At 31.8% G+C, this 72,089-nt stretch overlaps 6 protein-coding genes and 1 pseudogene across 10 annotated transcripts; 4 read left to right on the top strand and 3 right to left on the bottom strand.

The window, feature by feature from the left end:
• Positions 1–3,840: 3,840 nt before the first annotated feature.
• LOC129313574 (uncharacterized) lies at positions 3,841–7,892 on the top strand. 2 transcript variants are annotated; one of them, XM_054956813.1, is made up of 2 exons: positions 3,841–6,840; positions 7,629–7,892. In XM_054956813.1, coding segments are annotated over exons 1-2 (2,883 nt in total). In that variant the 5' UTR covers positions 3,841–3,958; the 3' UTR covers positions 7,630–7,892. The 2 variants fall into 2 exon arrangements, with proteins under 2 accessions (XP_054812788.1, XP_054812787.1); XM_054956812.1 differs by lacking the exon at positions 7,629–7,892 and having other exon boundaries at positions 3,843–7,078.
• Positions 7,893–9,026: 1,134 nt separating this feature from the next.
• On the bottom strand, positions 9,027–13,575 carry LOC129313713 (basic leucine zipper 61-like). 2 transcript variants are annotated; one of them, XM_054957033.1, is made up of 5 exons: positions 13,441–13,575; positions 11,409–12,098; positions 11,166–11,256; positions 10,922–11,048; positions 9,027–10,204 (listed from the first exon to the last, which is right to left on the bottom strand). In XM_054957033.1, the coding sequence occupies exons 1-5, from the start codon at positions 13,476–13,478 to the stop codon at positions 10,047–10,049; spliced, it is 1,104 nt and encodes a 367-aa protein (XP_054813008.1). In that variant the 5' UTR covers positions 13,479–13,575; the 3' UTR covers positions 9,027–10,046. The 2 variants fall into 2 exon arrangements, with proteins under 2 accessions (XP_054813008.1, XP_054813009.1); XM_054957034.1 differs by lacking the exon at positions 13,441–13,575 and adding an exon at positions 13,132–13,273 and having other exon boundaries at positions 9,028–10,204.
• Positions 13,380–15,412, bottom strand: LOC129313714 (pentatricopeptide repeat-containing protein At1g06270). Of its 3 annotated transcripts, none has more exons than XM_054957035.1 (3): positions 15,290–15,412; positions 15,052–15,177; positions 13,380–14,552 (listed from the first exon to the last, which is right to left on the bottom strand). In XM_054957035.1, the coding sequence occupies exon 3, from the start codon at positions 14,534–14,536 to the stop codon at positions 13,493–13,495; it is 1,044 nt and encodes a 347-aa protein (XP_054813010.1). In that variant the 5' UTR covers positions 14,537–14,552; positions 15,052–15,177; positions 15,290–15,412; the 3' UTR covers positions 13,380–13,492. The 3 variants fall into 3 exon arrangements, with proteins under 3 accessions (XP_054813010.1, XP_054813011.1, XP_054813012.1); XM_054957036.1 differs by having other exon boundaries at positions 15,084–15,177; XM_054957037.1 differs by lacking the exon at positions 15,052–15,177 and having other exon boundaries at positions 15,290–15,403.
• Positions 15,413–29,940: 14,528 nt separating this feature from the next.
• Positions 29,941–31,742, top strand: LOC129313584 (rac-like GTP-binding protein RAC2). The gene is made up of 7 exons (XM_054956825.1): positions 29,941–30,292; positions 30,417–30,504; positions 30,616–30,725; positions 30,834–30,897; positions 31,005–31,069; positions 31,140–31,205; positions 31,426–31,742. Exons 1-7 carry the CDS (start codon positions 30,194–30,196, stop codon positions 31,522–31,524), a joined length of 591 nt encoding a protein of 196 aa, XP_054812800.1. The 5' UTR covers positions 29,941–30,193; the 3' UTR covers positions 31,525–31,742.
• Positions 31,743–32,999: 1,257 nt separating this feature from the next.
• On the top strand, positions 33,000–42,978 carry LOC129313700 (uncharacterized). The gene is given in 20 exon segments (XM_054957013.1): positions 33,000–33,350; positions 33,353–33,456; positions 34,145–34,219; positions 34,742–34,892; positions 35,115–35,183; positions 35,288–35,460; positions 35,734–35,871; positions 36,569–36,694; positions 37,403–37,501; positions 37,701–37,821; positions 37,924–37,987; positions 39,446–39,500; positions 39,619–39,743; positions 40,514–40,587; positions 40,939–40,988; positions 41,163–41,249; positions 41,909–41,959; positions 42,040–42,123; positions 42,277–42,327; positions 42,502–42,978. Coding segments are annotated over 20 exon segments (2,004 nt in total). The 5' UTR covers positions 33,000–33,127; the 3' UTR covers positions 42,586–42,978.
• Positions 42,979–44,715: 1,737 nt separating this feature from the next.
• On the top strand, positions 44,716–46,977 carry LOC129312328 (ras-related protein RABA1f). The gene is made up of 2 exons (XM_054954877.1): positions 44,716–45,214; positions 46,339–46,977. The coding sequence occupies exons 1-2, from the start codon at positions 44,994–44,996 to the stop codon at positions 46,769–46,771; spliced, it is 654 nt and encodes a 217-aa protein (XP_054810852.1). The 5' UTR covers positions 44,716–44,993; the 3' UTR covers positions 46,772–46,977.
• A 1,309-nt stretch (positions 46,978–48,286) lies between these two features.
• Positions 48,287–53,053, bottom strand: LOC129313254 (transcription factor VOZ1-like; annotated as a pseudogene).
• Between the last annotated feature and the right edge of the window lie 19,036 nt (positions 53,054–72,089).

The raw sequence follows: 72,089 nt of genomic DNA, 5'->3' as shown, positions 1-72,089 counted from the left end.
ATAATTGGCTTGTGTTGAAAATTGACTAAATTGCTTATTTTATTTGTTGGGAGTATAAGGATGAATAAATGTAATTTAGTTTACTTGTTGGGAGTATAAGGATGGACAAATGTGATTTAGCCTAATGGCATGTGGGAGGTAAAAATTTATCTGAAATGTTATAGTGTGTGAGTTGAAGCCAATTATAAAATATTTTATATCGAAATTATTGATATAAAAATGTGTTAGGTGGCTGTAACCCAACTATGGTTGAGTTAAATTATTTTTAAAAAAAAAATTTGGTGTGTTACACCATCTATGTTTCTAACTCCTTTTCTTTTTCAAGAATTTTATCTTTGAAATCAATGGGTCTTCCACGTTTTATGTGTGGTTTAGAATCATTTGCAATAACAGGCTGTCCAACTGAGACATTAATTCTAATTGGAGTATTAGCAGCTAGAATATGTGATTTAGTTACATTCTCTAAGTCAGTAAATGCATCTGGCAATTAATTTGCTAAATTTTATAAATGAATTATCTTTTAAACTTCTAATTCACATTACTTTGTACGAGGATCAAGATGAGATAATGATAATTCATTCGAACTAATTTTATTTTTCAACTACTTATTTTCTCCCTTTAATTTTGGGAAAAATAATTCATCAAAATGACAATCAGCAAATCGAGCAGTAAATAAATCTCCTGTTGATGTTTCTAAATATTTAATTATAGATGGAGATTCATATCTAACATATATTCCTATCGTTCTTTGAGACCCATCTTGGTACGTTGTGGTGGAGCAATTGATACACATGCTGTACATCCAAAAATTCTTAGATGGAAAATATTAGGTTCCTGACCAAAAACCAATTCTAAAGGAGAGATCTTAAGATAACTTGTTGGCTTGATATAAATTAATGATGCTGCATGTAAAATTTCATGCCCCCAAATAGAAATTAGGAGATTTGATCATTTAAGTAATGGTCGTGTAATCAATTGTAAGCATTTAATCAATGATTTTGCAAGTCCATTTTGTGTATGAACATGTGCAATAGGATGTTCAACATCAATTCCAAGAGACTGCAATATTCATTAAAGGCTTGTGAAGTAAATTCACCAGCATTATCTAAACGTATTTTCTTAATATGATAATCAGGAAAGTATACTCTTAATCTAATAAGTTGGGCAAGCAATCTTGCAAATGTCAAGTTATGAGAAGATAACAAGCAAACATGCGACCATTTTGTTGATGCATCAATTAAAACTATAAAGTACTTGAATGGTCCACATGATGGGTGTATAGGCCCACAAATATCACCTTATATGCGTTTTAGAAATGTGAGAGACTCACTTTCTATTTTTATTGGTGATGGTTGAATAATTAACTTTTCTTTAGAACATGCAGCACATGAAAAATCATGGGATTATAGAATCTGTTGACCTTTTAATGAATGCCCACATAATTTTTTGATTATCTTTCACATTATAATTGACCTGGGATGGCCTAACCGGTCACGCCAAACACTGAATTTATTATCATTTGTAAACTTCTGATTTATAATAGCATGTATTTCAATTGTATTAATAAATGTGTAATACAAGCTAGAGAAAAATATAGGTAATTTTTCTAGTGTGCATTTTTTACCAGAAATTAAATTCGTAATAATAAGATATTCTTTATTTTCTTGATTTGCTATCTTAATATGGTATCCATTTCTGTGGATATCCTTAAAACTCAAAAAATTTCTATTAGACTTAGTAGAATAAAATGCACTATCAATGTGTAATTTAGTTCCTCCAGACAACAATATATTAGCTCTTCCAGAACCATCAATCATCTTTATACTTTCAGATACAGTTTGAACATTGGCTTCTTGCATTATCAAACAAGAAAAATATTTTTTTATTTTTGAGTATTGTGTGAGTTGTTGCACTATCAATGAGACACATATCTCCATTATTGTCGTTGATACCAATTAGATAAATATTCATTCTTCATTAAAAAAACATAAACATATATAATTAAAACATGGAACACAAAAATTTTATTCATTGAAAAACAACATCATAAGTAAATTCTCTAAAAAAATTATAAGTAAATTCTTTATTCCAATACAAGAAAATTAAGATGATATTTAACTATAAAATTTAACAACATCAATATCTGAGAAATTTATTTCTGAACATTTTCATCCCCAATCAGGTGATCAATTCTTCCATTAAGATCGGCAAAGAAATCAACAACATCCAAATGAGTAACATCCATGACACTGTAATCAAAATCACCTTCTCCAGAAGCAAAATGTGTTTCTAACTTTGCCTCTTTGTTTTTACTTTTACTTTTAAGTGATTCTTGGTAAAGATTAATTAAATGTTTTAGAGTACGACAGATACGTGATCAATAACCTTTACCACCACAACGGTAGCACAAATTTTTAGTATTATTATTATCATCCCTACTTATTCCTTTCTTGTGTTTCTCTTTGTTGTTTGTCCACTTCTGGTGGAAAGATGTACTACCACAACTACGGCCACGGCTACGACCTCATCCACGGCTATGGCCACGACCATAGCCATAACCCCAAGCTGATTCATTTGGCACTGCATTTACTCCAGGGAATGGGGTAGAACCAGTTAGGTGAGATTCATGATTTTTCATCAAAAGCTTGTTATTTTGTTCAGCCACAAAAAGACAAGAAATTAATTCAAAATATTTTTTAGAACCTTTTCATGATATTGCTGTTGCAGGAGCACGTTGGATGCATGAAATATAAAGAATGTTTCTTCTAACATATTATCATCAGTGACTTTTCTTCACCTAATTTTAGTTGAGAACTGATTCTAAAAATTATAGAGTTATATTCACTTACAGATTTAAAATCTTGCAAACGTAAATGCATTCAATCATAACGAGCTTGTGGAAGAATTATAGTTTTTTTATGGTTATACCTTTCGGTTAAACTATTCCAAAGAACAAGAGGGTCTTTTATAATTAAATACTCAATTTTTAACCCTTCATGTAAATGGTAACGAAGAAAGATCATGACCTTGACCTTATTTTGATTAGATGCTGAATTATCATCCTTGATTGTGTCTCCAAGGCCATTGGCATCTAAATGGATTTTTGCATCTAGTATCCAAGATAGATAATTTTTTTCAATAATGTCAAGAGCCACAAACTCAAGTTTTGAAAGATTCGACATATAAATACTATAATAAAAATATAATAAGAATTAGATGACATTCAAGATTAAATAAGATTAAAAGGATCAAATGGTTAAAAAATAGATCAAATCATGTATGAACATAAAAATTACTTTGCAATGAGAAACCTTGTCACAAAATTTGTAGATTACCAGAGCTCTTATGCTGACAACTTATGAAATTAACAATTAAAAAATAAAGATATTAAGAGAAGAAATAGAGACAAGAGAATGAGAGAATTTCTTATAGATCATTGTATCCTTCAATACAAATCACATGCTCTATTTATAGCATAGTTTTACACATCAAAGATTACACAAATGATAAAAGCAAATAAATGGTAATTAACTCTCATGATGGTGGGAGTTTCATGGAAAGACAATCAACTCTTATGATGGTGAAAGTTTTATAAAAAAAGATGAAGATGAAGAGGTGATGAAGATGGACATCTATTATCCTTATAATATTTATGACATATTTTATTTATTGTTTTATATTTGATGAGTTTTTTTTATCAATATGTTTCTTTCTTATAAAATGGAGGAAATAAAATAGAAATAGGTGGAGAAAAGAGAGAGGGCAAGGTTCAATGTTTTGGGCAAAGACCAATGACATGCGGTTAGTGGGTCCCAGCAACACGGGAAAAGTTGTCTTTGGGTTCTCATTTCTTCTCCGATCAGTATTTTGAGCTGACCGGTGTTTTCTCTCCTATCGGACCCTAAACTCATTTGGACGCTTTGGAGTCCGAAGTCGCTGCTGCCAGTACTGACATACAATGAGCAGTCCAAATCCTCAGATTGCTGACGATACGTCGCCCTCCCAAAATCCTAGCTTGGTCGAGGATCCACAATGCGAAGACCAAAAAAGCCCACATTTTGATTCTCAATCTTCCAAAACCCTAATCTTGGATGATCAAGATCCTGAACATCCTTCCCAACAGGATGCGAATAATCCTCAGGAAATTGTTCGAGAATCTGAAAATCCACGGGATTCTCTCGTGGAAGGCCAGACTGATACTCAAAACGTGGACGACGTCGACGCCTCTTCGGCTCTCTCTCCTCGGAATGCCGATATCAACGTTGCTGTTGCCGACGCCACTAGTCGTCGAGGTCCGAAGCGGAAGAGAATGGGGCACAAGCGGAATGCTCAAGAAAAGAAGATCCGGGAGAAGTTTCAGGTACTCGTTGAAACTCTAAAACCCGTACCGTTTATACCAGCAAAAACTCTTGACTTTGCGAGCCATGAAACGCTCCTGCGGCGACTTGGGCTGTGGGATTTTGTTCATATTGAGTTGGATAGAAGTATTCGGAGCGATCTTGTGGCGCAATTGATAGCCGGTTACACCCCTTCTTCTCGTTCCAGTTATGTGAATGGGATGAGGATTATGGTGAACCGGGCTGACCTGGGCCGTGCTTTGAAGTTGCCAGTGAGGAAGACTGTCGTTACAGATGATGTTTTGGAGACGCTAGACTTGGCAGAATCTATATCTTTTATTGAGGAAGTCGTGTCAAATTGGATGCTTTTGCATGAGGATACCTATATTATGCCTACTGAGGTTTTGGCCTTTATTAAGACGATGAAGGACGGGCACTTGGAGAAGGTTGATTGGGCAGGATTGATATGGCAGATGGTTGAAAAAGAATTGAAAACCCCACAGTTGGTGAATTGTTACTATGCATCACATTTGCAACAGTTGATTAAGGTACAGCGGGAGGAGTTCCTGAGAGAAGAGCCTAAGGTGGAGACGGAGGCGAAAGATGAGGAAGAGGAAGAGGAAGAAGATGATGATGGCGCTGGTGATTCAAAAATGGGTGGAGTTGAGGATGGGAGTGGTGATTCAAAAATGGGTGGAGTTGAGGATGAGAGCGTTGATTTGAAACTGGGTGGCGTTGAGGATGGGGGCGTTGATTTGAAACTGGGTGGAGTTGAGGATGGTGTGGACGATTCAAAATCATGCAGAGTTGAGGATGGTGGTGGTAATTCAAACTTGAGCGGAGTTGAGGATGGTGCTGGTGATTCAAAAATGGATGGAGTTGAGGATGGGAGTGATGATACGAAGTTGGATGGAGTTGGTGATGGGAGTGGTGATATGAAAATGGGTGGAGTTGAGGATGGGAGTGGTGATAGGAAAATGGGTGGACTTGAGGATGGGAGTGGTGATGTGAAAATGGGTGGAGTTGAGGATGGCAACGGTGATGTGAAAATGGGTGGTGTTGAGGATGGCAACGGTGATGTGAAAATGGGTGGAGTTGAGGATGGAAGTGGTGATTCCAAAGTGGGTGGAGCTGAGGAGGGGAGTGGTGATTCCAAAATGGGTGGAGCTGATGATGGGAGTGGTGATTTGAGAATGGGTGAAGTTAATAGTGGACGAGTGCAAGAGTTGGAGGAACACAACATTGAACTGAGTCTTGGGCAAGACAATTTTGAAAAAGTTGAAGTAGAAAAGGAGCAGGATGTAGGTGAACACATCGTGAACATTGAGGAGTTTAAGGAAAAAGAACCCAGGCAATGGCTTTTGGATAGGAAGAACAATTTAGGTGTCATGGATATTGAGGATCTTAAGGAAGAGCAACATGGGCAATGGCTTTTGGATAGGAAGAACAATGTGGGTGAGCCCTTTTTGCGTCAATGTAATTTCAGTGATGTGAATAGTTTGGATGGTGAGTCAAAGAAAGAAGAGGAAGAAGGTCAAGAAGGGGGAGAAGATGAGGGAGAAGAAGATGAGGAGGAGGAGGAAGAGGCTGAAGAAGATGAACATGATGGAGGTTTCCATCTACCATCAAAGTGTATACCTTTGGAGGGGATGCCTTCAGGGAGTCTCATGCAAGCAATGGAGTTTAATTCTGGGATTGAACTTCGTGACAATTCTATGGGAGATTTTCTTTCTTCTAGAGAAGATGCTCAAATGATATCTGGGGCATCCCTTTTTAATAATGGTCACAAAAGAGATATTGGCCAGGATAATAATAACTCTCATCATTCTCTAAATGGCAGTAACAAGCGGCTTAGAAGTGACAGCCCATGGAATGCAAAACCAGTTGACTTTGAGATGTGCATGGAGCAAATAGAACATTGGATTGGAAAAGCTAGAATGATGTATGCATCAAAAGAACAGTCTTGTGATGATTTAAACATGAACCAGCAAGTCTTGCTGAATGAGCTGCAGAAGCGTGATAGCATGATTGATAATTTGCACAAGGCAAATATGGATGAGAGTCAGAAGAGACAGATGGAGGTATATCGGCTAGAAAAGGAGCTCTATATGATGTCAAACCTCTTGGAGGGTTACAGAAAGGCCTTAAAGGAAACACAGAAGGCTTTTGCTGAATATAGAGCTCGATGTCCAGAAGCTGATGAGCCCCTTTACAAGGATGTACCTGCGTCTGGGGGTCTTGTTCTAAGTGTGATGGAACTGGAAAAAGAACGTCTAAAGCAAGAAGAAGAACAAAGGATGAAGCGATTGACGATTGAAAAGAAATTGAGAGATTTTGAAGGAGGCTGGATTACTAAACTTGAAGATCATCTGAATGGATTTCAGTTGCTGCGTAATAGGTTGCTGACTATTGAAGATCAAGTAAAAGATTTGAATGAATTGAATGCAAAACGCAAGGTTTCACATACTCCGGAATGTGCTACAAGTGAAGAACAAACAGCTTAGTGAGATTTACTTTTTCTGTTCATGTCATGTAGAAGCAACTCATGTTTAAAGTCCAATGAACATCCTTTTGTTCATAGTGTACAAAGTTTACTATTTAAGCTGGTTCCTTAAACTGCAGAATTTTCTTGCATGTGATTCTGTGACCTGGATCGCAAGCTATGGTCATTTCTGAATGTTCATTCAGCCGCAATATTTTATCATACATGCATATGGTTCAATATCATCAATTATTGTTCATTTTGTCTGGCGACATGGGAAATCTGTTTGCTTGATGCATGTTGAACCTATTTTATGTGTCTCATCTATTTTTGACCTAATGATACTAATGTAGAAGAACAAACTGATGCAACTATTGACTAGGACACGTGGGAACATCTGCATCGTCCATGCTTGGTGTACTGAACTTTTTTTTTTTTTTGGGGTAAAGGGTGTGCTGGATGATTTAATATGTCATGTTGATGGTTCTTTAACTTGTTTTACAGTAATCTCAAATAGTTGATGGTATCTAAATTTGTTTACTTAATCACTAGGGTTCCTCCAGCACCGTTTCAGATTGCATGCTGTTGCAATGGTCTTTCCCTTCTCACTTTGAGAACTTAACTTTATCCGAGTTATATCTATTATTTCGAGTGCATAGTAGCATCATTTGAGTCAAATGCTTTTTCTTTATTCTTCTGATTTCCCTTAGTTATTTATCATGCACTTTACTTCATAAGATCAGCATAGAATCTGTTCTATTATTTTATAGAGTGTGTGTGTGTGTTTAAATATTTTGTTTTTGGAATAGGTTGGGATGGATTTCTAGGAATGCTGTCTGCGTCAGGCCTTGCATGGCATTTGTCATCAACTGATCCTGCTTTCCTTAGTTTTGACTTTTACCATAAATAAGAACTTTGACCTGGTGCTCTGCAAATTCTGAGAGTTTAAACTTCACATCAATTGTTTCTCCTTTTCTTTTATTCTTTTTGTAAATTCTTGACATATTATATTAGAGGCGATTGATGTTATGCAAGTTCAAATATTTTCAAGGCTTGATTATATGTAAATTTCTCCACCGTGAGGTTTATTCTAGTGTATAAGATCCAACAGAAGTTGATGCTAGCCTTCCTTTATCAGATGCAATACAGCAAATTGGAATCGTATGTCTATTAATTGTGATAAAAAGCATGTTGATGTACTAATACCAGCTGAGAGTTACCATACATAATTTTACCATGATTTATATTTACCCTCTTGGTAAGGGGAAACTCAGTCAAGTTACTCCTTCCTCGTTATCATATGGTATCATGAGAATTATCCAGTGATGAAGAATGCACCCTGTGTTTCTGTTTATTTTGTATGTGTGTGTGTAGTTCAGTTCCTCATGCAGGAAGGTTTAAAATTCATGTTGCTTCGACTGTGGTGTTTCATTAATGTTTAGTGTGAGAATTAGTGATAAGATTAAGAGTGATGAGCATGGGATCCAAACGTGTGGGTAAAGATTATCAGTAATTATGAGGAATTGATCGAGGTTGCTCCATTGAAACATGTTCTTTGGATTTTGTCTTGCAAAGTCTCTGAATTTGTGTGGCATGCATGAGACGTAGTTCATAGTTCGTTTTGATGGAAAAAATTAAAATAAAAGAAAATTAGTTTTCATGACGAAAATTGAATATTGCAGTTTCATTTCAAAATGTGGAAACAGAAATTACTTGATAATAATTACAAAAATTATGGTGTGATAAATCTTTATCAAAAATAATCTTCCCAGATCCAAATGGCCTCACGTCTTCAATCAAATCTTCTCTAAAAGCGCAATTTATAAGATTGATCACAAGTGTCTTTTTAGTTAGGAATCGTCAAATCGTGTCACGGATGACAACGGCTTGATCACCAAAATAAACAGTAGGGTACTTTTTTAGCACTATTTAATTGTAACTAATGTTTTTTAAAAGAACACGTCCTAAGAATGTTACAATAAAAGGCATAAAAACTATAAATTTGTTTGATGTATAAATAAAATATGCTTACATGGAACAATTAACTACCGAAATTAACCTTAATGTGATTATAATGGTTATTATTGCGTGTGAAAGTATTATGAGATGATAGAGGAACAGTGTTGGTAAAAAATGATAGCGAACATATTTAAAAATTAATTGAACCACAAAAGGTAAATTAACAGACATCAGGCACCCAGTTGATGATCTGTGAATATATATCGAAGACTAGATAATTACATCCAACCATGGCAGTTATAAAGCACATCAACTCCAGAGGATTCCAACCCCAAGACTTCACAATACCTTCCTCTCATGCATTCCAAGTTCTAACTTCCAACACAAGTCCATTATTCTTTTTTTTTTTTTTTTTTTTTGGGGGGGGTGTGGACAAACAAGCGCACCATTCTTTGTTTCCACTTCAATTGCAAAACGCCAAAATAAAAAGGAGGTGGGGGAGGAATCAAAGACAATGATCAACAATATTGCAATACAATAAGATACCATCTCCTTTGCATTTCTAGGTAAACATTCCAGTTTCTTCCAACTTGCGGTAACACAAGTTTCTCTGCATTACACTCATGCACAGTTTTAGTGGTCCCATTCTTTAAAGTAAACACATTACATCACTGCTCTGTTTCGTAGCAGCAGAAGAGTACCAACAGTGGCCTTACCACATTGGATGTGCCCTATTTTCACTCATTTTTCCTCTAACTTCATTTATCAAATGGCTGAGAAGAAGTCTTACTGTCTAAATCTTTGACACCACCCAATATAATGTTCAGTGCATATTTGGAATTATGTTAGCAGAAGCCAAAACGTGGTTTTGGCAGAAGCATCTTTTGAGTTACTTTTGCCAAAACATGGTATTGAGCCCACCCCAACGTGATTCCAAACACAAAGTAGTACTATAAACAAAAGAGAGTAAAAGAGGAGGATATTCATCGCTTCTTCTCCTTCTCCTCCCCTCCCTTTAATGAATGAGAAATTCCTCTATACCATACAACCAGCTATTGCAAGGAAATAATAGTTTACCATTAGTGCATTGTACTGTCAGTTAGTAGACTCAATATCTAAGAATTTATCCCCTCCTATTCTTCTTTCCCCGACCCCTTTCTCCGTTCTAATCCAAGACTAGGAAGTTTTTTCTATACAGTAACAAGAATAACAGTATCATACATAAACTGGCTACGTGATCATTAGTACATTACTATGGGTAAGTATGTTCAAACGTTGAGAAGTTGTTCCTTTTCAGTCAGACCATGGCATTGGGGATTTGGTGAGGGGGAAGCTGAACCTGCAACATAGTCCATGTTCTTGAGGTTTTGTTGGTGATACACTTGCCTAAGCCTCTCTAACTCCCTCTTAAGTGAATCTTGAAGAGCTGCACATCCATCATTAGAATGTAAGAAGCTGTTTGGTTGAGCCATTTCAACTTCGATGAGATTTTGTTATCAAGTTTTTTAACAACACAATATGTAGAGGAGTTACTTAAAAATTGCAATTACATAACAATTGAGTCTTGCTAAACTATGCACTTCTTTTATTTTAATTAAATGATGTGATTACGAGTATTTAAAAATTAAAAATCTCATCAAATTTTTAACTATTTTACTAAAATTTGCTTATGATTGATTCTTTATCCATATTACAAAACCAACCTAACTCCAAGGAGCTTGTTGTACAATTATTTATCGGTTCATTCCGTTCTTTTCTATTTGTCATTCCAGCTCTGTCCTGTTTTCATGAACATAACACTTAGTCGACCTAAAATCTTTTACTCATCCTCGCATACTCAACCTTGTAACCATGTTTCTTGCTCCAATCTTTCCGACGCATTCATTGCGCTGATCACTGTTCCTCTCTCTGTGTGTGTGTGTGTAAAATATAGCATGCTCAGATGCTGTCTTTCGAGCTTATCGAAAGGGACAAAAACATTTAGATTCATCATACATGAATGATCCATTCAGCTTCATTCTGAAGAGCATGGTTGGCTATATAAATTACCAGAAACTCTAGCTCTTAACTGCATATGCATTCAATTTCTTAGCCATTAAATAATTAAATAGCATAAATAAAATCAGTGAGTGAAAATAAATACCATCTTTAAAGATCTTGTCTTGAGTGAGGGCGGCAATTCGTTGCTTTAGAGCACCATTGTCTACATTTAGAAGCAAGCGTTGATGATCTAAAAATGCAACCCTTGGAGACAGCACTGATACTTCGGCCTTCAATTTTTGACAGAATGAGAAAAGCCAAACATCAAACCATGCCACATAAAAATAACTAAAATAAGAATATTGTGGTCATGAAAAAAACAAAAAGAATATTGTAGTCAATTGCACCTGTAAGGAAGTTACACTACGTTCCAGCTCATTTATATATTGCAGCTTCCTCACTCGTGATCTTTGTGCAGATTGCCTATTTGCCAAGATTCTGAAGCAAAACCAGAATTAGGGACGGATGAGATATATTATCTGAATTCGGAAATAATATAATGATGCAAAACACTGCTCCCCATGAAATTGAAATGATAACAAAATCATTCCAAAAAGCAGACTGCCTATTATAAATGCATGATTAATTACCTCTTGACCCTCTTGGGATCAGTGATCTTGTCAGAGGAAGTTGCTAACGTATCATTAGGTTGTATTTCCTGCCATTTGCTTATATGATTATCGACCTCATTGGATTCATTTTTCAATTGCTGCTGCTGATCTTCGTTCTGCTCGTGCAGGTTCTGGTGTTGTTGGAGTTGGTTCGTGATTTCTTTCTCGTCATTAATGCTGTTATGATCAGATGGGCTCGGTGTTTTTGAAGAGGAAAAGGTTAGAGGCATGGCAACCCCAGATAAGTCATTATTGAACATGGACATGAATTTCTCATCATCAAATCTGTCAAACTCATTCTCAGCCTCAAACCTGGGTCGGACATTCCTAGAATTAACATGACAATCGTCCAGCAACACAGGAGCCTCGACGAAGGTAATGGAATCGCTCACCGACCGGCGGTGGGCCTGGCGTCTTGCTGATGAGAAGTCATGGAATTCATCCGCCCAGAAAGGGTCCTTGTTGGAAGCAGCAACATCCAGCGAGAAACTTGCCACAGAAGGCATCTTCTGTTGGGAAGAAGCAGAGAAATCATTCACACATAGCACCGCGTGAGGGATCTTGGGTGGTAATTGTGCCATGGAAATACTTTTTCCCTCTTCCAAAGATGTTAGCACAAACACAGCCCGCAAAATCCAACAGAACCCAGAAAGATAGATAGCTGCCTTCCTATTTGTATGTGAGCATGAAAGATGGAAGAGAAATGAACAATTATTGTCTATCCAAAACTATGAACGACGCATTGTGTAAATATGTATCCCCTCAGGATTACAAAGGAGGGAACCACGAGATCATGACAAGACGGAGGAGGAGAAACAGAAAACTAACTAATAATACTCTCTCTCTCTCTCTCTTTTTCTTTTAATTGTTCTAGTGACCACTTTTTTCTCTTTTTTATTTCTTAATATACATACGCCTTGAAAATTACCATGGGTCTGAAAAAGTTGTTAAAATTAATTCTCAAAAATAGTCTATATAAAAAATGATTGAATTTCATTAAAATTTTGTTTTCCCCCAAAACAACCTAACTTGTTTTGATAAATTTAAAAGACTAATTATAGAAGGTAAAAACAAAAGGCTGAAATAGAGAACAATTTCAATATATAAATATATAAGAGGCTGGGAAAAAAGAAAAAAAAGTATAAGAGAAATAAATTATACGTAATTAAATCACCTTCAATGCTTTTTCTTCACAATACTCTCAAGAATAAAGTATCTGGTTACTATTATTCACTATTCTAACATTTAAATCTTAATAACAATATAATATGAGAATTGAAAATCACTAAATATTATTTAAATTTTGATTACGAGAAATTTGTATTTCTCAATTTAAAAACGATTTCTCAAGTATGTCAATTTAGAATTAGTAATATTTAAATTTAGTTAATAGTATTGTTTTATCATTTCAATATTTTATATGCACAATTTTAATTGTCACTTCAGTTGCCACATTCATCTGATGGAAGGAAAAGAAGAATTCAAGCTAATTTGACCAACTGACTGATTTCATAAGTGAACCAAAACTTTTTATCGATTACTTGAGTGCACTAACTGGTTGTAATCCAAATTTCTCAACGTTCTAACAACTTCTGCATATTCTCATGACAACAAATAGTGTTACTGCCAATTTAATGCTTGCACCAAAGTCAGACCTTATGTTCATTTACTTCTGTTTGGTGGACAAAAATTTGGAACTTACATTGCTTCCAAGATGCTTGCCACACCGAGAATCACCAAGCCTTTGGTAATTGGAGCTGACTATAACTAGTTGAGTTAACACTTCTTGATTCATTTTCAGAATTCAAATCCTGCCCAAATAACTCCCATTTGTGCAATATATTATTCTCACTCTATTTTCGCGTTCAAAACCTTCCCCAACATATTTTATAAGACCCCAGTACTGCACTTTCTCTACGTCAAAGTTTATGATCATCTTACAGAGGGGTGTTTAACTGGGGAAAAAGGACAATAAAATGTAGATGCTGAAGTCTCTGCAACATGAACTTACCCTCTTAGGCAATAATATTTTAGCCTAGCCCACCCCATTAACAATTTAGCTGCTAAGATCCAAGTGATGCAAATCTTTGCCTCACAGCACAAGCTATCTTCCACTCACCAATACTAGCCAAACCTTCAATTATCTTATGCCTGACCTTGATATATGGTATAAAACCTCTTTCGGTCATCCTCATTGCAACCTTTCCAGCCAAAAGGTACTCGGCTTTCTCCAAGCAACCTTCAATCACCATCTCATAACTCTCAAATCCAACAGTGTAACCCTCATTCTCCAGGAACTCAATCATCTCAACTGTTTTCCATATCTCCCTATTTGCCCGTAATGCTGCCAACAATTTCATTAGTGATCCCGGTCCTGGGGTCAATCCACATTTACCCACCATTTGCTTCATCAAGTCCAGTGCCTCAGTGGTCCTTCTTACTCGGCATATTGCTCCAATCACAATATTGTAACTTTCTTGATCAGGAAAGCATCCTGCTCCACTCATGCCTTTCAGGACTTTAACCGCCTCCATCCACTGATCAACAGCACAAAGCGATGATAGTAGATAATTACAGGTCTTGCAGTCAGGTTGATATCTGATTGATTGCATCTGAAGTAAAATGTTAGAAACAGAATGACATTGCTGTCGTTTGTTCAACCAAGCAGATGTGAGGAGAACATGGGTTTGAGGAACAGGAATGCAACCAGAACGAAGAGTCCGTTGTAGAACGGCAAGAGCAAGAGGGAGGGAATTGGGGCTTTCAAGAGTATAGGAAAGAAGATATGAATAAGCTGTCTGAAGCTTAGAACGAGGTCTAAGGGGTATGAATGATTGCAACATTTCATCAATGATTTGCACTCTCGTGTTTTGGGGAACTGAAGAAAAGAAAGAAAAAGGATTGGGACTTGGACAGGGCTCTGAAGAAATGAGAAGATTAGGAATTTTCTCATAGTTTTTGGCTTCTACTTCAGCTCTGACAACCTGCTCCAGCATTCGTGATGGTAGCGCTGAGTGAATTGAATGACATTGCTTCAGAAGAGGACGGAAATGAAAAAAAAGTTTATAGTGCTTTATTGTTCCAATCATCATTCCTGATAGACTCATATGGTACTGAAGCAGCCTGTGCCATAAAAAAGACGAAACCTTCAGGGTATTGTCAGAGAAATACTTACGTTGATAGATATGGGGAAGAGTGTGAACGGATAAATAAACATGCAAAAAGAGACAACATAGCTTGACTTTATCTAGTAATCCTAATAAAGCTTGAAGAACATCTCCCTCATACTTGCATGCCAATAAGGAGGTTCCAAGTTATATAAATTGAAGTCAAGGTAAGGTTGCAATTATAATGGTTGGCCACTCTGTTTCAATCATGGTTCTCTTTTTCTTTCAAGCATTTCATCAAACACTTGGTGTACAGTCGGGAACATCTATCATGATATTCAAGCCTTTTCTCAAACAACATGCAGGCATGAATCAAGGTACACAAGACATTCAGCGCAACAAATTCACCGGTTCACCAATCAACTTCAATCCCCTTTTTCAAACTCACAAGAAAGCGTTGGAGGAAGGGAAAAAAGAAAAAGCTATAACATTAACAATATGTATGGAAATGCTACCTAAAAGTGGACGAAGGTGGAAAATAACTAACTAATAAAGCAAGTCTTATGACCCCTCAGTTTCGGTCAGGGACCTTGGTCCACTCTCCTCCCCCGTCTCGAGTGCGAAAACGGTGAAGAAATCATCTGCCAAGAGGCCATTTGATATGAGCAATCGATAAGAAGGGAATCGTTAAGTGGCGTGAGACAGAAAGAAAGAAGAAAAAAGAGGAAGAAAGAATCAGACTAAGTCACCAACTTAATAGAGATAAATAGATGTCAAGCTTGCCAAAGCATTGTACGGGATCAGCTCCGCTACTATTCCTCCGTCTGGTGGTCTGCCTCTCTGGGCCGGTCCGGATTTTTACTCTTTCCGTTTCACTTTCAAGGAACGAAGACAAACTGGGATGAATCTTTTTTTTCTTTTTAGTGTAAATTTTTTTCTAGAATCAATTTTATCAATCACTAAAAAAAAATATATTACAATCTTTAATGGCGGAAGGTGGTAAAAACAAAGAAAAAACCTAAAATACAATACAACACACAACTCACAAAATAAAATAAAAGCAAAATAACAAATCAGAAATAATATCAATATAGCTCAAGTATAAAATCAAAACAGCATATTAGCCACTTGTCACAGTCTTCGAACTCCTTTGTCTTTGAACCATATTAACATTAACATGATCAACCTTTTAATTTTTGTTAAGTTAGCCGAACCTTTAAAATGTAGGCAAAAAAATTATAAAACTTAAACACACAAGAGAAGAGAGCTTGAATGAGACAACTTAAAAGTTTAGAATTTTGTTTGGTTTTCTTGTTGTTACTTACAAATGAGGGGTGATGAGGTATTTATAAACTTTTCTCTTATTTTAGAGTTTTCTTATTTTTTTAATGGATAGTGGAGATCAATCCAATTCTATAATTTACATTCATTCTCTAGAGTATTTTATAAAAATATCTACAATAAATATTTAGATATTTACAAGATTGTTTTTACTAACCTTTAAAAATGTGTAGAATATTTTAGGATCGTCAATAGATCATTACTCTCTTTCTAAAAGATTAATCCTTTAAGACGTGCAGTACACCTGTTTATATCTATGACCCTTTCCGAATCCCTCCAATATAAGACCTGATAGCTCCCCCAACTAACCTATGACGCCCCCATCATGGACGGCCCACCAAAGAGGTCCATTGACCAAGCAAACTCGAGTCTGGCTTTAATATCACTTCATTATTTAGCTATTATTCTCTTTCTAAAAGGTTAACCTATTAGGACATATAATGCACTTACTTATATAATCAAATCCTCTTCAAATCTCTTCGATATGAGACCTGACACACTGCTTCCTTAATTTTAGAGAAACTAGCATAAGCCAAAAAAAAAAAGTACAGTAATAGCTTCTAGACAAGTGACTATATGTAAAAAAGATATCACATCGAACATATTTTTTTAAAACCCATCACTATTAAAAAGTTACTAGCTTCATTACCTTGATGGGATATCAAGGAGAAATAAACATCTTTACATGATTCTTTAATTGCAAGAATATCCTGCACAATTTCAAAGCATTTTCAGTCGTGATCAGAATTAAGTCTTTGGGCTGAATTTGAAAGGCACTATTTTAAGGGTTTGTTTATTAACGCCGGATTTAATACTTCTATTCTATTTGGTCTAAATTATGGCCTTTCATCTTTCTGTTTGCAAGCGGAACAAACATTCTTAGTGTAAAATTTTTTTTAGCTGACGTTCCTAATGTAATTATATCAGTTAATAGTAAGTTTAAAATTATCGTTAGTTTAATTGATTTATTGTTTATCTTATGCTGACCTGAAAATGTGTGCGTATATTAAATTATTTCTCACGCACATGTGTGTGTGAAAGCAGGTTTGTTATTTGAAACTAGTGCGGATTGCATAACGTTTGGAAAATAAATTATGGAAAAAAAAAAAATATATATATATATATATCCTTAGCCATCATCTAACTCTGCATAGTATTTTAATCTACCCTTTTAATTTTGTAAAAAAATAAAATCAGTCATTTAATCTTAGTATCATTAATTTTAGTGATAGAAAAATATCAATGTTGCATTGTAAAATGCTAATAAAATGTTATTAAATGCTAACGTATTGAGATTAATTTTAAAAATATAAATAATTGGATTTAAAAAATCATCATATAACAATCCTTTTTCAACATTGAAAATTTGTAATGTTATCATTTTTTTATTAATAAAATTAACTATATTAAGGTTAAAGGACACTTTATAAAAAATAAAAAATTAAATATAAATATTGAATAAAATTAAAGGACAGAAAGTGTGCTTTTGCTAAATCATATATTCATTATTTCTATTTACAAGTCATAAATAAGTTATTTAAAATTAATTAATGTTTTTAAAATTATCCAATCCTTCCACAAATATCCTTAAATGTAATAAATTCTGACACAATCTTGGTCGTCTCTCTTATCACTCTTTCCACCGTAATAAATCAATAATATTCATATCAAGGGTTCTATTGGAAAAATTATTAATTTGTTTATAGATTCTGCAAAAGATATTACTTATAAATAAGAAAGTAAAAAGCTTATGGAACATGATTTATAAATAAAAACGAGACAATTCAGAAATAATTTGATTTGTCAAAATATACTTACATCATATATAAATATATAGATTTTTTCTTTGGGAAAAAATAATGTTTGATTTTGGATTAGCTTTGCCACCGAAAAGCTTTCTGATTGCGCACAGGACATGTTAATGCGGTCAAAAGCAGAGACAGCTTTAGTGGCCTAGCGGGGCACTTGGTCATCTGAATCCTCTTCAATCTTCATAATGAAAAGATTAGTGCCATATTCTCATTTGAGTTGAGTGTTTTTTTTTTTTTGTCATCATTAACGTTAATATTCTTTCCACCCAAAAATATATAAAGGGAGAATCAAATTCAGTTCCCTTCCAAAAAAAATTATTATAGATAAGGATTAACAACAAATTTCATTTAAAAAAATAAATTATATCTTTATTTTAACAACAATATATTTTGCATCAACAATATATTTTGTATTGATCCTTATTTGTGATTAATTCTTTTGGAGGAAGCTGGCTCTGATTTTTTCATATGTCAATGCCTAATCTACTTAATTTATCATCATTCAAATTAAGATGTATGTTTTTTTTTAATAAACCATGTGCATGGTATATGCTGGAGATACTAATAATATGAATTCAGAGCAAGTCATAATCAAGGGGGGAAAACAACCTCTTTCAATAAGATTTATTATTATTCACAAGGCTCAAATTTAAGATAACTATTTGGTGTGGTTGAGTCTCGATCCACCTAACCCAACTATTATTGTCAAAATTAAGATGTAATCTTATTTTATATATGGACTCTCAACCTGTAGATGTAGATTTTTTTGTTGATGTTGACATTTCTTTTGGAGTCATCTAATTTCTAATATAAAAAAGGCAGAAATTCTCTAAATCTTGAATTTATAATATTCCAATATATATAATTCATGACAAAATATGATGTTAATTGATTTCAAAATAATAATTCTGTGGAAGGCCAAAAATTACACATATATCAAATGATAGTTATCAAATTGAGATGTACACAATGATATTTTGCCTTCAACAGCAATATATTGTTGAGCAAGAAGAAATTGGAAATCATTAAACATAAAAATTTGAGGTGTGAAAAGAATTTGGCAAAGTTGAGCAGGTTTGTTGGATGATCAAAGACACTAGAAATGACCAAGATTTCTTCCCAGATGGCGAGAGCCTCCACATTGATATGTATTTAATTAAATTGTCGGCCTAAAGTGGCATTGAAATTAAATAGAAGAAAAATATAGCTAGAATGATAAAATCTAAGATTTACATGTGACAAGCGAGAAAGAAAAACCAACAATTTTATGTTTTCATTTTTTTATTCAATTTTATGTTTTATTTTATGATGACATGTCCAGTATTGTTAGTCTAAATATGACTAGTATTGTTAGTCTAAATATGACTTGTTAACATAAGTTATGCTCACTTCCTTCAAAAATATAATACATTTTTAATTGAATCATACATCTCAATAAAGAAGTTAGTTATTTTTAAATTAACATTATTTTTTTATATTATCTTTATTAATAGCACATTTTACTTTAAAATAAATATAAAGTAGTTTATCCATTAGAGACACTTTTGAAAAATGCACATTAATTACACATTAAAATAAATTTTTAACTTTCAAAAAATATTTTATATTTTTGATTGGATGGAGTGTTATTCATAAAAATTTGACAAGTTTTTCGATATGTTGAATAAAAAATGATGATATGTATGACATGACTTAATATAAAATTTATATTTTAGAATGCTATATTTTATGGTTCATTACACAAAGTATGAGAATTGACATTTGTTTATAACTTGCAAATGAATATCTAAAATTCAGAATAATTAGACAAATTAATGACATTTAATTAAAATAGTTTTCATCATTTTGACGAGCTAAATTAGCCGACACAGCATTACTTTTAGTTTGTTTGTCTTCTAACCGATGATGAATGTATACACGTAGAATAGATTATTTCAAATTATAAACTATAAAGTAATTAATTATAGATTTAAATAAGGATAAAAGAGTAAATTAGTCTTTAAACTATAAATTCAAGATCATTTGGGACCTTAAACTTATTTATTATACAATATTCTCCTTCATTTAAAAAAAAAATGGTGCAATACGGCTCTTTCTATTAACAAAAATTAACTTTAATCATTAATTAGCTAAAAAGCAACAAAAAATTATAGATAAAAACCCAACAAATATAGAAAAAGATCAAGAAATTTTGTGGTTCTATTATGTAATTTTTGAGATTATATTCTAGTCAACAACAAGTTAAAGTTGACTTTTATTAATATCAAAGACTAGATTGTATTACTTTCAAAAGTTGAAAGGAAATATTTTATATGTTGCTTTTGTCTTGTTTTAGATCCCAAATTAAAGTAACTATGGCATAAAAATAGTTGAAAAATAGAACATATTGTCTCATTAAATATTGTATGTGTTTTGCGAAGAAAGGGAACCAAAAAGGAACTAAAACACACCAGAGGACAAAAAATCACACTCTTGGTTGCTCCCGATCATGGATGAAGAAAAACTGAAAATGTTGGTGCTTGCTTCGATCACGAGTGGATGAAAATGCAAAGGATTCAATCGCGGATGAACGAAAAATCAGAAACACTTTACTATTGTAGAATTAATCCTAAATTAAAAGAATTAAAATAAAAATGGCCAAATAGAATTGTGCTAACAGGCTTTTAGGTTTTGAGATGCAAAAACTATCAATAGAACCTTTAGGAGCCTCAGTTGAATCATTCAATTTCAGATCTAAAACTTACAAAATTCAGAAAAGTTTCTTTCACGCTTTGAATACTTCTATCTTCTCTTCTCCTCTAAATTCTCTTCATGTCTTTTATTGAGATATTTTGCAATAACTTTATGAATTCTTTTTAAATTCTCAGTCAAGGCAAGGAGTAGCCTAACTGGGATAGTTTTACTTTTTTGCTTGTTTTTATTTATTTTCCCTATTAAACATTAGCTTTTATTTATGAAATTTATATGTTTGCTTTTATTTCATGTCTCTTAATTTAATTGTCTTTTTAATTTTTGTATAGATAGTTACTATGTAAATTGCCTGTGGGCAATTTGATAAGCTAAGGTGAAGAACCTACCTAAACTTAAAGAGATAGGTATGAATAACTAAATTAGGAATAAATTAGAGACTTGTGATAACTTAAATAGTAACTTGATGGTTTAGTTAGAAAATAAAATTTATGAGAGCTGAATTTAATTTTAATTAAATACATCATAATATATTCAAAGATAACTAGAGCAGCTTATAAATATTATCACTATAAATGAAAGGCAATAAATAACTTAGAGTAAGTCATCTTAGTAATTAAATCATGATCCCTACTCTCTAGTGCTTATTTCATTAGTTAGTTTATCTTTTTTATCGTTGCTTTTATTTTCATTTTTTAATTAATTATTAAATCCCTTCTTCAACTACTTTCTTTTCTAAAATAATAAAGTTAATTGTTTTCTTTTGGATTTGACTCTTGAAATGTTTCATGACTTTATTATTATATCGATCTTGTACACTTGCGAGAGCCAACCAACATTGCATAATAAATAACTTTAGGGAGACAAACGTTAATTTATGAACCAATGGTTTAGAGATCAATTTACTCTTTTACCCTTTAAACCATACTTTGATCAAACTAGTTTGTAAAATGAAACATAAGCTCAATAAAATGATGCCCGCTTGAGTATGAAAAATAAAACTTTTTACAAATAATATGAACACACACACGGGATAATGAAATTTCGGTTGCCTCAAATTTATTGGAATCATTTGGTATGGTTTACTCCTTATCAATCAAATCTCTAAAATTTCATAATTATATTCTTATAACTTGAAGAGAAAATAACACCATAAGGATTATAGTTGTGTACACTTGTGAAATTTTAAAAATTAATTGATAAAAATTAAATTTTAAGTACCAGATCAATCAATGACTGAAACAAATTTGAATTATTCATGTATATTTATACATCATTACCTGAGTAATAGTAGGGAGGATGGTGCTGCTGAAATTGATGATTAAGGACAACTTCGGACTTGAAACTCTCAGTCTGTGAAAAGTCAAATCCATACAAAGCAGAATCCACAATGACGTTGTTCCTATGATGAGGATCATGATGATGATGAGAAAACTCTAGCCCATCCTCAACCGATGATCTGTCTCCAGTATTATTAACCAAGTGATGATGATTCTGAAAGCTCTTCAATTCTTGATGATGATGATGATGGAATGGTAACTGCAATATCTGGTGAAGATTCTGATGATCCTTTATTAGCACATCATTATTAATATTAATATGAAGGTGTTGCAAGAGGTTGGTGTACTGATCGTGGACCTTCTTGTATTGTCCATAAGAACCCAGAATCGGATCTTGCTGCCTGCAAAATGCTTCCCAAGTGAGAGAATCCACCACCTTTCTCGATGCTCTTCTCTGACCTGTTTCACTAACTTGGTCATGTTGCTCACCCCGAACACTCTGTGTACGGCTTGGAATTCTCGGTTCCTATTGGCTGGGAAATGAGGTGCTAGGGCACAGTTCACACTGCATTTTTTTCTCTGATGCTTGCATGCTGCGCATGCTGCATGTGTCGTTTCATTCTTGTTTCTCTGCATATTATATATATTCTGCACAAACAGCAATAGCACAATCAATAACATCACGAAAATAAATTTAAACCCTGCAAAACATTTTATGTAAATCAACCGGACCATATATTGACACCTGTAGAAATGCCCGTATAGCTAAACACACACACACAAGATTGAAGTGACGTGACTTAAACGGTGAGAAAAATATATGGGATGGATGTCGATAGATATACAAATTTAAACCCTCTTTATGCAATGAAGAAGAGATGGTTAAAAAAATACGAATAAAGAAGAAAATCCTAAGATTTTGCGCGCGTAATCTAAATCATTGTTGGGCTCGTCAGAAACATCATTTGGACGATGAAATTGTTACTCTTGCTATATACCACGTACGCAGGACTTATATATTTTCCAATGATTTCCGCACTTGATTTTGCGTTTTTATTGTCTTTGTATTTTTTTTTTTAAGATTACATCTTCGTTTTTCTATTGGGTTTTTGTTTTCACTGCGTAAAGCCCTAACTCTAGGACTAATTGAGGGAAAAAGCTGCATGCATGCTTTCCTGAATTGAACTTAACATCGATTATTATTTAAAAAATGACTATTTATATATATACATGCATTCTATCGTCCTGACATATACTGTATTTTGGTATATTTTAATTTAAAAGGCAAGATTTATGCACTTGGCCTAATATACTTTCATCCAATCAAATTAAATAAGTAAATTTTAATGTGCTAGTAATATTAATAACAAGAATTTGTTGTAGAATAAATAATTCATATATTAATTTAATTGAAAACAAGCATCTTAAGCATATAAGGTTAAATATATAAGTTTTTCTCATTTTAAATTCAAATATATCTATTATCTGCATTTTTATGCACATTTTTTTTTGTAAATAATATGATTTATTACTATATATTTTTATACCTCAAAAGGTTAAATCCTTCTTTGTTTTTCCTTAAGCAAAATTGCTGAATCCCAGTCCTTGATCCTATTGTACAAAAAAATTCATCAAAATGTTGTACCGATCTCTTTATGGTAAAGCTGATCTTTTAAGAAAATATTCACAAAAATTTTTTAAATTCGAAATCATGTGGAAGATCATATCTTCCTGAAATTAATAATAAGGAATCGTTACCAAGTTTTAAATAACTCAGGTTGACAGAAGAAGAAGAAGAAGAAGAAACAATTGTAGTTTTTCCCGCTATCATTATTTTATTTCTGATCTATTAATTGATTAATTTTTTTTGTCATCCATAAAATATGGATATTAAAATGTATTATTCTTTTTGGCAAGAAATTAAAGCAACAATAGTACTACGCATATATTTGTTCATTTCATAAGTGAGCTCATGTAATAAGGGTGTGGTGAAGTGTGAATAGAGGCCAATGGTCCAAAGCCCTCAAATGCAAACAGAAAACAGGGGAAAAGAACTTGGAAGAATGTAAAATTTTGCATCAAATAAAAATTCATGAGGTTAATAAATAATCGGAGGGAGAAAAAGAGTTCAGGCAATTTCATAACAAGTAATTAAACAGAGGAATCATATGAAAAAAGGACAAGAATTGACAGGAAAAATGACGGAGAGTACTTCAATAATATAACTAAAATGCAAACCTTGGAATGGAAATAATAAGGAAATTTAATGAGGATGGAAGAAAGTGATCATTTGTATAAATAAGATGTGCAATTCTTTGTTTATAAACCACGAAAAGATGGTTCTCTTGCTCTCTTGGGTTCTGGCTTTTAGTAGGTAGTTCATATGATATTCATCACAAGATTTGCATATTTTAATAAACTCGTTTAAGATTTCTGTTCATCTTTCTTACTTATATTCTTCGTATTAAGGACCCCTGAAATTGTAGGACTCCCTTTGAAATTGTTAAAGTCTATGGCATGAGAAATAGATAAATTTGAGAGATTAAAATAAATTGCAATCAATAGGCATTGATTATAGTAAAAAGGAACTTGGTGCGAGGCATCGGGTTTTCAGTTCGCGATGCAAAAAACGTTTTGAAAGAGTTAATCTCGATTAAGCTTGACAACATAACGCTCGAGTATGAGTTAATCAGATAGCTATTAAAAAAAAAAAGATAGATTGCAATTATTGAGAAATTTGGAATGGGAAATATGATTAATTATTAATGGATTCATATTGGTGACAATCAATAATTATTTACCATGTTTTTCTTATGAATTTATATTTTACCATATAACTCACTCTTCCTAAAAAAATGTTCTCTGCAAGAAGAAAATAGGAAATACATTCATCTCTTTTTTTTTTCCTTTCTGAATTCATTGTCATTTCCTTTATGAAAAATATTCTAAAGTTGTCACCAGTTTTGTCTGGTGATTTGAGTTTGAGGATTAAGTGGGTACTAGTTGTACTCCAAAATAATTATAAAATTCTTCTATTATCTTATGAGAAATTAATAATCTCATTATGAACATGCATAACTCAAGAATTTTAACATAATCCTCGCAAATTTAAAGTTTAGTTATAGCTGATTAAATTTTTTTATTAATGTAGATAGTATTTTTGTCCTTTTGCTATGATGATGGTCATTGAAACTAATCATCAAAGCATGTTCTTGACATGAGGCCAGTTAATAAATAAAGGATTACTTGACTAGTTGAGTGACGTCCACCGAAAGTAGCATTAACTAAAACAGTAAATTACTTCAAATCACACTATCAAAATCAAAATATCCAATTTTCTCTCTCATACTTGTCTATACGGCTTTTAATTTTTCATTATCATAACTTGAAAATGCATAATATGCTTGCAAATTTAAGAAAATAAAATTTATATGTAAAGTGTATTTATCTTTCGTGTTTTCTGACTCAATGATAAAAATTACTTCTTTGTTGATAACTACTTTTGTTTGAATGATAAGATCAAAGTTAATTGTGAGATCACTAAAAGAAAATAAAAATTTGTAACAAATTTGCAACGAAATCTAAATTTGTGACAAATTTTTGTGTGACATGCGATGGAAATGTGAAATTTCGTCCCAAGAAAATTACAACAAAGAAATTTGCGATGGATTGATCTATATTACATCTGCCGCAAAGATCTGAATTAATTATATTGTAAATTCCATTGTAAATCCGTCCAAAATTTTCTATATTTTTAGTAAAGTAAATGATTTATCTTTAATTATATATCCATGTACAGAATAAGAGAGCGTGTGTGTGTGAGCGTGTTGACGATGATGGGATGAATCGAGTGCTTTACAGATAGCAACGATAATTTTCAGTTGGGACATGATTCGAGTCTCGAAGTAAAAGCAGATTGATGATTGCAATTTGTGCTTATAAAATAAATGAAAAGAAATGAATTTGGGAAACATAGCTTGATGGATGAGAGTGTGAGGCCATGTTTGTAGGATGAAAAGGAAGGTGATGGAATGAGAATGAGAGAAGAAATGACCTATTACCTTGGTGCATGAGAGTGGTTATGTTATTCCAATATAATGACTCATTACATCATTTGAGATAATCCTCATTTTATCACTGGACCACGGGAATCAGACCTATTACTTGGAAGTGAACCTTTATGAACAAAAATATCCCTAGTTAATAACTTTATAGACACAACTACCCCTCTCATTTTTTTGGTCCTGATTTCACAAGTCTCCCTCTCCCCCTTTTGCCTCTCCCTTTGGCACTTTCACCGTCTTCGTTCTTCCCTATTGCTGACCTTCTTCTCCATCGTTTCTCGTCATCTGGTCTTCTTCTTGCTGACCCTCACCGTTCAACTCCTTATCATTTTTTAACCTCTCTATTATAACCATTCGAACGTTGTTAGTCATTGCTAAATGATTTAGTTGAAGCTTTGCCACTGTCGCTTCAACTTCGCCACCACCATTGTCCCTTCTTCCCCCTCTTCAATGTCGCAAGTCTCCGCCTTTGTCATTGTTTTCATCTTCATCATTGTTCACCAACGTTAGTCACCTTTCCTTTTTCAGGGTTGCGTGAATTTGTTTTGAGGTTTAAGGCAAAATTATTAGTAAAACCCAACATGTGTAATTGTCCCTTGAAAAAAATGCACTCATCATTTTTTTACAAAATTATATATTAAAATTTTATAACATAGTGATTCTAATAAAATAGTAAATTAATTTAATAGTTAAATGAAGATTATTGTTGACATAGTACTCCTACCCGATCTTATATATTGGGATAGAATATTAACAATGATATGAGATAGCAATACATTTTTAACAAAAAAGATATAATTAAGACTAATAATATCAATGATTAATGTGAAAAATAATAATAATTATACAAATTATAAAAAAGATTTTCAATAAGGTTTAAAGATATCACGTTGATAATTTAAAATTACATAAGGTCTTAATACTAATATTTTTCAATATTTTAAGTTTTAGAATAAGAAAAGGAGAAAGTGAAAAGTGAGACTGTGAGAGGAATTTAACGTAAACTAATGTAATGCAAGTTGGTATCTTGTAGATCTCACGATTTTTTTTTTATATAGATAATGAATCTAACTCAATAATTAATGTTACAATAGAAATGATTATAACTTTTCAACTAAAAAAATAATCAATACTTTTATTCTCTCTACAATTAAATATATGATATACAAATATCAATTACACACACATCTACAATAGGGGTATTAATAATTTTTTTTAGAGACTTAAGGCAATTACCTCACTTGCCTTATGGCTTCCATGGCCTTGCTTCTTTGTCCTTCCTTCACTATCTAGATCTACTTCATTACATTCTTTTTTTTTTTTGGCTTTTTAATTTTGCATGTGTTGATTTAATAATTCAGGTATTACGTGTCTTAAATTTAAATATCTTGATTTAATAATTCGCGTTACGTGTCATGGAAATTAGAATATCTAGATTTTGATATGGTGCTTCCAATTGCCACCATAGTTGAGGAAGATCTTTTTTCTTTGGACCAGCGAGGAAGAAGGTCTAAGCAGCAAGGGGGTGTTGGGTTGTCACTCGATTTTGTTTCTTTTATATGAACAAGTGTAATATGGTATTTTTATATTATAATTATGAATATTAAATAAAAATTATTGAAACATTCCCATGCTATAACAAACATATTTTTAAAACTCATTATCATTCTTAATCCTATTCCCAATCTTATATATTCTCATTCCTATTCCATTCCTTTAGAATACACTCCAACGTACCAAACGTGGCCTGTGATGGAATAATCATTATTATTAATTTATTATAAGATGGAATAATCATCAATATAAAGGCATAGTCATTGGAGGTTTTGTCTAGCCTAAGATAATTCCTTATTCGTAAGTGCACTTTCAACATGTTTAAATTTTTTATTATTTACAAGTATTTTATTGAATATAATTGTGTTCACCACATGCAAGTAAGATAATTCTCAATCATATTTTTGTCCCAATTGTTCATGAAAATTTAAATATTAATTTGTCATGTTGTTCAACATGTCTAATTTTAAGCTAAACTTTTCTATGTTTTTTTTTTAAATCTAGGCTTACAGCACGTGCATGGTGCATGAGAAATTAAGAATATGAAACTCAAGGAAAAAAAGGAGAAATAATAATTAGAAATTCCATAAAAATATCGATGATAATTACAGGCTTTAAATTATTAAAATTTTAATAACAAATTATGATTCTCACTTGCAATAAGTTATCTTTAGTTGATTGGTTTGAAATTTACAACAAACTTTAGTAAATTTCCAATTTGCACTGCAAAGATTCTAAACTGTTCATTGTTGATTTTTCAAGCAATAACAAAAAATTATAAGTAACTCATAAATTTTTAATTGATGTTACAAATGATTTTAAATATACTTAAATTTTTCAAGCAATTTATCTGTATATTAAAAGTAAAAAAAATGATTAACTTGTGATTCACAATTGACTATCGTAGTTTTCAATTAAAATTATAAATAATCTCAAGTGTATTTACTTAATTTTTCAAGTGGTATATCTATTTGTTGACAATAAAAATTTAAGATTCACAAGTGACTTGTGTAAAATTCCAGATGATATTAAAAATAATCCTAAGTAAATTCAATAGATTTTTTAATTAACTATTTATATTTTTTAATTACAAGTAAGAACTATGGTCTAATATTAGAATTTCAATAATTGAGAATGTGTAATTATCATTGATCTTCTTAATTGTCATTTTCTGAAAAAGAAAATACCCAATATGAGAGCTCTAGTTTGATATACGCAAATATTACCTTTTTATAATAATAACAAATCACAATCATTTGTCAGATTTATAATGTAACTATTAGTTCATAAGTCAATCTTCGATTCTTCATTTCAGTAAACTTTATCTTTTATTATTTATACAACCATTTGATATATACTATTATTAGGTTATATCAGTTTTTGTTGGATCCAATTAAAGATAGTTTTTTTCATTGTAGATATTCTTTTATTTGTTCAAAACATGATATGATATTAAACGTAAATACATCTTATAGTGAAGATTTGAGTCATGGTTCGATGAGAGATAAGCCTCTTAGACCCAACATATGTTCGTCAATCAAGTATGACTCTTCCAAGGTGAAATCCCTCTAATCTACAAAGTTTGAAAGAATCAATATTTATGAGAAATTGGATTCCTTCCTCCGACTTGATTAACATTGATAAATTATGTTTTTTATTTGATTAAATAACCAAACAACGTGCTAGTAACATAGAAAGTAATTACTTAGGTTCCATTTAATAAACATGTATTCCGTCTGCTCAATATTATAATTCATTTTTTAAAAAGTATTGAATTAAAAAATATAAAATATTTTAAGTCTTTTAAAGTATAATTAATATGATTTTTTTTATATTCAAATATCTTTAATTAAGGAGTGCAATTAATTAAATGATTGATAAAGTTTTACATTCAAGACATCCTTTTAAATAAGAGTAAAAATGTAAAAAGAGTGCAATTTTAAAAATAATTAATTAATTCATTAAAATTTTAATTCGACTAATTAAACATATTTTAATTAACTAATTCATTATAATTTTGAATGAATAAGTAATTATAATGGCCTTCAACAACACTAACGAGTAACGACCCAACAATTCCGAGAGACGGATAATTAATCCCCCCCCCCCCCCCCCAAAGTGGAGAACAGATAATTGATAATTCCCATGAAATCTGTGTCAAATTCATTCACCCACTTGGAGTTATGTCACTGTATCCCGAGAGTGCTTCTTGATTTCATGCTTCAGTTGGCATTAACAAAACCTCCACTTTCACCATATCATTAATTTTATTTTCTCACATTTTTTTCTTCAAAAAACTAATTTATAACCTCAAATTATATAAATGAAAAAAAAAAATCATTTAGACAATTTTGCCCCTCTTGAGTCTGCTGTAACTATTGGATTTCATGGTCATGGATCACGGTTTGTAGCACTAGCCCCTGGAAGGCAGAAAAGCAAAGGAATGTTGATATTCTAAATACTAATACAAATAATACTAATAATAATAATAATAATAACAATAATTCACATTCACTGTCTCTCCCTTGTACAATACTTAATCAACTAACGGCACTCACTGCATCACCAAACGCTTCCTTTACTGGTCTAAAGCCCTGTCCTTCCCCTTAAAGAAACAGAAAACCAAAGGCAACAATGATATTAATAATGGTAAAGATGAAACACACCACACTAAAGTTGGTGCTCGTGCTCTCCCCTTATTATTAAATGCCACCCTCCTTCCCCTCCATTTCTATTCAAATTCAAAACTCACTCCTCCTTCCTTCTCTCTCTCTCTCTCCCCCCCCCCCTTTCTGCTCAATTCTTTGCTCGAGTTTCAATTTTTTTTCTCAAGGCAACCCAGAAGACTTCTGTGATGGAAGCAGCAAAATGATCAGGTTTTCTGGGAATTGAGGGAGAGAGAAGGAGTCTTTGAAGAAGATGAGTACTGCAAGGTTCATCAAGTGTGTCACAGTTGGTGATGGAGCTGTGGGAAAGACCTGTATGCTTATATCTTACACCAGCAATACCTTCCCCACGGTATGCCCGCAAGATGTTTGATTGATTGTTTGCATGTTTGAACTTGTGAATTAAGAATCTGTTTGGATTGATCAAAAGGGAAAATTAATCAATTTGATCTCTTTTGGGGGAAACAAAACTATAGGATTATGTGCCTACCGTTTTTGACAACTTCAGTGCAAATGTGGTGGTTGATGGCAGCACTGTTAACCTAGGATTGTGGGACACTGCTGGTAAGTTGTTCTCACGTTAAGGTGATTAATAGATTTCTGTCGCTAGAACTAGATCTTCTTGGAATCAAAACTCCTTACTTTCATGTAGTAATTGTAGCTTGATGGATTTAGGACAAGAGGATTATAACAGGCTCAGGCCTTTGAGCTACAGAGGAGCAGATGTGTTCTTGCTTGCATTTTCCCTCATCAGCAGAGCCAGCTATGAAAATATCGCTAAAAAGGTTCTTCTTCAAAACAACAAACCTATTACTCCAGCACAAAATCTTACTGATAACACATATAAAATCCATCCAACAGAATCTGACTGCAGGTTAGTATTTCTTTTACAGTGGATTCCTGAGCTAAGACATTATGCTCCAACTGTGCCTATTGTGCTTGTGGGAACCAAGCTTGGTATCATCTAAACTACTTACAATTCAGTCTCATTCATTGAAGCTAAAAGTTTATCTGAGTTTCATACAATAGTTAAGAATCAACAAGGTGGTTGTTATTGGCTGCAGATTTGCGAGATGACAGGCAATATTTGATTGATCATCCTGGTGCTACGCCTATTACTACTGCCCAGGCAAGTCAAACACAAATTTTTTGTTTCCTTTCCCTTTTCACGCCAAACACTGATGATAAATCTTGGGCAGGGAGAAGAACTGAAGAAGGCAATTGGTGCTGCTGTTTACATAGAATGCAGCTCAAAGACTCAGCAGGTTTAGATATTTTGTTCTTATACCTAGACAAGCTTTTTAAAACATGTACAAGCTATCTGCTGAAGTTTCTTGGAGAAATCAGTGAACTGAGCCACTAAAAGCAGACGAAACGTTTCAATTTAAACATCTCTCTAATCTAACACATCTGGAAGAGCTGAGATCATTTGTTTCCAAATTAATGTCTGTGGCCTAATTTATATCTTTTGCTGCAATGTTACAGAATGTGAAGGCTGTATTTGATGCAGCAATCAAGGTTGTTTTGCAGCCGCCTAAGCCAAAGAAGAAGCGAAAGAAGAGCAGAACATGTGCATTCCTCTAATAATTAGTGTTCACGTGTAACTCATTGTTCTGTACTTTTTACGACATTCTCCTTCCCAAGTTTGCCTTCTGAACATATGTACTGCGAGCTCTTCTTCTACCTTCTTACTGTATTTTTGATGTGGGTCAAAATGTTGTTCACATATATCTGTTTGATACAACAGTATTCAATTCAAAATAAGATTTATGAATTGTCATAAGGAAGGTTAATAGCATTAATTATCTCTTTGGTGTGTCCCAATATTTTTATTTCTTCTCACCAGTCGACGTATGGCTTTGTTAGCTGATTCTTCAGTAAAATTAGACATTGATAATTGTCTTTTTAATTGTTACTATATTATAAATGTTTCAACCTTACTATAGCCCGCGTCCTACCCAATCATTACCAGCATTAACTTCTTTTTTGGAGAAATTTAATAATTTAATTTAAAGCTGAATCATGTGATGTTTGCGTAAATGATTTCTTCCGCGCAGAAAATGGGCAAGTGTAAATACCAACCACACATACCTTAATAAAAAATTATAAGATTAGATTAGATAGATTTAAGATTTTTTTACGTTTTATTATTGAGTCGTTTAATTAATACATGATAAGTTATAATCTTGAATGGTTAGAAATTAGAATCACGTAATTAGCATGAAATATAATCATGAAAAAGAAACCTTATATTTCAGAAACATGGTCTACTACAAGAACTAGCATAGATTTGAGTTTTCTGCAACGCTGATACCCTGTTTTGTTGGTATTTATCAGTATCAATATGTCATAAAAAGGAGTTATAAAATATATCACGTTATTATAAATCAAAAAAATATATCACATTATTTATAAATAAAAAATATGATTTACATCAGATTTTGGGACAACATGGAACCCATATATTATGAAAAAATTATATTTAAGTCTCATATAAGTAAGTTTATTATCAAGAGATCATTTCCAAATCTTATACATTTACAATTTAACTAAAAACATTGATAATTGAGTAACAATCATTTAGAACTGCACAATGACTATTTACAATTTGTAAAGGAAGATGATAACTTGATAAAAGTTATAAATGACTATTGTTTAGTTATCAATACCCTCAATTACCAATGTACAGAATTTGGGATTTGAAAGTATTTATAAATTTGATTGAACCTTTTGATAATAAATTTATTTATATGAATTTAGATGTAATTTTTTTTTTATTTATAATTGTAAAGATAAAAACAGAATAGTTGGTAAAAAAAAAAAGAATAAGAAGATAAAAGCAGAATAAGCATGAAGTTCGTCTGAATTTAAAATAAATCACTTCTTTCATTGGGTGAATATTTATTTGATCTACAACTTCATGTTAATAAGAGTTGAAATTGTGATCCGGTAAAAAAATAAAAAAACCAGCTTTTGATAAAAATACACACATACATACATATATATATATATATATATATATAAAGATTTTGAAACTTCTTTTTGCCTCTCTAATTTGCACTAACTCTGCCGAAACCTAAGATAAGTGGTATTTACAGTACAGGCTAAGAGAACATGCAACGGCAAGGGATCCTCCCGTGGTAGCCAAACCCAAAACAGAAACTTCGCCATTTTCTCTTTGGGAGAAATGGCGGGACCTATTCTTCGTTCTCTCTGGTCCTCTACCAGAAAATCTTTTTCCTCTTCGCCATCCCTTTTCACTCCATATCGTTTATTGCCGCGAACCAACACCAGCTTCCGCGCCTTCTCTGCCGCCCCTGCCGCAGCCGCCGTCGAACCCAGCAGCGCCCTGAACCCCAGCCGCCTCCGCAACGTCGCCGTGATTGCTCATGTTGACCATGGCAAGACCACCTCATGGATCGACTGCTCCGTCAGTGTGGCGCCGACATACCCCATGAGCGCGCCATGGATTCCATCAATCTGGAGCGCGAGCGTGGTATCACGATTGCTTCCAAGGTTTGTGCATTTCCAATGAACTAGTTGGAAAATTGTATTAAAGCACTTCTAGTTCCAATTTACTGTGAATAGCAAAATATTCTCAGAGTAGGAAGCATTCTCAACTGAGAAAAGCCGGTTCTTAACTCCCATTTAGTTCAGTGAAGGAATCTAAAGTTTGAAGCTTTGATACGCACTTCTCCATGCACACGAGAGACTCTTCTTCCCCCTCAAAATTTGGTGGACACATGTGAAAGACGTAGAGTCTGCAATCAGGAAGCTTATTTCATTGAAGCTGTGCCTTCAATTTATTGTGACGCCTTAATATGCTGATCATATAATTTTCTTTTAATAGATGTGAACGGTGGGAATTATAATGCTGGAAGAACATTGAAAGAGAAAATAACGGTTGTTCTAGTTTTAATGATTCAAATGTTAACACTTGAACCCAACAATCTGTATCTTTTAACTCCCTAGCATTTCATTGTCATTGGACTTTGGACCTCTTTTAACAGGGGCTAAGTGTAGTTTTGCAATGTAAGGCATTTTTTGTTTGTTTGTTTAACACAGTTTACTGCTCTCTAAGACTTATAGGTTATGAATAACTGAATTAACTTCCTATATAATGTAACCTATTCCTCAGTTGAACTCGAACAATAATTGTTTTCCTCTTACGGGAAAAGTCATGATTTTAAATTGCCACTTGCAGGTCACTTCAATTTCATGGAAGGAAAATGAGCTAAACATGGTTGATACACCAGGACATGCAGATTTTGGTGGTGAAGTATGTATCAGCTGGCTTTATTTATTTATTTATCTTTCTTTTTCTTGTTTGATACGATCAGAAGGGCTTTAATAATGGCATCAAACATTTTAATTGTTTCCTAATCAATTATAAAGGATGCTATTGTTTAGATTGAAATCAAGTACTTGTGACAATGTTGATCTTTTTGCCTTAAAAAGTCTTAAATGATTATATGTTGGCTTTTAAGAAATACCAAACATAATTAGTTTATATAAACTTCCTGTTATTTCATTTCATATTTTTCTCTGACCTCATGCCCTGCAGATGTTAATTTTATAATATTTTGGGAGAACCATGTAATGTTTGAATATTTAGAACCATATAGGTATGTACAGTGAATATTTCATATTTTGGACATTTTATGCCCTGCCCTCCATCCATGACCTCATATTGAATCAACATAATTCCTTTCTCCTTGTGCTTCAATTAGACTGCCTTTCTGAAACTTATTTAATTGTAAAACATTTTCTATTCTGGGTTAAAAGTTGTGTTGGTGGTTAGGTTGAACGAGTTGTTGGCATGGTTGAGGGAGCAGTATTGGTTGTAGATGCTGGTGAAGGCCCACTTGCACAAACAAAATTTGTTCTAGCAAAAGCCTTAAAGTATGGGTTACGACCTCTTCTCCTTTTGAACAAAGTAGACCGACCTTCAGGTAGTCTGCTGATGGTTTATTTTCAGATTTTATGCCTTATGACAAAACAGAAATATTGTAGTAGCATATTTTATGATGCTAAACATGTAGAGTGAGTAAAATTCCAACAAAAAAATCCACCTACTTTTCTTGGTAGTATCATGGAAAATTCCCATATCATGTGAAGAATATTACTTTTTGCATCTTTTACCTTTTTTTGTAATTGAGTTATAATTTATTCAGTTTCTGAGGAGAGATGTAATGAAGTTGAAAGTCTGGTGTTTGATCTTTTTGCCAACCTTGGTGCAACAGGTACTAAACTAGAAATATTTCTTGATTGTCTTTACTTGTATTATATCTTAAATTCTTTTCTTTCATGACCTATGCATGACTCAATGTTAGTTATTTGTATATAGAGGAGCAATTAGACTTTCCAGTTCTTTATGCTTCTGCTAAAGAAGGATGGGCATCAACCACCTTTACCAAGGATCCTCCTGCTGAGGCAAAAAATATGTCACAACTTCTTGATGCCATTGTTACTCATGTCCCACCACCAAAAGCAAACATTGATGGGCCTTTTCAAATGCTGGTTGGTATTTAGATATTGTTTATTGTTGTTACGTGCATGTGATACGTTCCCTTTTAAGGAAGATGTTGTCTCGTTGTAGTGTCTGTTGCCACTGCATTGATTATCAAGTCCACTTCCTTTCAAATTATTCAAAAGGAAAACAATTGCTTTTGGAAACTATGGTTTCATTCCTCCTCTTTTATACACTTTTAGAGTTTGTGTTGATTCTTTTATAATTTCTTGAGTTGTATAGTTTGGGATCAGTGAAAGACAATGCTTAATAGTGCCTTTCAGGTTTCAATGATGGAACGGGATTTCTACCTTGGGCGAATTTTGACTGGACGTATTCATTCTGGAATTGTTCACGTTGGTGACAGGGTTCATGGCCTGTCAAGCAAAGATTCCGGAGTAGTGAAGATTGAGGATGGAAAGGTTTGTCTATCATCTTTTAGTTTTGATGATTTTATAGTCTGTAAAATTTAAATTTTCCTACAACTTCATTAATGATCATGTTCTTGAGTTCTGTTAGTATTACCCCTGGAATATGATTTTGTGATGAAACTTTTAGCCTCTGTTGCTATAATCCACCATGAGAAATTTTACATCATGTTATTGCAGATAGAATTAACAAGCAAATGTTAGAGAAGAATGTTCCAATATAGTTTTATTAGAATATCCTTGTGTGCTACTTATTTTTCGTCCTTCTTGCTGCAACCTGCAAGTCTAAACTCTACAGTAAGTGCTTATTGTGAAAACACCTCTTGTTAGTGTCTTTATATTTTCCTTCAAGTTTTTGCATATCTAAATGGCATCTATTTACCCCCCCCCCCCGGGGGTTTTCCTGGGGTTTCTAGGGGAACATCCACTTTACATTGTTTATTTTAAGCAGCAATGCTCAGCATAAATAACAACATATACCGTTCTTCTTTTATAAAAGTTACATCTTGCACTCTATACAATGCTTAAGATTATGCCGGACTGTAATACTTGCCATGAAGACATTTAGTTAAACAAATCATTATTAATCAAAACTATAGTTGTAGTCCTAATGTTAAATATTTTGAAGTTGCTTACATTTATCTTAGGTCAATTCAATTGGCCTTTAACTGTCTATTTTCTTGTGTCGTAGGTTGTAAAATTAATGAAAAAGAAGGGCACAAGCATGGTTCCAATTGATTCTGCTGGAGCTGGTGATATTATTTCAATGGCTGGGTTGGCAAGTCCAATAATAGGCAACACAGTAGCAACTGTGGAGGTATAAATTATAATTAGTAATATGTTTTTATGCTATTGTTATCAATGGCCTTTGGTAAATGGTTAATTCTTGAGCCATTTGATTTGTTGTTATACTCTTTATTTTTTATTTAAACTGACATATAAATATAAAGCAATGGTATAAGTTGATGATTTGCCAGTCTAACAAAAACTCATATTTATTTTAAGGAAAAACATAACTTTGGGTCCCTAGAATACTCCTATACTTTTGTTTTTCGGTACCAAAAAACAAAAGTGTAGGAACTTAAAATACTGAAAAAAAAGTGTGAGAACCTATAACAAAACTCAAGCAAAGTGTAGAGACCCAAAGTTACGTTTTTCCTTGTTTCCATGAAATGGAGCAAAGTGCAGAGACCAAAAGTTATGTTTTTTCTTGTTTCCATTAAATGTACTCTGATACTAGCACCTGCCTGTTTGTTTCCGAGTTCTTTGTTTGTATGAAACTTCTTCATAACAGAGTGCTTATTATATTAAAACTATTAAGCTAATAATTACTGCATCCATATGTTTATAAAAATTAAATGACTTCATCATTTGTTCCCTGGTTAAGACTTCAAGCACACAGCATATTACCTATATTCTAAGATATGTCTCTTTAGTTTATATATAGACTTAGTGATTCATATTCTTAGGGTTATTGCAAGAATAATTTGGTGATTGCTGTAACTTTATGGTCTTAATGCCCTAGATTATGTCTGCATTACCCACAATTGAGCTGGATCCTCCAACAATTTCCATGACTTTTGGTGTAAATGATTCTCCTTTAGCTGGTCGTGATGGTACTCATGTAAGTTATGTTAATTTTAGCTCCTTTTCTTTCATTGATGGTTTGTTTTTCTGTTTGCATCATTTGTCACTACTGAGATTAGCTACGGCTAGTATTAGTCACCCCCTGATTTAGGTTGCAAAACTATTTCACTGTTTAGAAGTTTGCATACTCTATTGCTCTGCTTGATAACCGGATCTACATCCTGAATTATTTGTAGTTGACTGGAGGAAAAATTGGTGATCGGCTGATGGCTGAAGCTGAAACAAACATTGCCATAAATGTGCTTCCTGGCTTATCAGATTCATATGAAGTTCAGGGAAGAGGAGAGCTACAATTGGGTTTGTTTATGCTTCTCTGAATATTGGATCTTTCTTATCATGATGTATATGTGATTACACGTTTCATTAAGAATTACTTAAACCTTCCATCTGCATAAACAGGTATCCTCATTGAGAACATGAGGCGTGAAGGATTCGAGCTGTCTGTCTCTCCACCCAGAGTCATGTGAGTTTTGAAGGACTGAATAGGGATCCAAATTTGTTGCCATTATCTGCTGTGGACCAATGTGTGTTCTTGTTTTTGGTTACACACTTCACAGAGGTTTGGTATATAGTGTATATAAAGATCAATTGATTGCTGCAATTTTTGCTGCATTTGTTTTGGGCGTTTTAATAGGGATGAAGGGTATGGTTAACAGTCATTAAGCACCGGTATTCTGTCTCTGAGGGTGGGTTTAGAGGCAGTTCAGATGTGTTTTTGGTAGCATATTATAGTCTGTTTATTTATGCCTCGAATGTCTATATCAAGGATTTTGCAGTTTATTCGATGGTAATTTTGGGCATTATAAGTCTACTTTAACTTAATGTGGAAGACTGATCAATACTCCTGATATGTAAAGAATAAAGAAATAAAGAATAAGCAGTTTAGTTGGTTAAGGGGGTTGGTTAGTTTGTTCTGTTAGAATAAATGGTAAAGGAACCTATATGAGGGGGTCTTAAGTGTTAATCAGGGCTACTGTTTATGCTCTGATACAGACTTCGTAGTATGGGATACCAAGTCCCATATTGAGTAGTATGGGATGCTCAATAGGGTATATAAGTGGGTTGGTTCTCCTACTTCAACAGCTAATTTTTGAGGTAGGGTTCCCCATCCTACTTAGATGCCCATCGATTGGTATCAGAGCCTTCTTGTCTACGGTTTCGAAAAGGGCTACCCACAGAGGGTTCTGACTGAAAAGAGATTGAGTTAAGTGCTGTGGAGTGTAGCCGTTGGGACGTCGGCTTTCCATGTGGGGTCAATTGATAGAGACTTGGTAGTATGGGATACCAAGTCTCACATTGAGTAGTATGGGATACTTAATGGGGTATATAAGTGGGTTGGTTCTCCCACTTCAACAGCTAGTTTTTGAGGTAGGGTTCCCCATCCTACTTAGGTACCCATCGTGCTCAAAATAGAAAGTACTATTCAGTTCTAATCTTCTATTTTCTCTCCCAGGTCTCCGTTCCTTCTCTTTCTTTCCTCCGTTTTCCCTTCTTTCTCCTTCCTCCCTACTTTTCTGTATATCAATGCCCTTCATTTCATATTATAAGGCATTTTTAACCACTCCACACAGACCAAGAAGACAGCTAAAGTTAGCTTATATCCGTATAAAATTTGTAAATGTTCTAAATATACCCTTGAATTAATCATGTGGACTCTCTTTTTGATTGATCCTACTACGAATAAATGCAGTGTGGATTTCAGAAATAATAACTTTACTTTTAACATTCCACAAAATGCTTTACAAATTGAAACATAGATCCTTAAGACTTTTTCCTTATAACATGAAATGGAGGGAGTATATTATAATTTTGCCAAAGCCTCTTTTTCTTGCATGATGGTTCTAATTGCAAAGTCTTACAATTTGCATTTTGTTTCAGTCACTTTTATTGTTCACTGGATGAATATCCTCTGTGATTTTAGGTATAAAACTGAAAACAGTGAGAAACTTGAGCCAATTGAAGAAGTTACAGTTGAGGTGAGAAATTAATTCAGTGCTCACAGCACTTTTTGTTTTTTCTCTGAAGCAGTTACATGAAGGATATTTTCTGTTTCTGGCAAAAAAGTCGTCCTAAAATATGATGTATTTATCCCAGGTAAATGATGAGCACGTTGGATTAGTTATGGAGGCCTTGTCTCATAGGCGAGCTGAAGTTATGGACATGGGTCCTGTCTCGGGAGCTGTTGGTCGGACTAGACTGTCTTTGACTTGTCCATCAAGGTTAGTTTATTTATATCTTTGTCTCTCCATTTTTATTTTTTTCTTGTACTTACTGGTGCTTTTGGTGTCATTATTTGAGAGAAATGTTGGTTGTGCATTTGAGCATTTTTTTTTTTTGGGATTTAGTATTTATAAGCTTCAGAACTTGTTTCAATTCTAAAATAATGGACATAGTTTGTACATTCAGACTTGTTTAGTGATTGTAATTTTGATGTTGTAATCCTAGTTTCTCTCTGATAAAATAAGTATATATTCAATGGAGCATCAGTTGACACATGGTTTTGACTTTTGATGAATTACACAAGAACTTTCTCAATCTTTTACCCTCTTCTCAAGGGTGATTGCTACCTTCAACTAACATTGTGACCTTAATTTAGAATGTAATCCTGCAGTGGTTACAATATCATGTAGATAGTATTTAAGTTAAATTTATTAGCATTTATTTTGATCTGGCTTTTCTCCTGCTCAAAACTGGCAGTGGGCATCATGAATGAGACCAAGGACTAATCACCTTATTTTGAGCCCTAAAATGCTGATTGTTTCTTTAGTGTGGCTAGACATTCTCAAGCAATAACTTAACGGAGGAACTTGAGCAAATTTGAGCTTGTTGAATAGTTTCTGGAGCTAAGAACATTTTTCATTAGGCATCATATTTCTCCATAAAGTCTTGCTGATTATCCTCATAACTTATAGATATTAAATTTTCTGACATTCCTTGTTTAACGAAATGAAATATCTGGTGATTTATACTTTCATGCTATGTTTGCCAGGGGCCTGGTTGGTTACAGGAGCGTGTTCAGCAGTGACACACGTGGAACTGGCTTCATGCACCGTGCTTTCCTTAGTAGGAATTGCTGTGCCCTTGTCTTTTTTTTCTGAAAAGTTTGTTGGTTTCTATCATATCGCATTACATAGCAATTGTGTTCTTTAGGATATCACAAGGTCCTCTCCATTTTATGTTACTGATCTAATCATCAGTGAAATATGTTTTTGCAAATAATGCTCTTACAGTTTTTCATATGCTTTAGGTTTTTCTTATTTCTGTGTCTTAAAACCTTTGCACTTTCTTATTTCACTGACATCTCCTACATATTTTATTTTCTTCAACATGTTTGTTTCTCCTTGCAGCTTACCTTATCATCACTGGCTTAATTATATGACAGTATGGCTAATATACATTCTTGTTATATTGCAGAGTATGAAAAATTTCGGGGTCCTCTTGGCAATGTCAGGAAAGGAGTACTGGTAAGCTTGTCTGCAGCTGTATTTATGTATGATAGCTAAGCAAGAATTACTTTTCACTTGGACCTACTAGGCACACACTATTAAGACCTATGTTTCAATTTACAGAGTTTGTTTGGAGTGATTTAACAAATAATTTTCATCTACTCATGTCATCTCCCCCCCCCCCTTTAACAGGTATCAATGGGTTATGGTGCTATAAGAGCCTATGCGCTAATGAGCTTAGAAGCTCGTGGGACTTTATTTGTAACCCCAGGAATGGAGGTTGGAACTTCCTGCCTGAATTAATTTTCCATATTTTATTCATTACATGATTTCCTTTTGTTTGGACTCTTTCATCTTTCAAATGTCGATATCTGATTTTTGTGAAGCAGATATTATATTTATATGCTACTAATTTCTTCAGTATCTCTTTATGTTTAAGAAAATGATCTCCCCATTTCTTCTATTGTATGTAATACACTCATATACTGTTTCATCAACATGCATTGGATGCTTATGAAATCTGTCCGTTTTATGTGTCTGTCAAGCATGGATTTCGATCACAAGCCTGGCACTTAACATTTATATATCTTGCTAAGTTTTACTTTAGTTTAAACGAACTGTGTCTGAATGAGTCATAGGTTTTTTCCTCCTTGATTTTGATGCGCTTTTGGAGAGAGCAGTGCTGCTAAAGATAAACATTTTCTTGCTATCAATCTAACCATGATATTACCAAAGTAAAGTGCGACACTTGAGGGTGTTTAAATTGGTGTTGATGCACTTAATTTGAAACGTTAGTGAAGCTTGATAAGGGATGCATAATTTAAATGAGTTCAAGATGTGCACTACTGCAACAGTGCACCAAGCGTTTGTTCGTAGTATGTCTATTAAACTATTCTTCCATGTTGCCCATGATTACTCATTCTTCATTTGTTATACAGACATACGATGGGATGATTATTGGCGAACACTCACGAGATACAGATCTTGACGTAAGGAGCAATATTCTTACATTGATTGTGAGTATCATGTAAGAGTCAGTGACTCATGGAGATTGATTGTGATCCTGCAGGTCAATCCAGTGAGAGCTAAGGAACTCACAAATAATCGTGCTGCTGGCAGCGATGAAAATGTCAAGCTGTCTCCTCCTCGCCTTGTATGTGCTTAAGATTTTCCTGTTAGATTATTTTTGTCATTTCCTTAATTAAGATGAGTGAGAATTCTGTTAGTTAGTGGGTGCATGATTACGCATGGATGAATTCCAAAGTTTGATGTCATGTATTGAAGAAATTATCAATATCCTTTGCAGATGACACTTGAAGAAGCCATAGGATATGTGGCTTCAGATGAGCTTATTGAGGTTAGTTGTAGCCTTGATACATTATTGTTATACATCAGTTATCAACGTTTTCTTCATTCGGCATCTTCCACTTACTTTGCACGTTCTGCACCTTGTTTCTTTGGCTCCTAACAGTAATTCATGATTTTCTCTTTACTGGTTTATTTATTTTGTTATTTTCTGGGTTTTGTGAAGGTGACTCCAAAGGCTATACGGTTGAGGAAGAAATATCTTGATGTTAACAAGCGTAAAAGCATGAGCAAAAAGCCAAAGGAATGAATGAAGAGCTCGTCCCCGAAACATTTTTGTAACAGTAAGTGTATTCTACAGTCATTACTTTACTCAATCACTTATCATTTTTTGGTCATACCGTTCTCGCTTAGTTCAAGTAATTTATAATACTAAAAGAACCATTCTTTAAGCAAAGCAACTGTATGCTTCTATGAAATAAATGAATGGCAATGGAAGAAGTTGCTCGCTGTAATGCATTTTGTATGTCAGAATGGGAAAATGTTGTTTCCTATGACAAGTGACAACACTTGAGTAATGGATTGGCATATTTATAGGGAAAAATGTTTCCTTTAGTAGTCATTACTAGGAATTTTTGCAGCAGTGTTTACTCTAATGCCGTTTTTTGGGTGACCAATGCTATTTTTCATCAAGTTTGGAATTTGTTTCATGTGACCAATAGCGTAAGATTGTGATGATTCATCATGCAATGCGATTGGTTAATTTCTTTCCTTTTTTGGGGGCTCATATTGGTTAAATGACATGACCAGATATTTTTAATTATTCAAAGAGTATTTCGTAATCATTTTCAATCTTCAGTTAACACAGATGAGTGACATGATTTAACGTGAAAGTTGATATATGAAATGTCATCAAAATATGTGATGGCAGAATCATGTATTAGCTGTACTATTGCACTGTTTTGATATTCTATCATGCCATGTTTCTATTGTAGTTATTAACGGTCACGTGACAATTGACTTAATCTACAACAATTGAGCAGGCTTGATCTTTCTTCGTTGGAAGGAATCCTGATCTTGTACAGAATAAAATTCAAAAAGCAAAAAAGAAAAGAAAAGAAAAATCCCATTGGCCTAATGGTGACAGTGACGAACGACAATTGCAAGTGGTTTCGTTGATCATATGAATTAATGACTTGGGGGCATGTTGGCCGTCTTAAGTGCATATTATTCAATGTTGAACTTGAGTAGCCATCAGCGACTAGTTCTTGTTCAAGAACCTGAATTTGAAATGAATACTTTGCTGGGATTTCATCCTATTATTTTATTTATGTTAAAAAAATTCTGTCTAAATTAATTTTATATTATTTTTGTTTAAAGTAAATGAAAATCTATCAACCAGTGGGTTTAACGGAAGGCACTGGTCCTTCACATCATGGTGAACCAAGGGTAATTTAGTGCTTGACTCTCTCAAATAAACAACTAAACAAAATGAAAATCGTAGTCAAAGATAGTTATTATTTATCCAATCTTAATGACAGTGAACCTAAAACGCTTTCCTATCTCTACTTATTCAAAGGATGGGGCTTTCTTAATCACAACAAACAACAAATGACCGAGTTTGGTGTCCGTTAATAAAAGCTTCCACACGTGAGACGAGTATGATAATAAATTATTTCATCCACACGCACGCGCCTCTCAGAACTGCTGTTAATTCTTTTGAATTTAAATGAATTTATTTCTCTTTTTGCACATTAAACATGTTAAACACTTCAACCTATTAAAAAAAAAACACTTATATTATACTTACTCTGTTTAAAAATATAATGTATTTTTAACCAAATTTTATTTCTCAATAAAGTATTATTACTTTTAAATAATCCCATCTTTTCATATTTATCTTTATTAAACACCTATAATAAATATAAACTCACTGGGGCACTTTTCAAAAAAAAAAAATAATTATAATTTAAAAAATTAAAAATACCTTACATTTTATAATAGAGGGAGTATTATTTTATATTAATATCATTATTTTTCATTTTTAAGTACTCTATTAGTATTACTTTTACGTTCGTTCCGGCATCCATATCCCTGGCTTGAACTCTCTGGTTAAGAAGGATTAACCTCTAATCAGTTAATCTAAGTGCTTGCTTAATTAGTATTATTATATTATGAGTTATTATTTCAGACAAAATTAGATAACAAGTTGCTATCCATTAAAATTATAAGTATTATTATTATTGCTCAGAAAGATAAGTGAATAATAAATAAATTAACTAATTTTAAAAAAAAACATTTACCCGAGGAGATAAAATGGAAAATGGTTTTATAGGCCCTCCCTTAATTCTCTCTAATCTCTATCACCAAAAATCAAAATGGCAGGGAGTCGTTTGTGGGCGAAAGCAATATACATACAAAAAGCCAAACTCTTTTTTTTTTGTTTTTATCGAGAAAGAGAGGGAGAGAGAGAAGATTTGAGCTTTGAATGCTTCTCCCTCCTTCTCCAAGCGGCGCCTACACTACGCGCCTTTCTCTTTCGCTCTTCCTGCAATGCTCAAGGTTGCGATATTCAATTGCAGTTCCCCATTTGAAGGCCATAATTGCATTTAAAACTCTCGCTTTTTTTTGTCCCTTTCTTTCGATTTTGATCCAACCACAATACATCTCGTTTCAATCAGACTCCCACGTCTGATCGATTCCCCCCCCCCCCAAGAAATGGCTGCTTATAGGGCCGATGATGATTACGATTACCTGTTCAAGGTGGTGCTAATTGGCGACTCCGGTGTTGGCAAGTCCAATCTCTTGTCTAGATTCACCAAGAACGAATTCAGCTTGGAATCCAAATCCACAATTGGGGTTGAATTCGCTACCCGTAGCGTTCATGTCGATGACAAGATTGTGAAGGCGCAAATTTGGGACACAGCAGGCCAAGAAAGGTATTCTTCTGTTTTTCTTGTCATTTCTTTTTCGCTTTGATCTGGTTCTTTACGTGTAGTATGTCTCATTTGGTGATTAGAAATATATGAATTTGAAAGATTGAAAGGTGTTTGTATGGTCTAAAGGATGGTTTCTCCACATAAATGTTCATGGTTTTATTAGTTTTACCTGTAGAATTTGATTCGCCAATGATGCGGACTGCCCGGTCGTTTTGATTATATTGAGATTCTTGCTTTGGATCTGGAATTCTGGATAATGAGGTCTCTGGACTACAAAGATATATTCTTTTATTAATTTTCTTCGCCTCTTTTATCAATTGAAAAAAATTATTGTGAGCGAATTCTGTAGGATACAGGACAGTTGGACGCCCACCCTTTTGTATGTAGGATTGATCTTCCTTAGAGTAATCCATAAAGCAAGTTGAACAGTGATTTAGTGAATGGTTTCAGGACCACCTTTAGACAGCACTTTCTATTTCTTCCTTTTATTTCTAGTTCGACCCATGGATAATGTACTCTTGGCTGATGGTAGAGCAGGATTGTTTCTATGGTATATTGTTGCTGTTGAAAGAAAATGGTGGAGAGAAAAATTGAAGTCGAACACATCATTTTGTTGACGTTTGAATTTCTTTATAATTTTGATGCTGGCTATTGCCCCCCCCCCCCCGGGAGTGAAAGGAGATTTCATTCAACTGAGAATAAAAAACTGTACAGAGCAACAAGTCAAGAAGAAAAGACCACGAGGCTAACCATTACCTTCAAGATGGTTAATAAGGTTTCGAAACAAAATCATTAACACAAAATATGAGCTTATCAGCAGAAACTGATAGATCTGGTGCTTCTAACATACGAAATAGATCAGTTTACATTGCATTGGAACTATGCATGTTCAATGGGGAGGGGCAAATAATCCTCCTAAGATGGTCATTCTTCTTGCCAAAATTTTTGTCTAATTTCAATATTAGGTTGTGTTTGTCTGAAACGAATATTATTATGACAGTTCAGAGGGCCATGATATTGACTATATGAATTTTGCAAATTAAGGCTGGATGATGACCTAATGTAAACTTGTTGCCGAATGTGACATGTAACTAAATCATTCTCATTATTGTTATTTGATGCAGATACCGAGCAATAACAAGTGCATACTATCGAGGAGCTGTTGGTGCCTTGCTTGTTTATGATGTGACCAGACACATTACTTTTGATAACGTGGAGAGATGGTTGAAGGAGCTTCGGGATCACACAGACGCCAACATTGTGATCATGCTTGTGGGAAATAAGGCAGATCTTCGTCACCTGCGTGCTGTGTCGACTGATGATGCCAAGGCATTTGCTGAGAGAGAGAACACCTTCTTCATGGAAACCTCAGCCCTTGAGTCCTTGAATGTGGACAATGCTTTCACAGAAGTGCTCACTCAGATATATCATGTTGTTAGCAAGAAGACTCTTGAGATTGGGGATGATCCTGCTGCATTACCCAAGGGACAGACAATCAATGTCGGAAGCAGGGACGATGTCTCAGCTGTTAAGAATGCTGGATGCTGCTCGGCTTAGTTTGGAGATGGAAAAAGGGAAGGATTTGACAGCATCCTTATCTGTTTCATCTGAACTAATAATCAACAACATGGGATCTGTTAATATTTACATTTTTCCCCTCTGAGCATTGTTTGGTGATGATATATAGAAATGGCGTTCTTTGAAAGATTATACCAAAGTTTACTGTTTTCATGCGAAATGAAAATTTCCATGTTTGAAGACAATTCATGTTAAAATTACTCCCTCTGATTCTCATTACAAAGACCTTTTTGCATGCTTTTTAATATAACATGCCTTGTCTCAAGTATTAATCTTTTCAACTTAGCATCCTTAACCAGCTGTAAAACTAATTAAATATACTTCTCTAACTAATAGCTTTTATCGAGGATGATTTTGAAATTTTACAAGATATATCTAATTTTAAACAACTTAATTTATGTAAAGTTATTAATATGTATTAAATATTTATAAAATGGACTGATGGCACTTATTAGTGTTTTCCTATCCTTATTTTTTCATTGCAAGAAGAGAGAATTGGTTTAAACATAGACAGGTATTACAAATTTTAAAGGCTTCATATTAGAATTAAAGCTTTAATATGACTTGTCTGCACCTCACGTGCATATTATATTGGATGCTTATAGCTAAGAGATTCAAATGGATTACGCAAAATGAAAGTTCAAAATGTAAGTTGATAACTAATATTGGTTAGGTTAGATGGAAGAGACTCAATTTCCTTTAAAAAAAAATTAATTGTTCGATTTCCTTAAAAAAAAAGTTAATTATTCAAATCTTATGATAAGAATCATGTTATAAGAATTATTTTAATTGAATCGCTAATATTCAAATTTGTCTCCACAGTATCACATGTAAGATAATTGTATTTAATTTGACATGGCAACTGCATAGCAGGAAAGTCTCACCGTACATCACATTTCTTTTTTATTTTTCCCTTGTTGGTCATCTCAATTAATTGACTTTTAATTCAACTTTTACCTGATGTTAAAGTACGTGAAGTCGATGTGCTTGTTCTTAATTCATTTAAAAATCAATAGTAATATTTTTTTTTTCCAAATCACGTGTGAAATTGGTGACATCATGAATGATGATTTTATATGTTTGTTAGCTATAATAAATTGATTATTAAATATTCAGAAAACACATTTGTTTGCCAAAACAAACAACAAATTAGTTATAAGAAAATCATCTTTTAATGAATAAATCAATATCGTAAATGTGTGCCTGATAAAATATTGTTTTATGCTTGTTAATTAATTACATCACAACAAAACAAAATATAATTTTAGAAAAAAAGATTATCACTCCATATATTCTTCTTGTAAAATGAGCCTAATCAAAAATGCCGTCATTATCCTCAATTCACCATTTGGATCAGAATAATCGCCGCGTGTTTACATTGGTCCTCCAAAACAGAAGTTGCAGGTAACATTGGTCCTCCAAAACAGAAGTTGCAAGTGAAATGATTAAATGAACAAGACCAGAACAAAAGCATGCCATTGTTGTCTCATTTAACAGCAGGAAGATGATGCATGCATATTGTATACACCAGCACACGACCTGTACATTTTTACCATTCTTATGCATTTGTTTCACTAAAACTCAAACTACATCACTATTAGATAATTAGCATATGCACAGAAACTTGATGCTACTAAATATTCAGCAAGTCAGAAATCAGTGTACTACCCAACAAAAAGGGACATCCTGATGAACACTTGACTATTGTAAGCAGTACCTTCCTCTTCCCTATGAAACAAGGTCAACTTCGATATATGCTGCCTTAGTTTCTCATGACTAGACATAACCCAACATTCAATTATCCAAAACTCCATAACCATAGAATTAGGCACAAATCTACCACCAGAAATTGCTGTTACCTTTCCCATGCCGTGTTAATAGTTTCAGCCTGCTGTATGGCATCCTAAAATATGTACATGTTACTGTTAGTCAGACATTTAACAGAATCACCACAAGGGATCTTCACTGGACCAAAGATTCCCTGGCTCAGCCCCGGATTTTCCTTGAGGGTCTTGATTATCTTCTGGAACGTCAGCAGTTAGCCTTCTCAGTTTTTTTTGCAGATCAGCAAGAGATTCTCCAGTCACTTTAACTTTAGGACTTCCCTTTCCATCTTTAGTTCCAATCGGTACAATGAACAGCCATCATGATTATGGATCTAATACTCATACAAGTGCCACTCACGATCACTTTGAGGCTGATGGTCCACGTAATAGGACCTTTTCAGTCCCCCATATTCTTTCATCACCCGCTTCCTTGATTCATGCCAACCGCAACCCTTGTAATCCGGGAGCGATCTCTGTTTTCTGGTTCCACTCTCAAACACCCTTCCAGGCTTGTCAAAGAAAAGCCACTCCCTCAATGTTTCACCCTCAAGCAAAGAAATATCAAATAACTCTGCCATAGAAGAAGGCCAATTATTTACACCTAAACAATGCAGACAACTCATAGAACTCCAGGGCGCACACAAAATCGTAAAAAAATGAAAAAGCAAGGACCAAAAAAAAAAAAAAACTCAAGAAAAGAAATATCAAATAACTCCGCAGTTGAAGGAAAGCCGATTATTTATGCTAAGAAAACACATGGAACTCCAGCGCATGCACTAAGATAAAAACTGAAAAGCATGGCACAAAAAAAAGCATCCACAATACTTCAAGCAAGAAGGCCTATTGCTACAAGTTTAACTAAGAAAACGGTGAGATATACATTAAAACTTAAAAATAGTATGTATGACTTCATGTCTACCTACCAGGAGCATTCCAGGGAGACTTACTAAAAGTAGCACCTTCACATTTAGGGATGCCCACTCCCTTTCCCTGTGTCTTTGCACCAGGAGCAGCAAACAGGGGACCATCTTTTACACCAATCCCATGAGGTCGCAAAATCGGAGTCATGCCAAGAAGAGCCTCGTTATATGCCGAAATTTCATGATAGCTACTGCAGTAGTCCTGGCACGATTTTAACCCTATAGCAGGCCTAAAGCAATCCCATAGAGCATATTTTGGTCCTAGAAAAGCAGAAGGTGGAGGACAGATATAGGGAAAAATGTTACGCTCAGCATCCTCTCCATCTTGTTTGGGGTCATGAGCTATAACAGAAGTCCCAGAGTCAAAGCCTTCATGTAAACTAAATGGAATTGAATCTGAATTTTTCATCATGTTACGATTGTAGTTCTGCCATGAATCAAGCTGAGAAATCAAATCAGGCTTACGGCCAATTTTGTTGTCAAGATCTTGACTCAAACTATATCGAATTGAGATCCAAATGAAAAATCATATCAGAGTTATTCGTAGCAGTGCTGTACCAAGGTGAAGGAGGGCATTCAAATTGGTCGTATGATTCAAAAGCTTGACCTCGTGGCTGATTATCATCAAAACACTTCTGCAAAAAGCCAAAAAAGGATAAAATTGAATTAACATGAACACTGTTCATCCCTCTGTGTGTATGGGTGCATTTGTTGGAAGTGATTTTTCTAGTTTGTAAAGTATGGACGGATCCATTTTTCCCCCTTTGAACCTCCAACTATAAATTAATGACAAACTGTCATATATCTGGACAGAAAGTTGTAATGAGGCAGCAAGATCTTCCTGCTTATTTCAACAATTTGAACATAAGAAAACCTATATCTTAGTCAAGGTTTTCCCAAGCTAGGAGACCAAACTCCGCACAAGCACAAATGGTCTTAAGCCCCTAAGCCACATAGCAACTGTAAGCGATGTTCTTTAATTTAATATTATTCTTAAAAAGTATACAACTGAGCACCATAGCATGATAAATGAATATAATACAGGTAAATTATTGTTTACAAATTACGAATCAACCAGCACACAACAAAGTGAAAAACCATAAAAAGGGCCCTTCATAAGCAATGAAAGAAACTCATTTCTTGAAACAAAAGTCTTATCCCGCTAGATATAGTAGGCTAAATGAATTGCACAACATCATTATATTCTATCAACAACCAAGCTTTTAGAAATATTACTAACTATGAAGTCTTGTTTAACAACTTTCATAAGTATTCTTTTTGTTTTTCCTCTGTCTTTTTACAGGGTTCAAGATTAGTCATTTCATTCTTCTCACCAATACCTTCCACGACCTTCACTGAAGGTGTCAAAACTATCTCAAATGATTTTTACTATTTTTTCTTTAATACATGTCACGCTCATTTTAGATTTTATCTTTTCATATATGCTCATACATTTATCTCAACATTTTCATCTCTGCTACTCCAACTTTATACTAATGTTGTCCCTTAAAAGCTCAACATTCACTACCATGTAATATAGCTGGTCTTATAGCAATTCGATCAAACTTTTCTTTAAGTTTATTAGATACCTTTCAACTACAAATAACTCCTTTAACCTTTCTCCAATTAAACCATTTAACTTGTATTTTATGTGCAACATCCTCATTAATTTCCCTATCGTGTTGAATAATAGTTTTAAAATATCTAAACTTTTTCACTTGAGATATAATTTGGTTTATAATCTCACTTCCAAATTATTATTGACTGATTTCTTATCAAAATTACAATTGCAAATATTCCATCTTACTCCTACTAAAGTGAAAACCCTAAGATTCCAAGGTCATTCTCAATAACTCAAATTTGTAGTTAATCTCTTCTTTTATTTCCGCAATAAGAACTATATCATCTGTAAAAAGTATGTATTTGAGAATTTTCCCTTGAACTATATCACTTCGTGAAATTGTAAGAAAATAGTGAGTCTATGAGTTTGTGAGAGCTAGGTCAAATAAATGTGTTAGTACCAGTCAGCTTGGACTTGTACAGTTTGCGTAACCGTTTGCACAGCCTAATTTGCAGTTATGCAGTCAATAAGGGTGCTTGGCTAATAAAGTTATTGTATCTCATGTAGATTAGCATAAGAAATTATGGGTATTTGTTTTCATAAGGTTATGGATATAAACAAATAAATCATACTATACAACAACAACCTTATCCCTCCCATTCTGTGGGACATACTACATATTATGAAAAGAAAAATGATATGATATACGACATTGCCACATGATGTGAATTTTTTCTTTATCTTTAAATATCAAAGGAATTATGTTGAAAGAAAAACTCAAGCAAAAAAATAAAAAGAAAAAAATACAGGTAAATTATTGTTTCCAAATTACAAATTAACCTATCAGCCAAAAAACTTTAGAAATTAGCCAACAAACCACAAAAACCTTTTAAACTAGGGAAAGAAACTATGGAACCCTCTACGCTAATAAACTTAAAACAAGCAAAAATACAGAAAAATACACAGAAAATGGGACTAAACAAAATAATGGAGTTGTATTACCAGCAAAATAAGAAACTAGAAGTATAGAGTACATGATACAACACAAAATACAACCCACTATAGCAACAAAAACATAAGTTACACATGAACAAATGATGAAGAAAGTTATCTTCCTCCATCTCAATCTAGCATTCGAGAGGCCAGAGCTCTCCTCACCACTCACAATTTTCAAAATACTCTCCCCCTCCCTTTGGATGAAAGGAGAGATTTAAAGACCCAAAAAGTTATAAAAGGTTGAACATAATCCTAGCTGAACCTAATCCCTATTCATACATCACTTTGTCCTCCTATGGCCAGGAACTTTTGGGTAATTCTCTTATTCACTGGAAGATAATTCTTAAGTCTCTTTCCTATATCATGTCCCTTCATATAGACTATGTTATAGGCCCTAGGAAATGATATATAAATCTGTTCTAATTCTTCAGCTCTATCAGAAACTCACCTCTTGAAATGATGGATAACTGCTTTCATTAAGATTACGAGGAAGCAGTTCAGTCTTCAATGGAGCAACTACAGTCTTTGCTAATCCATTAGTTGCATCATCTTGTTCCTCAATCTGTTGCAATAGTTGGCTTAGTTCCTCAGGAAATAATCCAAAATTTCCATCCTAAAAGATACCAGTGAACTTTTTCATGTCAGGAAAATCTATTCAGAAACAAGTAAAGTAAAGCATGCAAAATCATGACCAGATGCATTTTTTTAAATATAAAAAAAAATACAGCTGAGGATGAAGCTGGAGTTGATTCATTCAATTCTGCTTTCCACTCTTGAAGCAGCTATGCACCTGCTCCTCCAGTATCACAATGTCACCGGGCCTATGCTCTTTTCTTGCATATTGAAGACTTGTAAATATTCCTTGAAGTTCATCAACCCAGCTTTTTGCCTTTTCCTTCATGGCTTGATGAGAGGAAGAGCCACACTTGCTCCTACTATTAGAGTCATCTTTCATCATGCCCTTTCTCTATATGTGCAAGCTCTAAAAAAATGTTTGATAAAAAATAAATAAGAGGGTGTCTTTTAATGAATTCAATTTCTACACTCATATTAGTGCCATTTTAGGATTATTAGTGGAGGAAAATATGATTTTTTTTTTTAAGGCTATTCCATCGACCAATGCTTGGAGGAAGCCACAGAAAGCATAACCAGCACAGGCTGTGCCAAAATCGACACTGGCTCAACTTGCTGATGGCAACAAAAGATGAGTCACAGCAAGAACCAACATTTGTCATGATGGTGTATGTGTCACTGTCAACCAGTGCCAGTTATACAAAAGCTGAGCTTTCATACAAACTTCTGACATAGACACACAGATATAGATAAGGAAACAAAAGAAAGAGGAGGAGGATTCAATCTTTACACTCATAAAGCAAAAGTCTCCTGTCTTCTTGAGGAAAAAAACTAAATCTATGGAACATTGAAGGCGCTTTCAAGAGAGACTGACAAAGACACACAGTCTATGCTCTATCTACCATTTATTCTCTCTTCTCCTGAATTATGTTTAGGAATTTTAGTTTGTGATTTCTTTCTTTCTTTTTTCTTTCTCAATTCTAAGTTGTCAAATCCCTGAGCTAGGGACTAAGGTTGGGATGCATCCTACCTTGAAAAGACTGATTTGATTTTTCGTTTTGTGACTCTTGGGTTTTGATACATATTTATATATGAACAAAGCTCTCTTTTATGTTTACTAAGGTTGGGATGCATCCTGCTTTTTATGTTTACCCTTTCGCGGCTTCCTTGAAGAAAGTTTAGACGAGACGAACACAAGCAAGAGAAAATGGGACCCCACTGCGGATATGCGAGTGTGTGAGCTCTCCTTTTGAAGAAATCAGATCAAAACCCATGATCAATTACGCATACACATTTCAAGTTCGCGTCCGGAATCAGACCCCGCGACAGGATACATTTATACAAGAACTCCAATGAAGGAGGACGACGACAAAAAGAAGAGAGAGAAGGGGGCGCGAATTGCGAATAAATATCAAAGTAAGGACTTGTTTTATAAATACTGCTTTACGTCTATTTAATTTTATTTATAAATTATAATATGACTTTTTAAATAATATTTAAAAATTATTTTTAAAATTATCCTTCGTGATAAAGAAAAAATAGTATGAGATTACTTTTTAAATTTATTATATATGAGCATATTTAAAATTCTGATCATTTTTATTTCTTATATTTTTTTTACATTAGTATTAATGAGATTGATAAAAATGATTTATAAAGGTGATAAGAAAAATGCATTCCATAGTCATTAGTACTATATTACAAATATTAAAAACAAAACAAGTTTATTAACCAGATTAAGGTGGTGAAAGCTTTCACTTATGCCAAAGTGATCTAAGATAGCTTTGATAATAAGAGGGATATCATCAATCGAAAGTCCAAGATTCAGGCGTAATGGGAGCGACCACCACTAGGCTGGGGATACAAATTGGGGCAATGGTAAAAGGTGCAGGAGTGGCTGGTAAGTGAAAATTCCTCATTGTGAATTTTTATCAATAACAAGAAATAAGTGTATGAAAACGCTTCTCATTTGCAAAACACACAATCATATTTTATCCAAAATAAAAATTTATAAAAAAATATATATTATTTTTGATAAATTTGACTATCATAATATATTTTGGATAGTTCAAATTTGATTTTAGTTTATATTTAAAATTTTTAACTTATAATTTTTAAAAAAAATATCTTTTTGAAAAATGCCGAAAATATTACGTTTATTTTTAATATTGTATTCAAGAAAATAAAAATTTATGAGGATTATAAAAAAATTAGTATTAAATTTAAACTGTCCAAAATACATTTGGATAGTAAATTTATAAAAAAAATAAAAAAATAATATTAAATTAAATTATTCAGATAAAATATATATTATTTAAATTAGTTATTAATAAATTTATTAAAAATATTATATTTTTATAAAATTTTTATTTTGAATAAAACGTGATGGTACATTTTGCAAATGAGAAGCCTCTTTTATACACCTATTTCTTACCTATCATTAGATAAAAACTCATGGTGAGGATTTACTAATTCCCAACCACAACTGATCCATATCCCTAGGCTGGAGGGTGCGTAAAGCACAATATATGCGGTGGGGTCTTTCAAAACAAGAAAGGAGACCAGATCGGAGGATTCACTTGTAACTTCGGAAAGTGCAATCATTAGGGAGTTGAGTCGTGGAGTGTCTTTCACAATATTCAAGTGCAAAGAGATTACGCCGTACCACTCTTATTGTGGAAAGTGAGTCTTCAATGGTAGTGAACGAATGGAGTGGAGCGATCAAGAATAATGGGTCAATTGAGTGGTAACAAAGGCATGCACACGAATTTATGAGTGAAGACTAGAGGATTAATGCATGAGACACGTCTTTAGAGAAAGTAACGTGTGTTGATTGGGTCGCCAAGTTTGGAATTAAGCAACACTATTGTTGTGATGTTTTTTTGGAGCCTCTTTAAGAGCTTTTACAATAATTGCATCCAAATGTTGGGAAGAGGCACCTCCTCATTTCTTTTTCTTCATTCCTCCATCTCAACTATTCATTAATTTTATTATAATTTAAAAAATTTATTTAATAAAATAATATAAATAGTTGAGATAAAAAAAGTAAAGAGAAATTGAGAAAAAAAAATGAAGAGACCCTCTGTCTCAAATGTTGACAGTATTTTATGCTCTTATATTATTTATTACTAGGTAAATAATATAGTTTTGGGCTTTGCCCCATTTCTTTAAAAATTAAAAACAAGTTAACTTTTTAAAAATTGTTAAAGTTACTTTTAGTCATCTAATTTTATATAAAATTTTAATTTAATTTTTTAATTTTATAAATTATCATTTTAATCTTTTGACCCTAATATCGTTAGTTTTAAATAATTATTTTTTATGTCAATTATTGTTATTTTAAAAAAATTAAACTTAATATGTTAATATTTAATAATGTTTAATCAATATTTAAAAATTTAATATAAAAAATTGTTGCGATAAAACTAACAATATTAAGATTAAATGATTAAAAATACTTTATAAAATTAAAGGATTAAAACAAAACATGTAAAAAAAAGAATTAAATATATATTTTAATCTTTTAACAAAATTTACCTGTAAATTGAAGAGCTTATAAAAATCTAGAAAGTTAACGGGTAAATTGAGTAAACAGTTAAAGACAAATTCATCTGCTCTCTCTCTCTCTCTCTCTCTCTCTTATCACGAATGATAACCTTAGTATTTCATTATAATGAGCTTTTCTTTTCTTTTTTTTTTTTGCCGGCATATTGTGGTTTAACATATTTGTAGAATTTATTTATAAATAAATCTTTTATTTGGGATTTATCAGTACTTCTCTCAAAAATCATACTCTCGTTTATTTTATTTATTTTAAATAAAATAGAGAACAATTAAAGTGTTATAATTATTAATTTTAAAAAAAATTATTTAAATTAAATAATATAAAAATAAAATTATGGAACTTGATTTGTTTAAATCAAATTTAAATGACTTAAATAAAAATATACACCAAATACAAATCATCTGACACACATTCAAGAAAGAAAAAAAATATGAAGATTTTTATAAGAAGAGAAATATCGTTTCTCTACATTATTTAACTTGTTTATTTTTATTTTAGGCTAAATTACTATCTCAAACCTAAAATTTTTCAAAAATAGTGAACGAAGATATAATACCTGCAAAAATATCGGGGGAAATTGAGCGGTTTTCATTTAATATCAAAATTTTTATTTTGAAAGTAAGTTATCTGTGTGTGTGTGTGTGTGTGTGTGTGTGTGTGTGTGTCTTGGCATGGTTTTTGTTTGCATAGCCTGTAAAAGTTTCCACAACAAATAAAAATAAGAAGGGGAGAAAAATACAAGCAACATAACTATGGTTTAATTGTTAATCACATGGTCCCTATTTTTAAATAGGATCCATAAAGTGTGTACCATTTGCAAGGTTAATCTCCATGGTTTAACAGAGTTGGCATTTTGTCGATTGAGTTTGATGGGAAGTACTATATAATATTGTCCACATGACAAATTAAACAGATTGCTCAGCTTAAATATATATTAGTAAACTGAGATGAAACCATTGTGACAGAATCATAGAAATTTGGCCCTATATATTGCAGTGAAATTGATAAAGCTATACATTCATACATATATATAAATGATTTACAACGTGTTTGATCATATTTAGAAAGGGGGGAAAAAAGAAATGATTTACTGGAATCTTTGTACTCGTGTGTGTAGGTAGAATAGTAGATCATTTGGGCCAAAGCTGATCCAAATATGATATTTTACCCAACTGGTTGCTTTTCTTGAGGTTTCAAACTTAGGCCCAAATTTGGATCGATAACTTTCACCTTTTGGGGGGCACTTTCCACTTTTCAGATGTGAGAAGTTGTTTGAGCGAGTAATCTGACGATTCATTATATACTCTGAAAATGTTGTTGTAAGTGAATTCAACGGATGTAACTTTGACTAGTTTTTAAATTTGACTTCCAAAATCTCTCTCTCCCCCTCTGATGGTACTCTCGTACTTTTTTCATGATCCCCTCTCTCCTTGCATTATTTTTTTAAGATTAAGGAATAAAAATATTCTTAAAATTTTCTCAGAAGAACGTTAAATATTTTTATATTTTAATTTGAGTAATTTTGCCTTGAAATTTTTAAAAAATGAGCAATTTCACCTTGTTATTAATGTGACCGTTTGTTAACTGTTATTTTTAACTCTATTTGCCTAGGTGGCAGCTACCAGGTGTTTTTTAAAAAAATGAAGAAAATATCCACATGTGATTTCACTCTCATGGCCTCCCTTCTCCAATCTCACCCTACTCCTTCCCTTCTTCCACCTCTACTGATGCTCTCTCTCTCTCTCTCTCTCTCTCTCTCTCTCTATATATATATATATATATATAAATGGTAGCTTTCTTCCATGTTACAAGCAAAATTGCAGTGAAACAAGAAACAAAATTCATTATCAAATACAAGCAAATCAAAGCTGCAAAAAGAGACCTAAATTACAGTTACAAACCCGAAGAGCAAAGCTTGCACCAAGAGAATGGCCTACAACACACACGTTGCTAGTTCCATACTCATCACAAGTAGATCTGAGAGCCTCTAAGGTTGAGCTAAACCTTACGAAGAAGAAGCTTTGATACTTCAATCGATAATGATGAGACTGTATGTAACTCAAATCTGCAGGTAGAAAAAGCTATGAAAGAAGGGAAGAGCATAGTGTTCACGGGTCACTCCTCGGGTCACAAAGAAGAAGCTTTCAATATTTCAAAAAAAAATTAAGAAAAGAAAAGGAAAGAAAGAAAAAATGAGGCTAAATGCCTCTAACGTGCCATTCTTTAATACCCTTTATAATGCCCCAACATTTCAATTTCGTTTTTCATTTTTTTGTGGATCATTAACTTTACATAAAATAAGAGATATTTGAATATCTTGATGTCCAAAAATGGTGAAGATTTATATTTTTTATAATTTTTTTAAAGAAAAATATTACAAATACATCCTTTTATTTTTAAAAAATTATAAAAAATAAAAATCTTCACCATTTTTGAACATCAAGATATTCAAATATCTCTTATTTTATGTAGAAGTTAATGATCTAAAAAAATAAAAAATAAAATTGAGATATTGGGGCATTATAAAGGGCATTAAAAAATGGCACATTAAAGAACCCTAACCCGAAAAAATGCATGCACCCAAAACGGGGAAAGAAATCAGAAAAAAATAAGAAGAAAAATTATATCAAAAAGAAATGTTCAAACACACCTGGAAGCTGGAGAAGGAGAGAAGGGGTAGGAGCGACCACGACGACCCGAAATGGCGAGGGAGAGCTTAGTTGGGAAGGGTTGAAGAAGACGAGCGAGACCTTAGGAGGAAGAGGAGGTGGGGCATGCGGAGGGGAGAGGGAAAGATGAAAAGTACATACGTCTGTCTTTTAATCGAAAAGTAATGTTTAACTGTCAGAGATTAGTAAAAATATAAAATTGCCCCCTTTTTTTCAAGTTTTAAAATAAAATTACTTCAATTAAAAGATAACTGCTCCTTCCAACAAATTTTCAGAATATTTTTGGTCTTTAATTCTCTTTTTTTTTTTCAACGTCAATTGATATAAGAGACACACGGGACGCCGCATCTATTTTTCTGTTCCTTATTTTGCTTTCTTTTATGATTTTGTACAATCAGAAACTCATCGAGTTGAAATTCGAATGCTTGGTTTAACAAGAAATGAATAATCCATTATCATCCCCAAATTAAAGAAAACTTCATTCTCTGACTCCTTCCCCTCTCTCTTATTATATTATATTTTTGTTAGACATATCAAACTTTATATTTTTAATTCTTAATATTTAAGATATCAAATTTTATGTTATTTAAAATTTTTATCACATTTATTTTTCATACATTCATAATATATAGTATTTGTATAATAAAAAATATATATCATAAAAATAATGTTTTTTTTAGTAATTGTAAATTCAAAAGGACTTTTCATTATATTGACTTAGAAAATTAACTTTTAAAAAAATATATTCAAATATAAATTTTATTATAATAATAAATTTTTATTAAATTAATTTTTATCAAATGAACTTATGACAACGCAATCATTAGTCACTATAGTTTTATAGAATTTTAAATTTAGTCCCTGTAGTTTTTTTTTTTCTGTTTTTAGTTCTTATATGGACTGAAAATGCTAAAACTATAGGCACTTAAGTAACAGATGTTACTCAATTTTACTAAAATTATAGGGATTGAAAATATTAAAAAAATTGCAAGGACTAAAAATAAAATCCCTGTGACATTTTGTGATGGTGTTGATGATACTAAGAGCCATGGAATTAATAATTATATTATGCATTCTAACTCTAATGGTGCTTATATAAAGGATTTTGTTGTTTTTCTTGAGCTTCATGAGTTAGGTATCTGTGATTAGGAAAATTCTTTCTATTACATTGAAACCATCTTCAACGAAGATATTGTTATGCGACCTTCAACCAAATAAAAGGAGGGTGCTAGTGACTCCTTTTGCAAAAGCTTTTACTCTTATTGATAAAAGTCTACTCAATTTTATTGGTTACTTCATATATATAGAGAGGGTTTGGTGTTTCATTTGTACAAACTTTTGTTGTGCATCCTCTATAATAATTTTTGGTTGTTTCCATTCTATTAGGGAAGATTCTCTCAGTCAGTGGCGGAACCACATGTACTTGAGGGGGGCATATACACCCCTTCAACTTGAAAAAAATTACAAATGAATAGTAGATATTTTATTATTTTACCTTCTTTAGCTACAAAATTTTGAACCCCTTGAAAACTAAGTCTTTTTTTAGTGAATGTTTTAACTTAAGTTCAATTATAAATTTACTAAGTTCAAAACTCCAACATGATTTTTAAAAAAGAACATACTTATTTATTTAATTTTTTTAAATCTTTGGTTAATTATTATATATTTTTATATATAAATAATATCATAAATTAGTGATTTATGTGGAGGGGAATATTTTTAATAGCATTTGACAATAAGTAGGGGACAATTATAAAATATATGATTATTTTTTAAAAAAATGTTAAATAATTCTTTTTAAATTATTATTTTTAAAATTAATTTGCACCCTTTGACATGGGTTCCTGGCTCCACCACTGCTCTCAGTGGTTTTATGCCTTTGGTGTAGGCTAGAGCTTTTGACGAGCTTATAGAGAAAAATATTTTGAACAAGTATCTATTCCCTATCGAAGATGAAAATTTCAATTTAAAAAGTTTACGAAGATTTAAATTATCCGGTTGTCTCTTTTTCTTTCACTTTTACCTTACATTTTATATTTTTATTACTGGATTATTCTAAATTGAGTTGTATTGAGAACAACGCAAGATTTCAATGTGGGAAAAAAATACTTGTCTTTGTTTTGAAAATTTTTAATTTTTTTGGGGTGTCTTCTTGCATTTTTTTAAATACTTTTCTTGTAAGAAGTTGAAAATTTAAGGCAATTCTTGGTTTGAAACATCTTAGCATGAAAAGAAATTGAACTTATGTCTTGAATTCAAGTTAAGTGGAAATAAGTTTGGTTTCAATAGTTATTAGCATGTGAGAATTTGGGCGTAATGTTATTCTTTTCTTGTGTGTATGCTCCTATCAATTTCTCTCTCTATAACTTGTCTTGATTCTTTGTTGAGACTATAATTGTATATACTTTACATGAAGATGATTTAGGCATTCATTTCTTTAAACTTACTTAGCCAAATAGCTATCCCATATATTTTATCCCTTGTTAGCAATTAAGGTTGTGCAAAAATTCGCTAGTTCAATTCAGTCAAGTTCAATTCAAGACAAACTTAATCCTATTCGGTCTGGATAAAAATTTGTCTTTAAAAATCAAAAAGACTGAACTCTTTCTTCATGTTAACTTAGATAAGAGATCGAGCACTTAGACCACTTGGTCCAGTTCTATAAATTTATTTAATATAATTATAATTAATTTACTAATTATTATTACAATAAGTTAATTTATAATAATTAGTATTTTTTTTGTTTTATAGTTGTGAGTCATGAACGTTGAACAAAATTCTAGCATTGATTAACTTTAGTCTTTTCCTTTTATTGATGAAATTAGTTATTAACTTGGTGTAATGGACACGTGTTGAGGGTTGTTTAATTCGAATTATTTATGTTGTAACTGAAATACTTTTTTGTTATTGTTGGAAATTTTTGCAGATTTATAATTATTGTTGTTGTGATAAATTTTATATGACTATAAATACTTTTATTAATTAAGTTTATTATGTTAAAATAAATTGTTACCTTTCACATATGAAAAAAGGAAAAAATAAAGTGAGATATCAGACAAGACTGGGACCAGTCTCATAATCCTATTGGACTAGTCGTGCCTTGTTCGACTTTGAATTATATTAGGACCAAATTAGACTATGGGTTACTTAACTCAATCCTTTTCATAAAAATGAGCAAACTTTAGCTAACCCAAAGTACTGTCGAGTTGGTCCTTTGTGCAACCCTATTAGCCACTTTGAGTTTAAACTTTTTTTTTTAAATTTTAGCTAATTAAAAATATAACCAATAAAATAAATTGTTTCTTTTATTTTTTTTCACCCCACTTTAGGTAATAAAAAGCATATAATTGTATTTTCTTGGATAAAAGAATATATTTAAAGAGAGATTTGAGTTATTGAAAAAAAAAAAAAGAGGGGGCCAAAAAAGGAGGGGGAGAAAGGGGGCAAAAAGGCAAAAAAAAGGAGAAAAGAAAATGTAGAAAAAAAATGAAAAGGCGCATAAAGAAAAAGAAAATAAAACACAGATCAATATATTTTGTTTATTTCATTCTATAAATTTTGTTTAAAAGATACTTTTCATTCTTCTAAAGTTTCTCTATTTTTATACCACACATTTACCTAAGCCTCATTACAATATAAAATAAAGTTTTTTTAATTCTTACATTACATATGACATAGATGGTGAAGATTTAAATGGTAAATAATCTTATAGTATTGAGGTTTTGATAGGGAGACTTGAGTAAAATATTTATTTATAAATACTTGAGAGTTGAGAGTTAAACACTTAACTTTTGTGACAGGCTACTGCTTGATTAATTTGGCCAAATGAAATTACCATAGTACTCTTTATTATGAATACAAGAGAGATTGATTAGAGTATTCAAGCTTTGAAGAGCTATGATTTTTTTATTCTTTGTTGATTTACATTTTTTTTCTTGAATCTTGAGATTTAAGTTTTGCCCAAGAGTGTAAAAGTTTAAATGTGGGATAATTGATAAATAAAAAATTTGTATGTTCTTATCTCTTTAATTTAGACTTTTAATATTTATTTGAGACTAATTGAGTTTAATTTAATATTTTTTGATTTTATTAGCCAATCTTCAAATTTTATATTTTACTTACTTAAATCTTGAATTTTAAAATATAAATGATATCTTGAATATGTTTGCATATTTGCTATTTAATTTTATTTTATTTATGCAAATTTTCTTGATCCAATTGGAATGATATTAATGAAAATTATTTTAGATAGAAGGATATAGGTATATTTAAAGATCAAGTCAAGAATCAAATCTTAAAAACTCTATTTATTTTTATTTTAGATCTTTTAATGTAGTTTTCAATTAGAGTTATTAAGAGTAATTTTGTCATTTTATTAAAATATTATGTTTTTCTTAATGTGGGGTGCACATCACATAATTACTTTGGAATTGAATAAAAAGAAGGGAAAATTATTATCGTACTTGAAAAATGTGATGCGGATGGTGTGCAAGTGAAGGTTCTGACTTTTGGGGCAAAAACCAGTTGGAATAAGAGTCGCCACCAAAATTTTAAGGTAAATCTTGAGAAATCAATGAAAGGAGGATAAGGATGGTCTGCAAAAATAAAAAATAAGTTCAAGAGTTGATTGAGTATGGGGAAGGTGTTAGGTACCCCACAACACCCGTTCGTAGGAACAATTATCTAAAGTTTGTTGTGCAATATTAATATAGTTTTAAAGTTATTTTAATTATCTTTTTTTATTTATATGTTTTAAAAAATGATAATAATAAAGTGAAAAATATTTATTTATTTATGAGGGAGGACTTGACTCAAAATCTGACTCTAAGGCCTATGTATCCTATGATGGAGATCAAAATTTATATAGTTTGAGCTTCAAAGTTGTTGGTAAAAATATTTTTTTGAAGAGAGATTAATTAAAAATAATTCATCATTTTAAAAATAAAATAATTTCTAAAATTTTGATATGTGTTTTTAAATTGTAAAAAGTAATTTAACTTTAATTATTTTCTCAATTTTTGAAATTTTTTGAAATAAGGAAAAAAGGGTTTAAAATTATTATTTTTTTATATTTTATGATTGAAAATTTAATTGCTATATCTTTAGAGTCTTATTGACTCATACGATAATGTAATTGTTCTAAATATATGTGGAGATTCTAAAATCTCACACGATAAAATAGTTTAACAAATTTATTTATTTATATTTTTAGATGTTAGTAATAATTTATTTAAGCATGTATGTACATGTTTTTAAAGAATCTTAATTATCATACCTACACAGCCTTATTGGCTTATACGTTAATATGATTATCTTAAATATCTGCTGAGATTTCAAAATCTTACATGATAAAAGATTAAATAATATACACTTAAGTATATTTTTAATTTAATTGGTTTAATATATAATTTATATATTTTTTAAAAATTTAATCATTATAGTTGAAGAGTCTTATTGACTCATACGATAATACAATTATTTTAGAAGTCTACGAAAATTTTTAAAAATCTTACATGACTAAAAGATATAATCGGTAAATATGATTACAATGTAAATACATTAATTTGATTAATTAATTTTTTAAATTGAATATTATATCATTATTTACAAAAATTATTTATTTATTTCTATATAATTTGAGAATCATGATGTTTGTGAGGACTTATTATCCCACACGATAATATAATTAATTTAAGTCTTTACGAAGATTCTTAAAATCTCACATGGGACTTAAGTAAATTATTTATAAAAAGGAGTTAATTTTAATAATGGGTATTTGGAACTCATATTTAATGTACACAAATAGACCCATCATAAATGTACATACAATCATGATAGAAAGCGCCATAAGGCATATATGAGCGTAACAATATTATAAACAAGCAAGGGGCCCTAGAATTGATACAAAGATGAAAATCATCTCTTACATATTAGTATGTTCTTGCATGCTAAAAATATATTTAAAATTCAATTCAAAAATACTGTCTAACAATCACACTAATTCTTTCATTGTTGGAGACATCATTATAATGGGATCATACCAAAATCATACCAAGCCAGTTAAGACAATAAGCAAAATTCCATTAAGGATTTCTCCATGTTTAGTATCTAGCTACATATAGCAATATGAGTCAAAACACACAACATTTAAAACTCAAGAATGATTTCTCCTAGCCCGCACATATGTGTATACACCAGCTCAAGATTATAAATCATGAATCAACTCTAAATAACCCTTTAATCCAAATTTTGGATGCATTCAACAACTTGCTAGCTATTAGATTGTAAAACAAGCCTTAATCATAGTTAGAAATATAATTTAAGACTAGACTTGACTGTCACACAGCAATGCACATGGATTATATAAATCAAGCATAAGAAGCAGTAAGCCAGGATCAGACCCTTGATTACAAATAACCATTTTTGACGTCTAAATCATATATCTAACCCAATCTGTATCCTAACAAATTGCTTAAATAACGTTAAAATCTTTCAAACGTTTGAAGTCAAGCTTTACAGAAAAAGGTTAACACATTTCAAAAACCAAATTTTACAGTGTGGTGTGAGAGGCTTGATTAGAAATCAACATTTAGAGTATGAAAATTAATCCTGAAATTGTCATCGACACGGGTGTCTTCTTCACTTTCAGTTTCTGGGTTTGATCGGCTTTCCCCTTCCACTTCTTTGGTCTCTACTTCAATTAATTTCCAGTGCTCTTTGTTTTGGATTCTAAGCTTCACTAAGTCTCTCTCATTCATGGTTCTTCTTATATTTCCAGATTGCTTTCTTATCTCCGTCTCTTTCTCTTAGTCTCTATTTTTTCAAAAATCTCTCTCTCTGATCTTGGCCTCTTCTGTCTCTCACTCTTTGTCTCCTTCTCTGGCTTTTATAGAGAATCGAAAGGAAGGGCGATTACTCACTGCTCTGCTTCTTACTTTTTTCCTTCTCTTTCGCTGCATTTTTTGCGTGTGTGCCGAAAGCTCTCTTATCTCTAGCTTGTTCTGTCTCTTTTCTACCTCTGTGACTCTAGTTTTGTGTGTTCTCTTCTCCCTTTTTCTTATGCTCTGTGTTTGCTTTCCTTCTCTCTCTCATTCTCCGTCTCTCTTTTTGGTGTTTTCAACCTTTGTAGTTCTGGCGTTCTTCTGCGTTTTCTTTTTTGCTGTGTAGTCGAAGCTTTTTTTGCTCATGTGTCATCTCTGTTTCTCTACATTTTTTGCACATGCCCCTAATTTTCATTTCTGCGTGACTCTTCTCTCTATCACTGACCATAGAAAGGAACTACCTTTTGGCTATGGTCAAATGCTGTGCGTTTCACCATAGCCTTTTAAATTTTTTTTATTAATGTTTATTATTTTTTTTGAAATCAAATTAAGAATATATATATATATATATATATTAATTAAAAACAACAAAATTCAAAGAGAGAAATTTAAAAATAGTTGAATCTTAAAAGTTGATTTCTAATGTCTTTGGATGATTGAGATAATTTGAGAGAGATTTTTAAAGATTTAAGCAAGATTATTTTTTTTAAATTTTGTTAGACTAGTATTATTTTTTTTAAAATATAATCCTAAAAAGAATTAAATTTTATTTTTTTATTTTTTTTGGTTATTTTTAATTAACTAAAAGAAATAAGATCCTAACCCACAAAAGATTATCTTGGATAAAATAAAATTAAACCTATTAATTAAATATTTTTTTATTTTGATAATATAATCCTAAAAAGGATTAAATTTTATTTTTTTATTTTTATATTTTTTGATTGAAATTTTTTATTAAACATAAAATATGTCTGAACAAAATATAGTGTTCGCAATTATATTAAAGTCTCATATAAAAAAATTAATTACTGTAAGGTCTATTAATAACTGAACTAATCTATATTTTTAATTTAATTGTCAATACATTTTATAGTAATTAATTTTTTTATATGAGTCTTGATTATAATTCTCTTAAAAAAAAAGCATAGGAATGGCACGCAAGACTTTTATTGAAAATTGGACGAAAGTAATTGGAGAGGGAGAAAGCCATCGTCTTGTTTCCTTTAATTTTCTTAGGTGATGGCTCTTCATCTTGTCTTTTCTTTGGCCACTTTAGCGATCATTGCTCTCGTTTTCACTTATCTCTGTTTGGTTTTTAGTTTTATGAAAAACTAATTTCTTGATGTGATCAATTAAAATCATGATTTTAAACTACAACCAAACTCTTTGATATCGGGGGAAAATTTTATTTAGTTTTATTTTAATTTTTTATTTTTAAATTTTATACTTTAATTATTATTATTAATTACAAAAGGCATGATATTTTTGGATTATATATTTTATCTAAAGTTTTGATAGGGAGACTTAAGTGAATAAGCTTATAGTAGAGAGTTTTAATAGGAAAACTTAAGTGAAATGCTTACCTATAAATACTTGAGAGTTGTGAATTAAACACTTGACTCTTGTAAGGAACAATTGCTTGATTCATTTTTGCCAAGTGAAATTATCATAGTACTTTTTAGTATGGATATAAGAATGATTGATTAGAGTGTTCAAGCGTTGAAGAGTTATGATTTTTCTTATTCTTTGTCTATTCACATTTTTTTCTTGAATTTGATATTTAAGTTTTGCCCAATAAAGTAAAAGTTTAAGTGTGAGATAATTGATAAATAACAATTTTGTATATTCTTATCTTTTTAATTTAGACTTTTAAATATTTATTTGAGACTAATTGAGTTTAATTTAATATTATTTGATTTTATTATTCAATCTTCAACTTTTATATTTTACTTACCTAAATCTTGAATTTTAAAATATAAATAATATCTTTAATATATTTTCATATTTGCTATTTAATTTTATTTTATTTGTACAGATTTTCTTGATTCAATTTGAACGATATTGATGAAAATTATTTTAGATAAAAGGATATAGGTATATTTAAAGATCAAGTTAAAAATCAAATCTTAAAAACATTATTTATTTTTATTTTAGATCTTTTAATGTAGTTTTCAATTAGAGTTATTAAGAATAATTTTGTCTTTTTATTAAAATATTATGTTTTTCTTAATGTGGGGAGCACATCACAAAATCACTTTGGAATTAAATAAAAAAAGGAAGAATTATATTGAAGTCTTATATAAAATAATTAATTATTATAAAATCTATTAACAACTAAATTAAAATATATTGACAATACAGTAGTTCAGTTGTTAATAGACTTTATAACAATTAATTTTTTTATATGAGTCTTGACTGTAATTCTCTTTAAAAAGAAAGCACAGGAATGGCGCGCAAGACTTTTATGGGGAATTGGGCAAAAGTAATTGGAGAGGAGGAAAGCCTTCATCTTCTTTCCTTTAATTTATTGAGTGATGGCTCTTCATCTTGTCCTTTCTTTGGTCACTTTTAGTGATGGCTGCTTTCATTTTCACTCATTTTTGTTTGATTTTTAGTTTTATGAAGAGCTAATTTTTCATGCGATCAATTATAAATCATGAGTTTAAACTACAATTAGACTTTTATTTAGATTTATTTTAATTTTTTTATCTCTGAATTTTATACTTTAATTATCATTATTAATTAAAATAGCTTTATTACATAATTTTTTTAGATTATATATTTTATTTAAAGTTTTATTTGTTATAATCGATTGATATAATAATATAAAGATCATATGAGCTAAGAAAGATGTGAGTTGGGTTGGCTTCAACCCATTTTCATATGGGTTGGAAAAATCTCAACCCTACCTAACCTTTACCCATTTATTTATTTTTTAATTTATTTTTTATGAATTTAAAAATTACACTTAAATAATGAGTTTTAATTTAATATTCCTTCATGATGCATTCTAAATATACCAAAATATTAATTTATAATATTTGTCCAAAATAAATAAATTGATCCAACTAAGTGAATCATGTCTAACAATATAGTTTATATCCATAAAATTTTTTTTTTTTAATTTTTTTTAAAAATAACATGGGTCAAATGGGTTAACCCTAACCCATCAGGGTTAACCTATATGGCTCACAGTTATAGTCTAGGTTAGAAAAAAGTCATTTTTAATCTCGTTTAATTTTTTTAACCCAACCTGACCCCTATTTTCGGCTCTACACAAGAGCAATTTGGGCGGCCTTGAGTGATTACTCATTCTTTATTTTTGGTGTGGCTAACATAGAACAATTATTAAATTATGAGTTAAAGGAGATTTCATTTAATCTATAACTTAATTTTTTATTTAAACCTTAAATGATAATTTAGGAAATATATATTAAAACCAAAATAATAAATTTAAATAAATTTAATTTATTTTGTAGATGAGAAAGATTAAATTTAAGTAATTGAGTTGTAATTGATTGCGTTGCCTGTGTTTAATGATTTTCTCAATTAAACTTGCTTTATTTATTTCATTTTAATTTATTTTTTTAAATTAATTTCATTGTAAAAAAGCTCCACTGTTAGTTTTTTATAATTCTAATTTAAGTAATTAATTTATTAATTCTTAGAGAGATAATCTAAATTACACTTTACCATAAAATTTAGTTTTTATTAATTTTAATGCTATTTAATAGTAGTGTCAAAATTATAGGGGCTGGTGATTATGTTTTCTCAAACAAACTCCCAACAAATTGATTTTTAGCCAATAGAAAATCAGATGCGCACTCAATTAGATTTTGGGTTTGCAATTTGCAAAGGGTATACCAAACAAGAACTTAATTCGCATATATAATATATCCACTCAACTATCATTAGTGAGATATTTCCTCTTTTTTAATTAACTTTAAAGAATAGGCTAATTAGATCACATGTGAAACTCATTGGGATCAAATTTACCTGCCTTTAATTACTTTCTTAGTTCTTACCTGCTCGGCTTGATTGGCTGCTCCAATTATTGCTTTATAAATTAGGATGGGGTTAGTGCAAAAGAAGGTGTCTAATCCCTCACTACCGATCTATGAATTTTGGCCAAAAGAAATTAAAAAACCATTATATTTTAAAAAACGTTTATAAACTTGTGAATTCAGCATGCGGCCAAGTACGCACGAGGATGCGGCCAAATATAATAACTATTTCACAGTTTTAGAAAAAAAGTTAGGTAAAATTTTAATTTCTTAAAAATTGTATATCTTTAATTTTCAGTTATACATTCATTAAATATTTTGATATAAGTGTATTAATAATGATAATTGAGATTTCAATACATAATTTATTTAAAAAACTAATAAATAAAATAGGAATATAGTTGAAAAAATAATTTTAAAAACTACCAATTATTATGTGTTTTAGACTAATTAGGACTTTTAGAAAATATATTATACTATGGCTCGAGGGGAGTTCACTCCCTTCACCTTTTATATACACTCCTCAACATCTTTTCATGTAGATTAAGACAAATTATTAGGTTGTTTTATTTTTAAAAAATATTTTAACATTTCACTCACACCCATATTAATTAAAGAGAACCTTATCATGCCTTATTCAAGTTACAAAAAATATTAAAATTATAGAGAGTAAAAATGAAGTATCATCTGATAACCTAATTAAACATCTTATAATTTAGATTAACTTTTATTTTTGAAAAGTACCTTATAATATAAGGGATCAGAAAGAGCATAAGTATGCTATATGATTTTATTTTAAACATTTTAAAATTTTTTTAAAAAGTATATAACATTGTACATAATTTGATATCTAATATTTTTAAATTATAAAATTATTTTTTCTTAAAAGTTGCCCCCCAACTATTAAGTGTGTGTTTGGATAAAGAAAATAATCAATTTTTTATCTCAAAATTAATTTTTTCAATTAATTTATCCAAATAGTCAAAAAAAGTGAAAAATTGATTGTGAGGCAAGACACGTGTTTTTCCATGAACTTCCTCCATCAGCTTTTCTATCGAAAATTGATCAAAAGTGTTGAGAAAAATTATAAAAAAAAGCCCAAAAAAATTATAAAAAAGTACAATATTAAATAAAAAGAAAACTAAACTCTTTTCTCTTAACTTTTTTTAATAAAATTTAAATTTTGTATTCTTAAAAATTAATATTTAATATTTAAAAAAATTATATAGTAATTTATATAGATAAAATTAATTCTGATTAAATTTTTCGAACATTTTTAATTTTGTTAAAAATTAATTTTAAAAAAATAATATCCAAACAAATTACGTTATAACATAATCAATTATGATTAAAATTTACTACTTAATCAATTATTTTCATAATTTATTATACTCAACTGAAATTCGAACGAGCACTAATGTTAGTTCTACCACTCATTATGTCGATAGATGGATGACAACAAATTCCACTACTTCTTTCCATTATTGATCAAAATAAGATTTAGGATTCTCTTCAAATTGATGAGTAATATTATATGAATCTTAAAAGTTTTTAATTTGTGAATAATCTTATCTATGATTAATTTTAATTATTTGAACCTTAAATATATTGACTTAAGATATTTACCTTCATGTTTTGTTTAAAATGTCTTGTAAGATGTGGAGTAAGTTTTTTTTTAAGGGGTCGGTTTCATTTTTCATAATATAAAATATGTTTAAAAAACAAATCAACGTTATCCCAAAATACTCTTCATAATTTAATGGAGAGACGAACTCACGAAGTGTGATTCCCGTACACTTGTGGACAAAAGTGGATATATAATTGACCTTGTACATCAACAACAATAACAAATCTCATGTCATTAAGTGAGATTGATTATATAAATTATATTATACTATTATATTCTATTATTTATTAAGTTTTTATGAATATTTTTATTAAAAAGTCTCGCTCAATAATTTTTAAAAGTATTCTCTTCGATTTTCCTCTACCCTTCTTGACAGGGTTCAAAGTCACTTATTCTATTTTCCTCACATGTGCTTCCTGTGATCTTCTTTGTATATATCCGAATCACCTTAAATGATTTTCTATCATTTTTTTTTCAATAAGTGCTACACCCACTTTTTTTTGTATTCACTCATTTCAAATTTTGTCTGTAAGTGTATATCCACACATCCATTTCAACATTTTTATCTCTACTACTCTAACTTTATGCTCTTGTTGTCTTGTCAAACTCCAACATTCACTAACATATAAAATTTTTGGTCTTATAACAGTTCGATAAAACTTTCCTTTAAGCTTATCAGATACCTTACGATCGCAGATAATTCTTTTAGCATTTCTCCAATTGAACTACCCCATT

This window comes from Prosopis cineraria, unplaced genomic scaffold (assembly GCF_029017545.1).
Source record: "Prosopis cineraria cultivar Desert tree isolate PC_DT_omini unplaced genomic scaffold, ASM2901754v1 PC6, whole genome shotgun sequence".
In the NCBI taxonomy this organism is placed as follows: Eukaryota; Viridiplantae; Streptophyta; class Magnoliopsida; order Fabales; family Fabaceae; genus Prosopis; species Prosopis cineraria.
Note: the sequence above shows the minus strand (reverse complement) of the source record. Positions and strands in the feature narration are given on the sequence as shown.

Excerpts from the sequence above, each read along its gene's own strand:
- LOC129313574 (XM_054956813.1), top strand. The coding sequence starts at position 3,959 with ATGAGCAGTCCAAATCCTCAGATTGCTGACGATACGTCGCCCTCCCAA.
- LOC129313713 (XM_054957033.1), bottom strand. The coding sequence starts at position 13,478 with ATGGGGTGGGCTAGGCTAAAATATTATTGCCTAAGAGG. Across the intron at positions 12,099-13,440 it reads AAATATTATTGCCTAAGAGG|GAAGGCAGCTATCTATCTTT; the intron begins GTAAGTTCATGT and ends ACATACAAATAG. Across the intron at positions 11,257-11,408 it reads GATCCCAAGAGGGTCAAGAG|AATCTTGGCAAATAGGCAAT; the intron begins GTAATTAATCAT and ends GTTTTGCTTCAG.
- LOC129313714 (XM_054957035.1), bottom strand. The coding sequence starts at position 14,536 with ATGAGTCTATCAGGAATGATGATTGGAACAATAAAGCACTATAAACTT.
- LOC129313584 (XM_054956825.1), top strand. The coding sequence starts at position 30,194 with ATGAGTACTGCAAGGTTCATCAAGTGTGTCACAGTTGGTGATGGAGCT. Across the intron at positions 30,505-30,615 it reads AGGATTGTGGGACACTGCTG|GACAAGAGGATTATAACAGG; the intron begins GTAAGTTGTTCT and ends TGATGGATTTAG. Across the intron at positions 31,206-31,425 it reads GCAGCTCAAAGACTCAGCAG|AATGTGAAGGCTGTATTTGA; the intron begins GTTTAGATATTT and ends GCAATGTTACAG.
- LOC129312328 (XM_054954877.1), top strand. The coding sequence starts at position 44,994 with ATGGCTGCTTATAGGGCCGATGATGATTACGATTACCTGTTCAAGGTG. Across the intron at positions 45,215-46,338 it reads GACACAGCAGGCCAAGAAAG|ATACCGAGCAATAACAAGTG; the intron begins GTATTCTTCTGT and ends TATTTGATGCAG.